This window comes from Jaculus jaculus, chromosome X, assembly GCF_020740685.1.
Source record: "Jaculus jaculus isolate mJacJac1 chromosome X, mJacJac1.mat.Y.cur, whole genome shotgun sequence".
NCBI lineage: Eukaryota > Metazoa > Chordata > Mammalia > Rodentia > Dipodidae > Jaculus > Jaculus jaculus.
This window is the reverse complement of record NC_059125.1, coordinates 57506109-57578197: the sequence shown is the minus strand read 5'-3', so window position 1 is coordinate 57578197 and position 72089 is coordinate 57506109. Positions and strand designations below refer to the sequence as shown.

At 41.6% G+C, this 72089-nt stretch overlaps 2 protein-coding genes across 5 annotated transcripts; both read left to right on the top strand.

Annotated features, from left to right (window-relative positions):
* Nucleotides 1-20949: 20949 nt before the first annotated feature.
* On the top strand, nucleotides 20950-22330 carry Asb12 (ankyrin repeat and SOCS box containing 12). The gene is given in 2 exon segments (XM_004661017.3): nucleotides 20950-21775; nucleotides 22197-22330. Coding segments are annotated over 2 exon segments (960 nt in total).
* A 16641-nt stretch (nucleotides 22331-38971) lies between these two features.
* Nucleotides 38972-59202, top strand: Amer1 (APC membrane recruitment protein 1). Of its 4 annotated transcripts, XM_045140167.1 has the most exons (3): nucleotides 38972-39157; nucleotides 40881-41025; nucleotides 51290-59202. In XM_045140167.1, exon 3 carries the CDS (start codon nucleotides 51387-51389, stop codon nucleotides 54726-54728), a length of 3342 nt encoding a protein of 1113 aa, XP_044996102.1. In that variant the 5' UTR covers nucleotides 38972-39157; nucleotides 40881-41025; nucleotides 51290-51386; the 3' UTR covers nucleotides 54729-59202. The 4 variants fall into 4 exon arrangements, with proteins under 4 accessions (XP_044996102.1, XP_044996103.1, XP_044996104.1 ...); XM_045140168.1 differs by lacking the exon at nucleotides 40881-41025; XM_045140169.1 differs by lacking the exons at nucleotides 38972-39157; nucleotides 40881-41025 and adding an exon at nucleotides 44035-44153.
* Nucleotides 59203-72089: the final 12887 nt, after the last annotated feature.

Below are 72089 nucleotides of genomic sequence, written 5' to 3'. Positions count from 1 at the left end.
AGGGTCTTAGCTTTTGCTTCAGGCCAGTAATCAAGTGCTTTGACAGAAAGTTGTCTTGATTTGGGGACCTCTTATGTCTCTGATAAACAGCTCAATGTGGGAGCAAACAATATCTGGTACTGGGAGTCATAGCCCAGGGACAGAAAAAAATTCTTTTTTTAAAAAAAATTTTATTTATTTATTTGAGAGCGACAGACACAGAGAGAAAGACAGATAGAGGGAGAGAGAGAGAATGGGCACGGCAGGGCTTCCAGCCTCTGCAAACGAACTCCAGACGCGTGAGCCCCTTTGTGCATCTGGCTAACGTGGGACCTGGGGAACCGAGCCTCGAACCGGGGTCCTTAGGCTTCACAGGCAATCCCTTAACCGCTAAGCCATCTCTCCAGCCCAGAAAAAAATTCTTTTAAGTTCAGGCTTTATCCCACCCTCTCCAGGGACCTACTATTCAGGTGTCTCCCAATACTCTTTTTGAGGCTTATATCTTTTAGGCTATCTCCAAAGATAAAGGTTCCTATGGCACCAGCTCATTTTGGATTTAGCTTTGTGTTTGTTCCCCTCCTCCTTCCCCTAAACCCTTCCATCCCTATTGCCTGGGCCTTGAGTTGCTTATCAGGTATGTCAGCAACTCCAGCAAGTCCAGGTTAAGAACAGCAGGTAAGTGACACCATGTGGTGTTTGTCTTTCTGTGATTGTGTGAATTCACTGAGTATAATCTGTTCTAAGTCCATCAATTTTTATAAAAAAAAATCATTGCATCATTTTTTTTCTAACTTTGAGTAGAATTCCATTGTGTAGAAGTACCACAGCTTTGTTTTCCATTTATCCAATAATGGACACCTGGGTTGATTTCAGTTCTTAGCTATGATGAATTGAGCAACTATAAACATGGTTAAACAAATATCTCTGTAGTGATGCATGGAACATTTAGGATAAATGCCCAACAAGGGAATAACTGGGTTGGATGGTAGGTATATGTTCATCCTTTTCAAGCATCTCCATGCTGATTTCCATAGAGGTTGTACAAGTTTACATTCCCACCAACAGTGGATAAGGTTTCCTCTTTCCCAACATACTCTCCAACATTTGTCGTTGTTAGATTTTTAATGATTGTCATCTTTACTGATGTAAGGTGGAATATCATGATTGTTTTTATTTCCCTAATGGCTAGGGATGTTGAACATTTTCTTAAGTGTGTGTTACCCATTAGTATTTTTTTTTCTGCTTAGAACTCCCTATTCATTCCTCTGCCCCATTTTGGAGTGGGTTATTTGAATTTTTTATTGTATTATTTTTTGAGTTCTATGTAGATTCTAGATATTAGACTTCTGTCAGTGGTATAGCTGGAAAAGATTTTCTCCCATTCAGTGGATAATCTGTTGGATCTACTTATGGTATGTTTGTCTGTGCAAACGCTTTTTAGCTTCATGAGATCCTATTGGTTGAGTGATTGTTAACTTTCCTGGGTTACTGGGGTTTTTCTCAGGAAATTTTTCCCCACTCCTGTATCATAGAGAGTTCCTCCTATTTTTTTTTTTCTTCCAGAAGGATAAGAGTTTTAGGTCTTTAATCATTTTGGTCTTCATTTTTGTGTTTGAAGATATGAGTGGGTCTAGCTTCATTTTTCTACATATTGTTATCAGATTTGTTCAACGCCATTTGTTGAAGGTGCTGTCTTTGCTCTAGTCTATATTACTGGCACTGTTGTCAAAGATCAAGTAGCTGTAGTTACTTGACCTAGGGTCTGGGTCTTCAACTCTGTTCCATTGGTCTATGTTTCTGTTCTTATGCCAGTACTATGCTGTTTTGGTTAGTAGGGTTTGTAACATAGCTTTAGATCAGGTATGGTGATAACTCCAGAGGTTTTTTGTTTTGTTTTGTTTTGTTTTGTTTTTGCTGAGTATATGTTTAGATACCTGAGGCCTACTGCCATTCTGTATGAATTTTGAGATCATTTTTTTCAATCTCTGTGAAGAATGATGCTACTATTTTTATTGGTATTGCATTAAATCTGTATATTGCTTTTGCTATAATTGCCAATTTCACAATATTAATTCCACCTAGGATCTAGGAGCATGGGAGGTCTTTCCATCTTCACAAGTCCTCCTTGATTTATTTCTTGAGATTTCTTTTATGTTTTCATTATATAGGTTTTTCACATCCATGGTTAGTGCAATCCCAAGGTATTTAATTTTTTGTTGCTATTGCAAATGGGACAGCCTCACTGATTTCTTTCTCTGTATATTTGTCCTTTGCATATAGGAAAGCTACTGATTGTTGTGTGTTGATTTTGTATCCTGCCACTTTACTTAAGGAATTAATCACCTTTAGAAGTTTTGAGATGGACACTTTCAGGTCACTTATGTATAGGATCATGTCATCTGCAAATAGGGTTAACTTAACTTATTCCTTTCCAATTTGTATCTCTTTTATTTCCTTCTCCTGTCTTATTGCTTGGGGTAGTACTTCTGGTACTATGATGAAGAGCAGTGGTATGAGTGGGCACCCCTTTCTTGTTTCTGATCTCACTGGGTACCTCTTGAGTCTTTTTTTTCTATTAAGTATTACTTGGGGCTTAGGTGCTTTATATATAGCCTTTATTGTGTTGTCCTTGTAGGATCTTCAGAGGGTGTTCTGCTTTTACTGTGGACTGGATTGGTGTACATGGGGTTATAACCACAGGTGTGCAGATTGCGGATATTGCAGGTACATCGAAGGTACTTGGAGAATTAGGAGGTGGGACACTGGGAGTTCTGGCCTACTCACTCCACTTCCAGGTACTCCTCAGCATACAGTAATCAGGGATTGGAGAACCAGGATCCAGGAAGCTGGAGAGCCATGGGCAAGATGGCAGCTCCTACAGTGTCCTGTGCACCCTCTGAAGCAGAGGAATAGGGATTTGGGTACACAGAGGCCAGTCAATCAACAAACCAGAGCAAAAGGTCTGCTTCTGCAGCCCCCCCAAGGACCAGACTACCGAAGGCAGCAGCAGGGGTAAGAGGACTGGGGAACTGGGAGATGGGGAACCAACCAAGAGCTCTGGCCTACTCACTTCAAGCTCACTCTCTGTAGCAGGAGATCCAGGAGGTGGGGACACTGGGCCATTCAATCAGTGAGGTGGAGCAAGGGGCCTGCTTCCTTATCAAGCTTGCAGGGGCCAAGTGGCCCCATGCCAGCCTCAGGGCAACCTACCAGGACCAGGGAACTGGGAGAAGGGGGCAAAGAGGGAGATCTGGCCCACTCACTCCGTGTACACACCCTCCATGGCAGGGGATCCGGGAATTGGGAACTCAGGGGCCCTTCAATCAGGAAGGCATTGCAAGTGGCTTCTTTCTGTAGCAAGCTCTCCTGAGTCCAGGAAGCTCCAAACCAGCAGCAGGGAAACCAACCAAGAAGAAGGAATCCACCCACACACTGCCTGGGCACAGGTATCTGGGAATTGGGGACCCAGGGACACTTAAATCAGGAAGGCAGAGCAAGGGGCCTGCTTCAGCAGCAAGCTCACAGGTTCTAGGCAGCCCCAAGCCAGCTGCAGGGAAACCTACCAGGAACAGGGAAGTAGGAAGAGGGAGGCAGAACAGGGAGCTCTGGCCTACTCACTCTGTGTATGCACCCTCTTCTTAGTATGCTTTAAAAATATTTTAAAATTTTGACCCATATACCTCAATAAGGAGGGGCAAAGGGGGGGGGTAGGTCATGGATAATGGTACCAAACTGACTGTATTTGCTGAATACAAAATTAATTAATAAAAAAATTTAAAATTTATTTGCAATAAAGAGAGAGAGCACATGAACATGCCAGTGCAAATGAACTCCAGACACACGCACCATTTTGTGCATCTGGCTTTAAGTGGTACTATGGAATTGAACCATTGAACCAATTGAAGCCAGCAGGTTTTGCAAATAAGCAGCTTTAACCACTGAGCAATCTCCCAAGGCCTTCTTACTGATCTCTTTAAGGGACCCAATGTTTCAGTTTTCTCAACATTTTTATTGCATCTAAACTTGATACATAGTGCCTGCCTGTTAGTTTCTCATTTTCCAGGAATGATCAGATGTTGGTGTGGTTTCTATGCCTAATGTTCGGCTGCCTTTTCATTCTAGAGAGAGACAGGATATTGGTTCCCAGTTTTTGTGTATTACACCTAAAATTGATAAAATGACAATTTCTAAATATATTTCTGTATTGCTTTCACCATTAAAAGCTAACCAAAGGGACTAAATGATATGCTTAAGAGCTACAATTTTGATGAAGTTCCAAGTGCTGAACACATTAATCTGCTGGTGATGTCTTAGGGGTAAAAATAGTAGGTAGCTGTGGGCATTTTCTTCAGGCTGAACCTGGTGGATAAGTGGACCATAGAGTTCCTTTAAAAGAGCAAGAGCTGATGGGGAGATAGCTCAGCAGGTAAGTACAATTCCCAGCACCCATGTAAAATAAAAATCCATGTATAGCAGGTATGCCTGTAACCTCATTGTTGAGCAGGGTAGAGACAAAAGAGATCATTGGAGGTTTCCTGGTCAGTAGCCAAACTGAAGAACAGGGAGCTCCAGTTTCAGTGAGATACTCTCAACGAAATAAAGCAGATAGATAAGGGCACTCAATGTGTTCCTTTGGCCTCCTCAGTATGCATGCAGGGTAGGCACGTCTGCACACAAAAGTATTTACACACACACACACACACACACACACACACACACACACACACACCAGCAGTGAAAGAGCAGGACCTTCTTAAATTTTACAAAATCTGAATGAGAGCTTGTTCCAGTATGGAGACTTCTCTTACCCATCTTCTTCCTTACTCCAGAAATAGGGAGAAAGAAGGATGGCATATAATGTGTCGCTAAAGAAATGAAGATGCATATGTAGAGATGATAGGTTGGAAAAAGAAATTAAAGAGGTTTCAGCTCAAAGGAAGGTATGAGCTATGGGGCAGAGTATGTAAGGACATGCTGGGAGCAAGAGCCCTAGTCTTGCCAGGCACCTGTCAGTTAGTCCTTCCAGAACTTCCCCATGAGAGGAACTTTTCTTCTTGCTAGGATTGCTCCCAGAATGGCACTGGTAAGATAACACGGCCTAGGGAGGGGGTAGGAGAGCAAACTAAAATTAGCTCTCTAAACCAAGTCAGCCCAGGGACTAACACATAGCCTTTCTACAGGGTTATTACCAGTGGTAACAGACGGCCCAGAATGAGGAGGTAGGGTTTCCCTGTGGAGGGACCACGAAGGCTTATGTGCTTCGAAGAGGTGCTAGGTTTACAAACCCAGTCCAGCACAACCTCCAGCTGAAGTCCTGTGAGTACCTGAGCCCAATATCCAACTCTGTCAGGGAGGTTTAAACCCTGCAATTGTTGCTGGGTCTGACACTTAGGAGCACTTCAGAAGTAGTTAGTGAAATGCCTTTAGAAAGGAAGAAGAATAAGCTTCCTGTCTTATTTGTCCCAAGGTGTGTCTATGAAGATATAATTTTGCTGTTATTTTGCTTTGTATTATATTGGGTTTTTTTGTTATTATATTTTTTAATTTGGTTTGGTTTTTGTTTGTTTGATGATTTTTTGTTGTTGTTGTTGGATAAGGGTCTCTGTAGTCTAGACTGGTATTGAACGTGATTAAATTGGTGATCTTCCTACCTAAGCTTAGAGTTAGGATTACAGGCATGGGCCATCATGCCTGGCTTCACATACTTATTCAGAGTATTTGTGGCTATACATCACAGAGAGGGTTCAAGGTTTGATTCGTATCCCTGCATAGTATTTGCATGTTTGGGAATGTATTTGAGTGGACTTAAGGCAAGGGTTTAAGGACAAAGCTCCTCAAGATGAGATGAGAAGAGTGAGCTACAAAAAATAGTCTACTAACACCTGAAGGAATAACCTAGGTCCCACAGAAGCCATCCACTCTCTTGTAGAATTTCTGAGTTCACAGATTTCAAGTAGGCCTGAAATAAAATACAAAGATTTCAGAAACTTGAAGAAGTAAACAATTATCTTCTATCTCCTAAAGCCTAACCCATAATTGAAATTTACCATGTATTTCAAGGATGAATGTTGGCTGCAAGTGGGGCTAGCATTACAATTCATGTAACTTGATCACTAGAAGAAATCACAGACATACAATATAAGACAGATCTCAAAATTACACTCATCACCATTTACAAATTATTAGTAGATCTTATTTAATGTGTCAGTAAAGAACATCTGTTATTATTGTGCAGTTGAAAAAATATTTTAATAGCAGAATTTCAAGATAATTAGTTTCTTTTAAGCCTGTTTGTTTCATTTTATGTACTAAAAACAATAAAACCTGCCCACAGACTTCACCACTGCCAATGTCACAAATAGTATTTAAAACAACTGAACTTTGCGGATCAGAAAGAAGCTCTTTGTTGAGAGTGCATAATTACTCTTGGATTAATAAACCATACAAAGATGAGGCTACATAATGGAACAACTGGATCTTCTAGTCCATATCTAAAGGAGGCACAGCTGGTTCAAGTGTCAAAACCCCAGGCAACCATGGTTTCATGTAAAATATGGACCCTGAGCAGTCATATTGTATTATTACATGACAGCTTCAGTATTTCTTCCACTGCTTCCTGCTCTCTTTAGTTCTTCAGACCTGAGTACCTAAAATAGGATGTTAAGAAATTGTGTGGACTATCACAGGAAATAAAATGTAAATAGAACTACTATTGCAAAGGTGTCTGGAATGCAGCATGACACTGCAAACTGCCCTGTAACTGCATTTGAAGCAAGAGGAGGGGTATGTGTTTGTACTTCATGTTCCAATAGAAAGAAAAAGATGAGAAATAGAGAAACCTGGATTGTATTTCTGGTTCTAGTATTACTTTGCCATAAGGCACCTGGAAAGTGCCTTACCTAGAGCCTTAGTTTCTAACATCTACAAAATAGGGATATTATTTATGCCACTACATGAAATAACTTTGAACCATACAAGGTTCTGGGTTTTGGATAATGAGGAAATTCCCAAAAATGGACATGTAGTCTTAGAAAAGTCTCTGGTATCAACTGAGACTTAGTCTCCCTATATCTAAGTTGAAGAAATTAAATTGTCAACAGAACTCACTCCAGCTCTGAGGTTATAGAATATTAAGAAGGGACTAATAGTCACACAAATTATCAGTGTATAGGCTGTAGACTTTCCTCTATTTTATTTCCCAAGATACTTGATAGGAAAGGGCAAGTGTGAGAAAACAGGTATAAAGAAAACATTGAAATCTATCATAAGGAAACCCTTTCTTCTAACAGCACCATGAAGTATATGTAGACTATCATTTCTGCCTGTAGATGAAGAAACTGAGTCACAAAGAAGACAGTAGAAAAGTCATAGAAGGGCTGGAGAGATACCTTAGTGGTTAAGCACTTGCCTGTGAAGCCTAAGGACCCCAGTTTGAGGCTCGATTCCTCAAGACCCACGTTAGCCAGATGCACAAGGGGGTGCATGCGTTTGGAGTTCATTTGCAGTGGCTGGAGGCCCTGGCGCGCCCATTCTCTCTCTCTATCTGCCACTTTCTCTCTATGACTGTCGCTCTCAAATAAATAAATAAAAATAAACAACAAAAAAGAAAAGTCATAGAAATCAACAATCATCATAATAGTTAATTTATTGGCATATAATCATCATACATATTTATGGGTTCCATAAAGATATGTTCCTGCAAATATATCATCTTCTTTGGCCATATTCATCCCCCCGATTTCATTTCAATAGTTGTATGCAACTACATAACATATAGGGTCCACAAATGAGAGAAAATTTAATATTTATAGTATTGGTTTTGATTTATTTTGCATAATATTATCTCTAATTGTATCCATTTGCCTGAAAATAACATTTTATTCTTCTGAATAAAACTCCATTGTGGCCAGGCATGGTGGTGCATGCCTTTAATCCATAGCACTTGGGAGGCAGAGGTAGGAGGATTGCAGAGAGTTCAAGGCTACCCTGAGACTACATGGTGAATTCCAGGTCACCCTGAGCTAGAGTAAAACCCTACCTCAAAAAACCTCCATTGTGTATATATGCCACATTTTCTTCATCATTCATCTGTTGTTGGATCTATGACTGCATCTATAACTTGATTGTTGTGAATAGTGCAACAGTAAACATACTTATATAAGTATTGACTTAGAAACCTTCATGTATATACCCAAGAGTGGTATAACTGGGTCCTATGGTAGTTCCAATTTTAGTTTTTTTAGGAACCACCATAGTGATTTCCATAGTAGCTGGATAAATTTAAATTACCAACTATATGAGGGTTTTCTTACAACCATACCAGTATTTGTTATTTTTTGTTGTTGTTTGTTTTGTTTTGTTTTTTTGAGGTATGGTCTTGCTTTAACCCAAGCTGGCCAGGAATTCACCAATTTACTTGTAGTCTCAGGCTGGCTTGAACTCATGGCCAGCTTGTCATTTGTTTTCTTAATGATGGCCATTATGACTGGGCAAGAAAGAATCTCAATGTTGTAGTAGCTTGCATTATTTCATATGATTATTGGCAGTTTGTAATTTATCTTTTGATTAGTGCCTATTCATTTCACTAGCTTATTGAATTATTTGGGATTTGGGTTTTTAGTGTTTTAAAGCTTTAGATATTTATCTGCTATTAGATATGTAGCTAGCAAATATGTTCTCCCATTATGTAGGTTGTGTGTACACTGTATTGTTTCCTATGCTATGCAGAGATTTAAAAAATATATTTTGTTCTATCCCATTTGTCAATTTTTTATTTTCATTTCTTTACTTCTTGAGTTATTACAGTGTTTTCTTAGAAAGTCCTTGCCTATATCTTGAAGAAATGTTTTAATTATATTTCCCTGTAGCAGTATGAGAGTATTGGTTCTTCCTTCAAGATCCTCATTCCACTTTTAATTCATTTGTATAGGCTGAAATGTACATATCTAGTTTAATTCTACATGTGGATATCTAGTTTTCCTAGGGGAATATGATGAAAAGTAAATCTTTTCTACACAGTGTATTCTTGGGATCTTTATTGAGAATCATATAGCAGTAGTTATATGGGTTTATTTCTCGATATTCTATTCTATTCTATTGCTTTATGTGCTTATTTTTTGTCAGTAGCAGATTTTTGTTACTATGGTAATTAAGTATAACTTAAGATCAGGTATTATGAAACTTCTAGCATTACTGGTTTTGCTCAGGATCACTGGGTTATTCAGGGTCTTTTGTGCTTCAGTATGACTTTTAGGATTATTTTCTATATTTCTATGATCATTTTATGGAAATTTTGATGAGGATTTCGCTCCTTGCCTTCCACCTTTTTTGAGGGACTGTCTTTCAGTATTCTCACTGTTCTCTATTGCATTTGCCAGGCTAGCTGGCCCAAAACCTCCAAATGATTTCCTCTTCTCCATCTCTCATCTTTCCCAAAGTAGGCTGGTACTAAAGCATCCAGCTTTATGTGGGATCTGGGATCCTAACTCAGATACTCACACTTGCACAGCAAGTGCTTTGTCCACTGAGCCATCTCCACAGTCCCTTATCATTTTTTAAGGTTATCTTTTAAAACATTTATTTATTGAGACAGAAAGGGGGCAGAGAGAGAAAGAGAATGGGCCTGCAAGGGCCTCATGCCACTGCAAACAAACTCCAGACACATGGGCCACCTTATGGTATCTGGCTTTACATGGGTACTGAGGAACAGGAGTTGGGTCCTTAAGCTTTGCTGACAAGCACCTTAACCACTAAGCCATCTCTCCAGTCCTTAATGTTATCTTTTAAAAATATTTATTGATTTGAAGAGAAAGAGAGGGGGAATAGGTACATTAGGACCTCCCGCCACTGCAGATGAACTCCAGATGCATGTGCCAATTTGTGCATTTGGATTTATGTGGGTACTGGAGAATCAAATCTAAGCTGTCAGGCTTTGAATTCAATTGTCTTTACAAACTGAACCCAGCCAGGCATGGTGGCACATGCCTTTAATCCCAGTACTTGGGAAGCAGAGGTAGGAGGAACGCCATGAGTTCGAGGCCAACCTAAGACTACATAGTGAATTCCAGGTCAGCCTGAGCTAGAATGAGACCCTACCTCAAAAAAACAAAACCAAGACAAAAAAAAAAAAAAAACTGAACCCTAATGCTATCTATATGCTTTTGGTATCATAATAATACTAGCTTGATAAAATGAGTTTGGTAATGTTCCTTCCCTTTCTGTTGTAAGGAAAAATTTGAAGATTATTAGTGTCAGTTTGTCTTTAAAGTTTTGGTAGAATTCAACAGTAAATCAATCTGGGAATGGCCTTCATTATTGCTTTAATATAAGTCTTGTTATATAGTTGTTTATACAATTTTGGTAGATAATGTGTTTATACATTTATTCTAGATTTTCTAATTTAGTGGTTTATAGTTTTTAAAATATTTTATTTATTTGTTTAGAGAAAGAGAGAGAATGGGTGTGCTAGGGCTTATGGCCACTACAAGCCAACTCCAGATGCATGTGCTACCTTGTGCATCCAGCTTTATGTGGGTACTGGGGAATGGGACCTGGGTCCTTTGGCTTTGCTGGAAAGTGCTTTACCCACTAAGCAATCTCTCCAGCACCATTTATATGATTTTAGGCATATCCTAAAATGAGCTTTTGATTTTTATTACTATCTTTTGTGATGTCTCCATTTTGATTTCTAATTTTATTAATTTGGGCCTTCTCTTTCTTTTAGTTAATTTAACTAAGAGCGTCTCAATCTTATTCATCTTTTCAAAGACCAACATTTTGTTTTATGAATGCTTTATGCTATTCTTTTTCTTTCCATTCCATTATTTTCTTTCCTCATCTTATCATTTGTTTCAGTCTATTGATTTGGGGTTTGACTTGTTCTTTTTTTTAAGATCCTGTGGTACATCCTTAAGTTATTTCTTTGAGATATCTCTGATTGTTATTATTTATTTAGGTAAATATGCATGCATAGTATGTGTAGTGTATGTTCACGTGTGTGCAGATGTATGCACATTAATGTGTATGTGAGCAGGGGACAGAATAGAATGCTCAGTGTTGTCCCCTTTTGCTCTTTCTATTTAGTTTCTTTGAGATGGAACCTTTCACTGAACCTGGAGCTGCTGTTTTCAGCCATACTAGATGACCAGCAGGCTCCACAAATTTTCTAGTCTCTGTCTCTCACAAGACTGGAAATACAAGAGTGTGTGGCCATGTCAGGTTTTCATGTAGGTGCTGGTGATTGAACTCAGACCATCTCAGTCCCTCATGCTTGCACAGCAAGTGATATTACCTACTGAGCAATTTCCCCATCAACCTCTGATTTATTTTAATGTAGGCATTTATGTCTATAATCTTTCATCTTGGAAATGATATGCTTGTATTTATTTCTAATATGTTATATTTTCATTTTCATTTCATCTTGATTTTTATGTGTGTCAGTGTAGGATTTTATGGGTGCATGAAGATATGATTCATGAGTGTGTTAAGATGCATGTGCCCCCCCATACATACACATGTGGTGGCCAGAGAAAGATATTACATGATCCCCTCTATTACTTTTCTGCCTTATTTCCCTAAGATAGACTCTAACTAAACCTGGAGTTTGACATTTTTTTGTTTAAACTGGATAACCTGGAAGCCCTAGAAATCCCTCTGTCTCCACAACTTTCAGCTTTGCGATACATGCATGCACAGCCATTTCTGCATTTCTACATGAGTACTGGGGATTGAACTCAGGTCTTTATGCTTGCACAACAAGCACTCTTCCTCACTGAACCATCTTCCAAGATACCCTTCCTGTTTTCTTTGCAAACCATTTCATCATTTAATACTGTGTTACTCAGTCTCCATGAGTTTGTATATTTTTCTGTACTTGTTTTCTAGTCTTTGTGTGTGTGTTTATTTTTTTTTATTTATTTATTTGAGAGCGACAGACACAGAGAGAAAGACAGATAGAGAGAGAGAGAGAGAGAATGGGTGCGCCAGGGCTTTCAGCCTCTGCAAACGAACTCCAGATGCGTGCGCCCCCTTGTGCATCTGGCTAACGTGGGACCTGGGGAACCAAGCCTCGAACCGGGGTCCTTAGGCTTCACAGGCAAGCGCTTAACCGCTAAGCCATCTCTCCACCCCTGTGTGTGGTTTTTTGAGTTAGGGTCTTACTTTAGCCCAGGTTGAGTTGGAATTCACTATGTAGTCTCTGCTAGCACCAAACTTATGGCAATCCTCCTACCTCTGCCTCCCAAGCACTAGGATTAAAGGCACATGCCACCAATATCTGGCATTGTTTTCTATTTTTATTCCCACATAATTCCACTAGAATATATGAATTTAGGGCTGGAGAGATGGCTTAGCAGTTGAGGCACTTGCCTGTGAAGCCTAAGGACCCAGGTTCAATTCCTCAGTACCCATGTAAGTCAGATGCACAAGGTTTCACATGTATCTATAATTCGTTTGCAGTGGATAGAGGGCCCAGAGTGCCCATTCTCATTCTCTCTCTGTGTGTCTCATAAATAAACAAACAAATTAAAAATACATGAACTTACTTTGATTCTCTTGTATTTGTTAAAACTTACTTTGCGCCTGAAAATATGGTCTATTTTAGAGAATGCTCCATGTGTTTTCTGCAGCATTTGCATTGAATATTATGTTGATGTTTGTCAGATTCATTTGGTCTTCAATGTCATTAAACTCTAGTGTTTCTTTGCACTGCTTTGTGACTTGTCTATCAGTGACAATGTAATATTGAAGTCAGCTACAGGATTTTTTAATAAAGAGTATTTTTTAATATTTTATTTATTTGACAGAAAGAGGGAGGGAGGGAAGGAGGGAGAGAGGGAGAGAGGGAGAGAGGGAGAGAGAGAGAGAGAGAGAGAGAGAGAGAGAGAGAGAGAGAGAGAGAAAGAGAGAATGGAAATAGCAGGGCCTCCAGCCACTTAAGATGAACTCCAAACGTGTGCACTCCCTTGTGCATCTGGCTAACATGGGTCCTGGGGAATTGAACCTGGGTCCTTTGGCTTTTCAGGCAAATGCCTTAACCACTAAGCCATTCCTCCACCCCAGCTACTTTTTTTTTTTTTTTGGTTTTTCGAAGTAGGTTCTCACTCTAGCCCAGGCTGACCTGCAATTCACTATGTAGTCTCAGGGTGGCCTCGAACTCCTGGCGATCCTCCTACCTCTGCCTCCCAAGTGCTGGGATTAAAGGCATGCACCACCACGTCCGGCCCAGCTACAGTTTTTGTGTTGAGTGTTTCTTTTATGAAATTGAGTGTGTTGATGTTCAGTATGTACATGTTTAGAATTGTTATATCTTCTTGATGGACTGTTCCCTTAATCAATAAGAAGTGATCTTCTTTATCTTTTCTAATTTTGGTTTAAATTCTACTTTGTCAGATATTAGTATACTTGTTTTTTCCTATTTCACTTGCTTGGAATGTTTTTTTTTTTTTTTTTCCCACTCTAAGCCTCCAGTGAGGTATATTTCCTGTAGGCAACAACTTGATGTGTTCTGGTTTATGATCCAGTCTGCTAGACAGTATCGTGTGATTGCAGAATTGAGGCTATTAATATTCAGTGTCACTACTGAAAGATATGTATCAAATGTCAGTTTGTTATTTTTGTACTATTTGGCACTTTCCTAGTCTTTGCTTGCTTATCTACTGTCCTAGTTAAATTTATTCTTTCCCGTGATTTCATGAATGTATTTATCTCTCTCTTCACTGTGTAGGATTTCTTCAAGTATCTTCTGTAGTATTGACTTAGTGGTTATGAATTCCTTTCATTTGTGTTTATCATGGAAAGATTTTTTTTTTCTCCTTCAATTGTGAAGGATTGCTTTACTGGATGTAGTAATCTTGGTTGCAATTATTGTCTTTCAGAGCTTGAAATATATCATCCTGTGTCCTCCTAATTTTAGAGTTTCTGTTGAGAAATATGCTGTATTGTAATGGTTTTCCTTTATATGTGATTTGTTTTAGAATTATTATTGGTTTTCCATTATATGTGATTGTCATTCTTGCAGGTTTCAATAGTCTTTCTTTTTTCAATTCACTTAGTGTTTGAAGTATCAAGTGACCTTGGGAAGTTCTTTTTCTGTTCTTGACTGCTGGAATGCCTCCTTTATTTGGATGGTTATGTCTTTTCTAGACTTGACAAAAATTTTGCTATGTTTTAAAAAATATATTTCTTTTAAAGATTTTTTTCTATTTATTTGAAAGCAGAGACAGAGAGTACAGGTATACCATGTCCTCTTGCCATTGCAAATAAAAAACAGGTGCATGTACAACTTTATGTGTCTGAGTTTATGTGGATACTGGGAAAATAGAACCTGGGCTGTCAGGCTTTCCAAGCAAGCAGCTTGATATATATATATATATATATATACATACATACATATATATATATATATATATATATATATATATATATATATATATATATATATATATAAAACTACTACAGAGAACTCAACAATACAGGTGAAGAAACAGAAAAAAACAGAACCTTATCAAGCAATATAAACAGAAAGTTAAAAAATTAGGCCAGACATATGGCACACATCTTTAATCCCAGCACTTGGTAGGTAGGAAGACTGCCATGAGTTTGTAGTCAGCCTGGGACTATAGAGTGAGTTTCAGGTTAGCCTGGGATAGAGTGAGACCCTGCCTCACAAAAAAAGTTTAAAAATTAAATAATTTTATACCGGGTTTGGTAGTGTATACCTTTAATACCAATACTCTGGAGGATTACTGTGAGTTTGAAGCCACCCTGAGACTACATAGTGAATTCCAGGTCAGCCTGGGCTAAAGCAAGACCCTACCTCAAAAAAATATTTGTACAAGAGTAAAGGATTTTGGATAACAGATGATGTATAATAAAGGTAAGTATCTGTTCTTTGTTTATAGTTTCAGTTCATATTTGTCTCTTCCCTGAGCAATTTTATGTACTTAAGTCTTCTAATACAAGAGCTGCCTACCCATATTTTCAGTTCAAACCCATTTTATCAGATTGGTATGTATGCAATGCCTCAGTGGAATTCAAACATGTTACCTACAGTGCTGAATTTCTGCTCAGGCATTAGTAGGGGTCAGTCTTCCTTTAGAAAGTTCCCAGCATTCAGCATTAAGTATCTTTTCAGAATATGTCACAACCAGCAAGTTCCTATAGTCCATGTGTGTTAGGTTATCATACCTTCCCTGTATGGATTTCAGGGTCTGAGGGTATGATGTACTCATACTCCCATTTGTATTTACCTATGCATCTGGATATCCTTACCTTAGCAGTGCTCAGCTTGCCCTTTGGCCATCTGGGGCCTTCTCATGAATATGCATGCTCCACTCAATTCCAGTTCAGGTCAGTGTTACAGCATGTTCATGTGGTCCTGTGGCTCCTGCGTCTCATGCTTTTAGTAGACAAGGTGGGCTCTGGAGTTTGCAAACATGTTTGTTACAGAAGTTTCTGCTCTTTCTGGCAGAATGTCTTGATTGCTGAGTTTCTCTCAGAATCTGCTTCTTCCTTTCTCCATGATAGATAGTGACACAGGACAGAGCCCATGGGTGATTCCTCGGCTTTTGTTTTATACAGCTTAGGTCTATGTCATCCAAACATTGTTTACAGAGATTTTCATTTTCTTTTTTTGTTTATGGACTCAGAGCAAGTAGAACAAGGATTCCCACCCTTTCCAACCACTTTTATTTAGAATTGTAGGTTAAAGTCTTATTTTCTTTGTAACTCTGATATTCTCTCTTTTTTTTTCCTAGTCCTTCACACTCTTGAATCTACTACAATCTTCTCTTTCCTTTCTACAATTCTTACCTCTTTTTGAAAGCATGAATATGATGTTTTCTTTCAGATTCTGGGCACTTAGGAGACTGCCATTCATTTGTCCTTATTCCACTATTTTCCAACTTGATTTTACGTAGATATTTAAAAATAATAAATGTGGCAACCTAGCATAAGTACAACCTTGTTGATGATTTAAGTAGTTATTGAGAACTATGTTCAGACCTAATTTGGAGCAATTACTATGTATTAATATATTCAAACCTAACAATACTCTAAAGTGGATACTTATCATTATATTGTCCTTAGAGATGAAGAATTGGGCTAAGAGAAATTAAGTGATTAAGGTCACATACTAAATGGCAAATCCAGGAATGAAACTAAACTCCATATCCATGATTTTTCACAAACACATATGGCCTCTCTATCTGCCGTAGGGGAAATCAGACATATATAAATTATAGCATAAGAGCCCAGACTGTAGAAGAACTAACAGAAAAAAGAACCCCATAAAGAGGCATCATTTTCATTTCTTGTCATTGGATTTTAGAGTCTAATTAGAAGAGTATTAGGAAGTGAGGCTGGTGATATTGGTGAAGATCTGTGAGCTGTGCTAAGGCATTTGGGATATAACCAGAATGAAAGAGAACCCATTGCCTAGGCTCTACTAGGGAGACAGGCTGGAGTACCAGGCCAACCAGGGAAACTTAGTAAGAATATGTCTCAAAATAAAAAGTTAAAAAGAAAGTGAATCTTAGTGATACAGTACTAACCTTAAGTTCAATGCCAGTACTGAAAAAAAAGGAAAAAGAGGAAATGTTAAGTATATTTTTCAATCACAATTTTAGTCACGATGTAGAGAAAACATTAGAAAAAGAAGCTACTTAAGAGACTGCTATAACTATTGAATCCAAGATATAACGTTGGTGTGAATATGGGACCTGAGGTTGAAAGATGGTCTGGAGAGATCTCTAGAATCTAAAATCCGTAAGACTTGATGGAATTGGATGGGAATGGAACAAATAGGTAAGAATACTGAGCTGGGCCTTAAGGTCTGAGTTTCATACATAATGAGGAACTGACATATGTGTTAATGTGGTGGTAATGGGAGTGGTCTGATACTGCTGACCTGGAAGTACCAATAGAACTTCAATGGATACATACATGGAACTGAAAATAGAGCATGTCAGTACTGAGTAATATATTGGAAACAAACAGAATAAGGTGAGGTCTAAAGCTCTGGGACTATAAAGCAGAGGAGAACAGCACACAGGGAAAAATAAATATTCCAATGAAGAATTGTGGGAAGAGGGCTGGAGAGATGGTTTAGCAGTTAGGCGCTTGCCTGTGAAACCTAGGGATCCCAGTTCAAAGCTCGATTCCCCAGGACCCACGTAAGCCAGATATACAAGGTGGTGCATGCATCTGGAGTTCGTTTGCAGTGGCTGGAGGCCCTGGCATGCCCATTCCCTATCTATCTGTCTGCCTCTTTCTCTGTCTCTCTCAAATAAATAAAAATAAATTTTAAAATTTACAAAAGAATTGTGGGAAGAAATATCAGGAGAATGTATTGTCCCAGAAGCTGATAGATGAGTGGTTTTAGTTACATTCTCGTTGCCTTGACACAATATCTGACAAGAAGCAACTTAGCGAAGGAAAGGATTTATTCTGGTTTACAGTTTCAAGTAGATACATTCCATTGTGGCAGGGAAGGTGTGGCAGCAAGACCAGGAAGTCAGGTGGTCACACTGGCAGTTAGGAAGCAAAACAGGAAGTGGGGCTGGGCTATAAAAACTGAAGTCCTTCCCCCAGGGGCTCATTTTCTCCAGCAAACCTCCACTTCTTAAATAGTCTTCAGCCTTCCAAATCAGGACCATCATTTAGGTAACAAGTGTTCAAATACCTATAGGAGATATTTTCCACTCAAACCATAACAAAGAATATAGAAAAGAATGTTTAGCAGAGACAGATGTCTCAGAAAAGTCTAGAAAGGGGCCTGAGGATATGGCTTAGGGGTAAAGGGCTTACATAGCATGTATGAAACCTTGATTTCAATCCTTAGCACCATAAAAATAATTAGAAAAAGAAAGATTTCAGAAACATCCATTAGATTTAGCCACAAAGATTATCTTTTTTTCAATCATATGAATTGAATCAGTGAGACATTAGATTAAACCTCATCTAAAGCCTAAACGGTGTATTTAGGGCTTATGTATTTTTATATTGCTTTTTAATTAGCATATAAAATGTTAAGTATCATTGTAGTATCTTCAATTTACTTATTTTAGTTAATTCTTCTCATCCTCATGTTCCCCATTGGCCTACTTCATTCTTATTCTTCCCTTCCTCTTATTTGCTTTCATGTCAACTACATTTTGCCCACCCCACTTCCTCATTATTTCTTTTTACCTTCTCTCAGTCTCCTTTCTGGATTTGTAGGATTTATCCGCATTTTCCCTCTTTATATACATACATATAAATATTACATGTTAGGCTGCACATATGAGAGAGAACATATAGTTTTGGGCTGAGTTTGAATGATCTTGCTTAACATAATTCTTACAATTTTCCAGAAAATTTGTTTTTCTTTACTGCTGTGTAAAATTTCATTGTACATATGAACTATATATTTATTATCCATTCATCTGTTGATTTGCCTCTGTGTCCTTACTATTGTGAACAGAGCAGCAATAAACATGAATGTGCAAGTACCTCTGTAGTAGGCTATGGAGTTCTTTGAGTATATGACCAAGGGTGCAATAGCTGGGTAGTTTTCATGCAGCAAAGAAAATTATCAGCAAAGCAAACAGACAGCTTACAGAATAGAAGAAATTCTTTGCTAGTTATACAGCAGACAGGTGACTAATACCCAGAATTTATAAAGAAATGCAAAAATTAAACACCAAAACACTGGTGAGTCAGTCACCAAATGGGCTAATGAAATGAATAGATAATTCACAAAAGAAACACAAATGGCCTATACATGTTTTTATCTTTAAAAAAAAACTGTCCACTATCTCTAATTATCAGGGAAATGCAAATTCAAACCACTTTGAGATACTATTACATCCCAGTCAGAAAGGCTATCATCATGAAAGCTGACAAGAAATGCTGGCAGAGATGTGAAGAAAGAGGATTTCAAATTTACTGCTGATGAGAGTGCAAATTAGTACAGCTATTATGGAAGTCAGTATGGAGGTTTCTCAAAATATTAGAAATAGACCTGACAAGGATGATCCTTTTAAAAGTTTTCTTGGTGTGTGATTGGGTTTAGATGAAGCCATGCTGCATAGGGTGTTTGAAGCGAATAGGAAGTAGATATATAGACTGTAGGATATCTGTTTGGCAATGTTTGGTAAAGAAAGGAGAAAAGGATAGTTATAGATGTGAGAGAAATGATTCACTTCTGTAGACTTTTTTGTTATTTGTTTTTTCGAGATAGGGTCTTGCTCTACCAAGGGTGATCTGGAATTCACTATGTAGTCTCAGGCTGGCCTTGAACTCACAACAATCCTCCTACCTCTGCCTCCCAAGTACTGGGATTAAACATCAGTGCTACCATGCCTGGCTCTTTTTTTTGTATTTTTTTCCTAAGTTAGTTGTGGGAGAGGAGTTAGTGTAAGGATGTTAAAATTATAAAGACACTTGTCTTTGAAGACCTATTGTATGAGTAGTTACATTTCTCCTAATAACCTCATGGAGCACAGACTATCATTTCCGTCTTATAGATGAGGAAACAAAGTCACAAAGAAAGGAAAAATTTGATCAAGGTATCTTGCTAGGATCTGGGCATGCTGAGTTGAATACTTAGGTCTTCCTGATTTCCAAAGTTCTATTGCCATTCTACCCTAATGTTGAATAAATAATAAGACCAGTTGCAAAGTTAATGCTGGCAGGTAAGGCCAGGACTGAAGCCAAGGGTGACCTCACTCATCCACCTCACAATTTTTTTTAAAGAGGTATGTATTTGAAGTCCCCAGCTAACAAAGAAGGGTGGGGTGCGTAGTGAATATAAGGAGGTGTGAAGGCCTAACATCTTGGCTGCAGAACATGGGAGAGTAGAAAGAATCAAGCTCTGCAAAACCTATCAGCTCAACTTGGTGACATTAAACACTGAGGTGGGAAAACTTTGAAGAACCTGGAACAGGACTGGCATGGTCAGGGATTATACTGAGTCAATCACGAGTGATTTCATGAAGTCTAAGGACTATGAGAAGAAAGTTGTGGTTTGAGTCAAAGCATCAGATTATATTTGACAAAGAGGATGGGGAAAAGTTTGTCAAAAGGCTGGAGAAACGGAGTTTTGAGGTACTATTGGAAACCAAAGGGAGTCCTTTGGTTTGAAGTAGTCCTGGCGGAAATCTAGTTATTACCTTAGAGAACTTTCTCTGGAAATCTTAATAGTTTATTAACATCTACTTTAAGTGTTGTTGGTTTTCTTTGTAATGTCACCCCTTCATTTAATTAGTCAATATCATTTAACACCAATTTCTTGAGCACCTCTATCCTTGAACCATGGGTCTGAGTCTGATAAGAGGGTACAGAAAGCTCAGGAAAGGGTGATGTACACATATATTAGGGAATTTGAAGAAGCAGAACATCTACAATGTTTACAAGTAGAGTTGAGGTCTTAACCCCAAGACTAGATGTCCATAGATATAATAAATCACTCTTCTATTGACCTATAAACTTCTAGGGCTGAGTTGCCTTATTAATTTCCCATTCTGAACTGAGGAAGTGAATCTACCATACCTTTAGGCGTGAGGCATGCACTACTGGCAATGGAGGAATACATGATGAATACAGGATCCTCACCATCCAGTTTATACACTAATATAGCATAGATGTCATTTCATAGATGACATCTAGTTGTTTTGTTTCTTTTTTTGGGGGGGGTTCTCAAGCAGGAACTCAAGGACCACTTGCCAGAAGTAGGAGTTTGAGGTGCAGGCAGAAAATTATATGAAACAGCATTAAGCTGTGAAATGGCCTGACCTGCTTTGACAGCCCCCCCCCCCCGAGGCCAGAAATAAAATTGAGAGTAAGCAGCAGGATACTCATGGATGAGTAGTCTGATAACAGAGGGCAGGGAGCCAGACATTTAAAGCTGGCATTCCAGACTTTTGATAAGTAACATACGTCTTTTCCCTTTTTTGGTATCCACAGATCTGGACTCTCTTCCTCCTCCTCATAATGAGAATAGTCTTCTTCTAGTAAGCCAGGATGAACCTCATGGACATCACCAAGATCTTCTCCCTTCTGCAGCCCGAAAAGGAGGAGGAAGACACTAATACAGGGGAGAAACAGGCTCTCAATCAGGCAGTATATGACAATGATGCCTCTACCTTGGACCAGCTTCTACGACAGGAATGTTACAAGCGTTTCATCAATAGCAGGAGTGGTTGGGGTGTACCTGGGACACCTTTGCGCTTGGCAGCTTCTTATGGCCACTTAAGCTGTTTGCAGGTCCTCCTGGCACATGGTGCTGAGGTTGATAGCTTGGATGTTAAAGCACAGACACCACTTTTCACTGCTGTTAGTCATGGCCATCTGGACTGTGTACGTGTGCTTTTAGAAGCTGGTGCCTGTCCTGGTGGCAGCATCTACAACAACTGTTCTCCTGTGCTCACTGCTGCACGTGATGGTGCCCTTGCCATCCTGCAGGAGCTACTAGGCCATGGTGCAGAGGCCAATGTCAAGGCCAAACTCCCAGTCTGGGCATCAAACATAGCTTCATGTTCTGGCCCCCTCTATTTGGCTGCAGTCTATGGGCACCTTGATTGTTTTCGCTTGCTTTTGCTTCATGGGGCAGATCCTAATTACAACTGCACTGACAAGGACCTATTGGCCCGTGTTCCACGGCCCCGCACCCTCATTGACATCTGCCTTCACCATAATTGTGAGCCAGAGTATATCCAGTTGTTAATAGATTTTGGTGCTGATATATACCTTCCATCTCTTCCCCTGGACCTGACCTCAAAAGATGATAAAAGTATCAATTTGCTGCTACAGGCCAGAGGTGAGTGGTGATCAGGGAAACCTCATAGGCTTCCTTTTTTGTAATAGTCTCAGGACCCCAAATCACCACTCAAAGCGACTCTCTAGGATGAAGTTGAGAAAACTTCACTTTCATCCTTCTCCTGGGGCCCTTGTAGAAAAGTTGTTAGAGATTTTACATTAGGGGAAGGATCACTAAGATGATGTAGGTAGAAAGTACTTTCCCAATTTCTAGTCCTGGATCTACTAATGACTGTTTTGTGTCCTTGAACTTTCCCTCTCTAGACCTCAGTGCATCCTTATTAGTATCATGCTGGAGAAAGTTTGGTTGTTAGAAGGAATAGATGATTAGGGCTGTAGTAGCCAGGGAAGAGTAGATATAATCTTTGGCAGAATCATTTCACTGCAACTTACCCTCAAAATCATGTTTCTCATTTTTGTAGCTGTTCCACGGTCACTCCTTTCTCAGGCCCGATTAGTTATCCGAAGAGCCTTGTGCCAAGCCAACCATCCACAAGCCATCGACCAGCTGGATATTCCCTCTGTGTTGATTAGCTACCTCAAACACCAATTATAATTTTTCATCCTTACCAAGGATCTACAGTGCCTTCAAAAACCATTATGTAGCTGGAAAACAATGCAGCTCCACTACTCAGCTGGAGTTACTCTCCCATGTTATTCTCCACAATAAAGTCTTCAGCAAAGTAAGTCTTTGTGGCTTTGGTGTTTATTGTTCATATGCGGGGGGAGATCACTGGGGAAAGAAATCTCATCAGCCATAAGGAAGGATGGTGCCAGTCTAGCATCTGACATGCATAGGAATCTTGGCTATTGAAAATTCAAGAGAGAAAGCTGACTCAATTGCTGTACCATACCACCAAGGTACTGTACAATATAGAGTTTGCTACACAGGAAATACAGGCCCTGAAAAATCCAAATGACCAAATGGGTAGAAAGGTAATGTTGCAGTCAGGTTTGCATTGCTTGCAGAAATCACCCAACCAAGAGAAAATTTTGGGAAAATTGGGGTTTATTTTCACTCACAGACTTGAAGGGAAGCTCCATCATGGCAGGGAAAAACAATGGCATGAGCAGAGGGTGGGCATCACCTCCTCGCCAGCATAAACTGGACAACAGGAACAGGAGAGTGTGACAAACACTAACAAGGGGAAACTGGCTATAATACCCATAAGCCCGCCCCCAACAATACACTGCCTCCAGAAGGATTCACTTCCCAAATCTCCATCAGCTGGGAACCTAGCATTCAGAACAACTAAGTTTATGGGGAACACCTGAATCAAACCACCATAGGTAATGTATGCTTGCTGTGCCATTTTCTCCCTTCTTTTCTCTGGTGATTTGAGGTATCATTTGAAAGGCTATTTCCCTTTTCTTATTGCCTTAATTCAAATGAACACTTTCACATTCATTCATCTTGAATTATAAGGTATACACTCACTAGTCCAATTTATGGTCAAGAATCACTAGGAAAACAAACCATCAAATACTTAAGATCAGGAATTTTATGCAAAAAAAACACATTAGTTATATAGGCAATAGACTGAAAAGACAAATAGGACAAAAATGGTAACCCAGAGATTAGTGACAGTAGGTCACCAACATCATCTCTATGGAAATATAAGGGAGGAGATATTTCCAGAGTTTGGGGAGAAAGGTCACCTGATGGAAAGCAGACTCCCAGGCCTGCCCATAAGAGCTTGATCCTTAGATAAAATATGTTGTCCAAAGCACAGGAAAGAAATACCCTCTTCTTTCCTTCATTTCTGTCCTCTAATCTTCCTGATGTCTATTTCTTTGTAGAAACAAGAACTCAGATAATATTAGACTTTAGGAAAATAGTCTAAAGAAGTCATCCCCTATTAATGCACACCAAAACAGAGGGAGCTAAAGAATGTGAGCCCACTAGCTTGTGCATATACCATGCTTGCTTCAATCTGACCTTGCTCATATCACCAGTGAATTTCTAGATCCATAGCCAGTTGTAAATTTTCTAACCTTAACTGGAAGGATCATTTGGCAGCATCTAGCACATGTATGGTTGGCATCATAATTCTTCATAAAACTTTAGTGCTTTTTCTCGGCTAATGGGAATCTCTCCTTACTAATCACTAATCCTCCCCTTTCAGTGCCATGTGGGCCTTCTTTCTCTTATATCCTTCATTCAAGGTGCCATCACAAAGTTTGTTTAGTTATGTTTTCCAAATAGCATGCAGGATCCAAATATTTCCCACCACCTCAGTATCTTGACCCTGATCTGAGTCACCAGGGCCTATCACCGGAATCATTAACAAAGCCCCCTTCTACTCTGCCATCCATAACCCCCTAGTCATTTCACTGAGATCATAGCTTTAAGTCCTACAAAGTCAAAACTATTTCAAATAACTTAGAAAGCCATATGTCACCTGCCCCCACATACTTTTTTCACTTCCTTTACTACCACTTTTGTCATCTTTTACTCTATGTCAGTTGCACTAGCTGTCTTAACATTTTATATCTGAGGTCCTCTACTTCTTCTTTCCTTTGCCTAAACATTATTCCAGTTATCCTCTTACTTTGTTTTCTCAGATCCCTTAGGTCTCTACTTGTCACTTTATTGAGGCCTGTCTCAAACTCCATATAAAGCAGTATCCCTTAACCAACACTTGCTATATTCCTTTCTAACTCTATTATCTTTTTTTTTTAATTTTTATTTATTTATTTGAGAGCGACAGACACAGAAAGAAAGACAGATAGAGGGAGAGAGAGAGAAAGAGAGAGAAAATGGGCACGCTAGGGCTTCCAGCCTCTGCAAACGAACTCCAGACGCGTGTGCCCCCGTGTGCATCTGGCTAACGTGGGACCTGGGGAACCGAGCCTCGAACTGGGGTCCTTAGGCTTCACAGGCAAGCGCTGAACCGCTAAGCCATCTCTCCAGCCCTCTAACTCTATTATCTTCATCACATTTACCTAATATAACTGTATATTTACCAAATGTATTTTTTATTTCTCATTTATTTATTTGAGAGAGAAAGAAAGAGGCAGATAGATAGATAATGGGCATACCAGGGCCTCTAGGGCTACACTGCAAACGAACACCAGATGCATGTGCCACTTTGTACATCTGGCTTACATAGGTGTCAGGGAATTGAATCTGGGTCCTTTGGTTTTGCTGGCAATTGCCTTAACTGCTAAGCCATCTTCCCAGCCTCCAAATGTATTTTTTGAGGGATGGTCCTGCTCTAGTCCAGGCTAACCTGGAATTTATTATATAGTCTCAGGGTGGCCTCAAACTCATAGTGATCCTCCTACCTCTGCCTCCCAAGTACTGGGATTAAAGACATGTGTCACTATGTCTGGCCTTACTAAATCTATTTTATTCACTGTCTTTGTTAAACCTTTTAGAGATTTCATTACCATTATGGTGAACAGATAATAAAAAAGGCAATAAAAATAAATATATAGACTTCATAGTGAGATGGCAGTATAAAAGCCATGCCAAACCAGCCTAGAGAGGGATTTAAGCAAAACGACAGCAAAACATACTCTTCTGAAAAGTAAAGGAGTATGGGCTATTCTTAGACACAGAGGAAAAGCAGGAGAGAACAAGATCCACCAGAAAGGAGGAAAATGGCCAGAATTCCACTGAGGCACTTGTGGCCCGCTGATCTGAGTGATCCATGCACCTGCCTGGCACCACCCCGCCAGGTGTTCCAAGCTGTAACAGCAACAGGAACCAAACAAGGAGATTTTCCAACTTCATCAGTCTTCTTGCAAAGTTAAGAAATCTGAAGGTAACTAAGGAGCTACAGAAAGGGATACAGGTGGAACTGTGTGAGCAACTCCAGGAGTCTGCACTCTCCCATCCCCCACCATCAGAACTGAGAACCTCCAGCATTCAGCTCCCAGTGGCAGCACAGCCAGCAGAGCTGATCAGAGGTACAGCTCCACAGCACAACATGGAGGGAACTAGGTGGGCATTCAGCACTGGTGAGACTGGAAGTCACCCCAAAAGTTAATGAGGATGATTAACAAAAATGAAACAAAACAACAACAACAAAAAACGGTACATAGGCCTGCATTGGAAGAGTTAATCTCTCTTTCCATGTCAGATCAGGTTATGGTTTACATATCCTTGGCTGGATTTACCATATTCAAATAAGCTGTATTTGGGCATTGAATATTGTTGCCTTTGATGCTTTCATATTTATAGGGCCTTGGTCTTTTACTTCTGTCACTATTGGGTACAGGGTCTGATCCAGATACAGGATGACCTGGAACCCAATTCAGAACAGAAATCACTACCTCCCAGCTGAAAAGATTAAGGGTATAGAACAACATACACCCTTAGGGATTTTGGATTTATAAGACTATCTGATTGTTTTAATCCCTACAATTGCATACTCTGTGCTGGTTTTTGTTGAATGTGTATATTGCTCAGTTGAAGATTAGAATTTTCCAGTAAATTGTTGCACCCAGTCCACTAAAATACTTGCTTAGCAAGCAGACTCAACACCTAGGATTATTTCTGCAGCTTGATTGGGATACAAGAGCTACACCTGGCACCTTGAACTCATATTCTAAGGGCATATAGAGATGGAATGCCACATCTGGGAACACTGCAGATAAGTAGAAACCCCAAGTATCAAATCAATTCAGGATGCAAAACTCATTTACATTATACTTCAAGAAGCACAAATAATCAAGACAATACAGTCTCACCAAAAATTATAAATTCATCAGAAATGATAACCAATGAGACTGTTTTGGATGAAATGGCTGACAAATGTCAAAAAATGATTTTATCTATACTCAAAAAAAATCAAAGAAGAAATGAAAGAAATCAAAGAAGAAAACAAACTCCTGAAAAAGAACACAGGAAACCAGCTTAATGAAATAAGAAGGTCATTACAAGACATGAATAAGGAAATAGAAATACTACAGAAAAGCCAGGCTGAAATCATAGCTCAGAAGAATACAGTCAGTGAAATAAAAAGCTGTGGAAAGTCTCACCAGTAGATTGGATGAAGGAGAGAACAGAATATCTTAAACTAGAAGACCAGGTGGCAGACCTAATACAGTCGAACAAAGAGAAAGACAAACTAATAGGAAGGTATGAATGGAAATTTCAAGATATCCAAGATACTATGAAAAGATCAAACATAAGAATTCAGGGTATAATAGAAGGAGAAGGATATCAATTGAGAGGCTTAGTGGGTGTTTTCAACAAAATCATACAAGAAAATTTTCCCCAAATAGGGAAAGAAATGCCAATGCAGATACAAGAAGCTTTTAGAACATGAAACAGACAAAACCTGGAAAGGACCTTTCCTCACCATGTTGTAATTAACCTACTAAACACGCAAAGCAAAGAAAATATATTGAAAGCAGTTAGAGAGAAAAAGTAAATCACCTACAAAAGCAAGCCCATCAGAACACAAAAAAAGGTGCCATTACAACAGATACCAAAGAAATTCAGAAAATTATAAGGACATACTTTAAAAATATATATGCCTCTAAGTTTGAAAATATGAAAGAAATGGATGATTTCCTTGATTTATATGACCTACCAAAATTAAATCAAGATGATATTAACCACTTAAATAGACCTATAACAAATACAGAGATAAAAGCAGTTATAAAAAGCCTCCCAACTAAAATAAGTCCAGGCCCAGATGGATCCACTGGTGAATTTTACCAGACCTTCATGGAAGAACTAACACTACTGCTTCTCAAACTTTTCCATAAAATAGAAAAGGAAGGAATTCTACGTAACTCCTTCTATGAAGCCAGCATCACCCTCATACTAAATCCAGACAAAGACAGAACAAAAAATGAAAATTGTAGACCAGTTTCCCTCATGAATATAAATGCAAAAATTCTCAACAAAATATTGGCAAACAGAGTACAAGAATATGTCAAAAAGATTATTCACCCTAATCAAGTTGGCTTTATCCAAGGTATTCAGGGATGGTTCCAGATATGCGAATCTCATCATATAAATGGTCTGAAGGACAAAAACACATGATCATCTCAATAGATGCAGAAAAGACATTTGTCAGAATCCAGCATCCTTTCATGGTAAAAGTATTACAGAAACTGGGAATAGAAGGAACATATCTCAACATAATAAAAGCTAGCTATGACAAACCTACAGCCAACATAATACTAAATGGATAAAATCTTGAAGCTTTTCTACTAAATTCAGGAATAAAACAAGGGTGTCCACTGTTCCCACTTTTATTTAATATAGTACTTGAAATCTTAGCTATAGCAATAAGACGAGAGATACTCATAAAAGGGATAAAAAATGGAAAGGAAGAGATCAAATTATCATTATTTGCAGATGACATGATTCTATATATAACGGACCCAAAAGACTCTACCAGCAAACTGTTGGAGCTGATAAACACTTTCAGCAACATAACAGTATACCAAAAAGAAAAAAAAAAAAAGAAATCAGTAGCTTTCCTATATACTAATAACAAACATGCAGAGGATGAAATCAGGGAATCTCTCCCATTCACAATTGCCTCAAAAAAAAAAAAAAATAAATAAAGTACCTTGGAATAAACTTAACCAAGGAAATGAAGGATCTCTACAATGAGAACTTTAAAACATTCAAGTGAGAAATTGCAGAAGACACAAGGAAATGGAAAGATATCCCATGTTCTTGGATTGGAAGAATCAATATTGTGAACATGTCAAACCTTACCAAAAGCAATCTACACATTTAATGCAATCCCAATTAAAATTCCAAAGGCATTATTCACAAAAACAGAAAAAAAATCATAAAATTCATTTGGAAGCACAAAAAACCTTGAATAATCAAAACAATTTTGAGCAACAAAAATACAGCTGGTGGTATCACCATACCTGATTTTAAACTATATTCCAAATCCATAGTAACAAAAACAGCATGGTATTGGCAGAAAGACAGATATGTAGATCAATGGAATAGAAAAAAAAAAAAAAAGTACACAGATGTTAATCCAGGCAGCTACAGCCATCTGGTTTTTGACAAAATTTCCAAAAATAGTCACTGGAGAAAAGACAGCCTCTTTAACAAGTGGTGTGGGGAAAATTGGATGTCTATATGTAGAAGGATGAAAATAGATCCTAGTCTTTCTCCATGCACAAGAATCAAATCCAAGTGCATCAGGAACCTTAATATCAATTCTGAAACTCTGAAATTGCTAGAGGAAAAGTTTGGGGAAACACTTCAACATAATGGCATAGGTAATGACTTTCTGAATATAACCCCAATTGCTCAGAAAATAAAACCACTAACCAACCACTGGGATCTCATGAAATTACAAAGCTTTTGTATAGCAAAGGACACTGTGAATAGAGAAAAGAAACAACCTACAGAATGGGAGAAAATCTTTGCCAGCTACACATATGACAGAGAATTAATGTCCAGAATATACAAAGAACTCAAAAAACAGAACAATAAGAAATTAAACAGCCCAATTAAAAATGTACTATGAAACTAAATAGAGAGTTCTCACCAGAAGAAATACAAATGGCATATAAACATTTTAAAAAGTATTCTACATCCCTAGCCATCAGGGAAATACAAATTAAAACTACTTTGAGATTCCATCTCTCTCCTGTAAGAATGGCTACTGTCAAGAAAACAAATGATAATAAATGTTGGCAAGGATGCAGTAAATGGGGAACCCTTCTACAATGTTGGTGGGAATGTAATCTGGTACAGCCATTGTGGAAATAAGTGTGGAGGTTCTTGAGACAGCTGAAAATAGATTTACCATATGATCCAGCTATAGCACTCCTAGGCATATATCCCAGTGGTTCTTCTCACTACCTTAAGAGATAGTTACACAACCATGTTTATTTCAGCTCCATTCACAATAGCTGAGAAATGGAGCCAGCCTAGATGTCCATCCACAGATGAATGGATAATAAAGTGTGGTATATTCACATAATGGAGTTCTATTCAATGGTAAAGAAAAATGAAATTTTTAGGGAAATGGATGGATCTGGAAAGGATTACACTAAGTGAAGTAACCCAGGCCCAGAAAGCCAAACATCACATATTCTCTCTCATATGTGGATCTAGTTACAAATGTGTAGACTTGTGTCTGAGCTGGAACCAAAAAATGAATAGCAGAGGCCCATAAACTAGAAAAAGGCTATAAGGGACGGAGGAGAGTGAAAATCTTAAGGGGATGGTATTGCATATATGTAAGTAGAAGAATAGATTACAGGGAGGGGAAAGGCTTAAGCAACATCAGAGGAAGAAAATGTATAAAACAAGGGTGGGAGTCAATCAAAATTCAAGATACTCTGAATAAGACATATGAAAGTCTACTTTCTTGAATAATGGCACATCCAGAAGACATAGATTGTTACCAGAAAATTTTCAGTGCCAGGGATGGGATACCTTCCAGTGAGTTGTTGGCCAGGGAGATTCCTGTTGCCACCAAAACATTACAGTCTGTTGTCAAGGCCCTTGGTTTCCCTTGAGAAACAGACGGTAAGACCCTATTGCGGAAGACTTCACATACCTGAGTGGCAAAGTCACTGAGAAATCAAGCTGGTGCTGAGCATAAAACCTTCTCCCTATAGCCCAGCCAACTGAAAGCTGGAACAAGCTGCACTGTATGCAGCCTTATGGGAGACAAGTCATTAGCAGTGAAAACTGTGGACACTGGAAGCCTGAAGTTTGGCCAGACAGGCCAAATGATTGAATGAGTACAATAGTGGCATGTCTGCTCTGGGGGAAACCAACTGCTCTCTACTTGGACTGAAGGCCTGCACTATGGAAGAGAATACATGCCTGGTACTGGAAACCTAATCAAAAGCCTATGGCAGGGGAGGTCATGAGCCTTAGCAGTGTAAAACCTGCTCTTGCTGGATAAATGCATATATTACTCTCACCAAATTGTCCTGAAAGCACTACACTTACATATTCATATATTAATGCTGCTCTCACTTCTGGTTAGAAAAGCTTCTCTTTCCAGAAGATGATGATGACCACTGGGATGGCCCGAAAGGAAACATAGTGCTGAGATGAAGGAATGGAGGAGTGTCCAGCACTGAAACATCTCACACCCTCCAAGGCTCAGGGTCCATTGTGGAAGAGGTGGCAGAAAGAATTTAAGAGCCAGCCAAAGGAAGAGAAGGAAGAGTACCACTCCTTACATACAACTGTTTAGACAGAAATTGGCCTTGATATTCATGAACTCGCAGTGCCTAGAAATACCTACACAAGACCCTCATAGTAGGAGGAAAGGATAATGCTATCAAATTAAAAGAGAGACTTGCTGGGCTTGGTGGTGCACGCCTTTAATCCCAGCACTCGGGAGGCAGAGGTAGGAGGATCGCCATGAGTTTGAGGCCACCCTGAGACTCCATAGCGAATTCCAGGTCAGTCTGGGCAAGAGTGAGACCCTACCTCAAAAAACCAAAAAAAAAAAAAAAAAAAGAGAGAGACTAATGTAGAGAGGGAGAGGATATGATAGAGAGCTGAGTTATGAAGGGGAAAATGGAGGAGGGGAGGGAAACACCATGGTTTGTTGTCTGTAAGTATAAATGTTGTACATATATATATATATGAATTATGCGGGGAATGGTGGTGCATACCTTTAATTCCAGCAATCGTGAGGCAGAGATAGGAGGACTGGCGTGAGTTCAAGGTCACCCTGAGACTTCATAGTAAATTCCAGGTCAGCCTGGGCCTCAAAAAACCAAAAAAAAAAAGAAAAGAAAAGAAAAGAAAAAATATATATATTTAATATATGAAGAAGTGAAAAAGGTTATGGATGGATGGGGAGGTCTATTAGATGCTGTAGAGTGATGGCAGTGGGAAGGGGATTATTTTATACAGCCAGTGTCCAGGAAAGATCACACAGAGTATACATCTAAGGGAAGTGAGTTACAAACTATACTCTTATGTAGAGGACAAACATCACTGACAAAAGGAAGAGCAAGTTATTTTTCTGTCCTTTTATTTTTTGGGGGGTGCAGATGCTTTGCTATGTAGTGCAGGCTGGCTTAAAACTTGTGATCCTCCAGCTTCACTTTACTGTGTGCTAGCATTATTGGAATGTGCCATTACACCTGATTCTAATTTAATTTATGTATTTATATATTTAATTTATTTATGAAAGGCTTATGTAGCCTCAGTTGCCTCAAACTCTCTATGCTGCTAAAGATAACCTTTTATTTATGATCCTCTTGACTCCACCTCCCACATGATGGGATTACAGGTGAATGCAACCAGTTTTATGTGGTTTTGAGGATTAAACCCAGGGCTTTGTGAATACTAGGCAAACAGTCTACCAAATAAGCTGCATTCTTAACCCCTTTGTTTATTTGCAGTGCTGAGGATTGAAATTGGGGGATCACACATGCTATGCAAGCTCTCTACTAAGAGCTGCATTCCTGGCCCTGAAGGTACAATTTCTGACATTTCAAGCTCAGAATGTCCCAGACCAAGTCACTGCATTTTCTCAATTCTCTGGATGATAATAGCATCTGGCAACCCCTTGCTGAATTTAGAAATTGCAAACTATGAGCCTGATGAGTTATGTTCCCACTCCACTAGATGAGGTGCCCTTGAAGACAGAAGTGTGTATTGTTCACCATTCTGGATGATGAATATGCTACTTCAGTGGCACAGAACCTGGCACAGAGGAGGGGCTCATTGAGTGGCATCATCTTACTCCCAGAAAGGACAATGGCACCAAATCCTAATATTAGACTTGAGAATATCTCATTTGATAATGTTCAGCAAACATATACTCAGCACTAAGTTTGTGTTTAAACTTTTCATTCGGTCCAAGGATATAAAAATGAACAAGAGATTCTGTCATGGGAAGCTTAGTCTGAGTCTGAAAGTCAAAAGGAATCTACGCATGTGGGATCACAGGCTCATGTGTGCTTATATTTTTAAAAAAAGGATTTTGGGGCTAGAGAAATGGTTCAGTGGTTAAGGTGCTTGCCTGCTAGGACAAATGACATGGGTTTGATTCCCCAGTGCCCACATAAAGCCAGATGCACAAAGTGGCACACACATCTGGAGTTCATTTGCAGCAGCTAGAGGCCCTGGTGTACCCATTCTCTTCCCCTCTCTCTCTTTCTTCTCTCCTTCCTTGCAAATACATAAATAAATAAATAAATTTTTTTTAAAAAGGATTTTAAAAAGTCATAGGGTAAGTTCTCTAAATTTGAAGAAATCTACATTGTATCCAAAAGAGAATATCAGTAAATGATGATGATCATGATAACAGTAATAGCAACAGCTAACATTTATTGAGTTTTTTTTTATATGTCAGGCTATCTCTACTTATTCTTAGCACAACTCTATACTTATGTCTTTGGACACTGCTATGGTTTGAATGTGAAATGTTTTCCACAGGTTTATGCGTTTGAACACTTCATCTGAAGCTCCTGTTACTGTTTTGAGAGATTGTGGAATGTTTAGGAGGTAAAACCTAGCTAGAGGAAGTAGCTGGATGGTGGTGGAGGGCAGGCATGGAGGGCCCTAATATGGTCCTGATTTCAGGGCTTCCTCTCTGCTTCCTGGTCTGTACCATATAACAAGAAGCTGTCATAAACCTGTTGCCATTACAGTACATGCCACTCCCACCACCATACCTTCTACACCATGATAGACTGTACTCTCTCAAATTAGTAGCCAAAACAAATCCTTTATCACTTGTATTTTTTCAGGTATTCTGTCACATGACAAGCAAAGTAATTCACACAGAAAATTTGTATCAGCAGGAGTGGGATCATTGTTGTTATAAACTTGATCATGTAGATCATAGGCCTCTAGAACTAGTTTGCAGGAGTAATGTGGGAGAGTTTGAAGATGTGGGCTAGAAAAACCCCAGAATAATATAAACAAAGATTAACCTACCATTCTGATGAGAGTTTGAAGGACCATAATACTCTGGAAATGTGGATAGAAAAAGACACACTCATAAGATTTCAGAAGGGAAGACAGATTCTATTGGGGATTGGAGTATACACAATTTATGTTACATTCTGGTAACTACTTCACAATATTTGGCACATGTCCTAAAAATGAGCAAGGCTGAATTTCAAAGTAATAGACTAAGTTGTTTGGTACAGAAAATTTCAAGACAGCATAGCATTCAGGCTATTTCATGGGTACTACTTATTTCTCTTAGATTTACAGTCAGAGAAAAGAAAATGGAACAGAAACATAAGAAACTGTGTAATTGTTGAAGAAAGGAGTGTAGTTAGTTTAAAATTATGAACAGGGACTGGAAAAATGATATAGCAGTTATGGTGCTTGCCTGCAAAGCAAAAGGGCTCAGGTTTCATTCCCCAGGACCCAGAAAAGCCAGATGCACAAAGTGGCACATGTGTCTGGAGTTGGTTTGCAGTGGCTGGAACCTCTGGCATGTCCATTCTCTATCTGCCTCTCTCTCTGTATCAAATAAATAAATATTATTTTTGGGGGGGTCGAGGTAGGGTCTCATTCTGGCCCAAGCTGACCTGGAATTCACTATGTAGTCTCAGGGTGGCCTCGAACTCACAGTGATCCTCCTACCTCTGCCTCCTGAGTGTTGGGATTAAAGGCATGCACCACCACAGCCAGCAATAAAGTATTTTTAATTATGAACAAAGAAGCCGAAGATAAAGTGGCTCCAGGCAGTGGGACAAAGTGGTTGTAGTTGATAAACTGACTACTGCATTTAAAGGGAAACCTTGAACTCTGCACTAAGAAAATAGGAATAATGTCTTGAGCACTTGAGGGCTGTAATAGTTAATCTTCATTGTCAACTTGACTGGATTTTTGTTTATTTGAGAGTGACATACAGAGAAAGAAAGAGGCAGAGAGAGAGAGAGAGAGAGAGAGAGAGAGAGAGAGAGAGAGAGAGAGAGAGAGAGAGAGAGAGAGACAGAAAGAATGAGCATGCCAGGGCCTCCAGCCACTGCAAACAAACTCCAGAAGCGTGCGCCCCCTTGTGCATCTGGCTAACATGGGTCCTGGGGAATGGAGCCTCAAACCGGGGTCCTTAGGCTTCACAGGCAAGCGCTTAACCACTAAGCCATCTCTCCAGCCCTTGACTGGATTTTGAATCAGCCAAGAGATGCACTGAGAGAGATCCTCCAAAGAAGGATCCAGAGAGGTTTAACTGAAGTGAGAAGATCCACCCTGAATGTTGGTAGAACTACCATGGACTGGAGCTCCAGATTGCATATAAATGAAAAGGAGAGCAACAGATGAGCTTTAGCATTCCTGTCTATGCTTCCTGGTCCACTGTGAGAGGAGAGAAGTCCCAACAACATACTCCTTCTGCCATGAACTCTGCAATGCCTTTCCTGCTGTGATGAACACCACCCTATCAAACCAGAGTAAAAATAAATCCTTCTCTAATTTGTTTGGTCAGATATTTGGTCATAGCAATGAGAAAAGTTACTAATACAAGTGTACAACCATTCAAAGACATTTGAGTAGCCTTCATTTGAAAAGAAAGTACCTGAACAAAAGAATAGCTTCTGGGTGCTCTGTTGGAGCCTGGGAACCTAGTATTTTTTCAGGGTCAGCCACCTAGACATTAAATCATTGGGCATATCTGAATCTGTGGTCCAAAGACAGCAGGCTACATCTCAAGCTGGTAGCAGAAATTATTGTTATCCACATAGTGCTCATTTTGCAGCCATGAGGAATCTAAAAGTTATAGAAGTCTCTAGAGTCAAGAAAATGTATAGCAGGGTCAGATTGCCTGCCAGGAGTCCTTTAGAAGCCATTGTATGAAGCTGTGAAGGTGAAGCCTAAATTGCAGTGGAGACCCTAGGACATTGGAGGTGCTAGTAAAATAGAATGTCTACTAAGGAAAGCAGCAGGCACTGAGTGGAACTGGCCCAACAGAGATCCTGGGAATATTGCATAGTTTTTGGCACATGACTACCCCAGTCTGTTGGAACCCAGATGATGTCATCATAAACCCCAGATGTTGCAATGTGGAGCTGCAGGGATTGGTGATTGTGCTGCTTTGTTTCTATCTTGCTTTGATCCAATATTTTCTTCCTTTGTGTACCTTCACCCCTTCTTCTGGACTGGGATTGTTTATTCTTTGCCATTGTGTATTGGAAGCATTTGACTTTTTATGGCTTTTACAGGGACTTAAAGCTAAGAAACTGCATTTAGTCCCTAGGTCCCTCAAGAAGATTACCACTGTGTCTCCTCCTCTTAACACATATTATTAGGCCTACAATAGAGGAGGAATACTTGGTTTAAAAAGTGGCATTGTAATCATGTTTTCCAGTCTATCTGTTTATGGAGTTGCATCTACACAGCTCACATATCTGTTGCCATTGGCTTTTCAGTGCACCTACAAGAACTATCTCCATTTTGCAGATAAACTTAACAGAAGAAATAATTCCTGCCTCCCACTATCAGTTCTTGCCCTGACCAAATAATTTGATCAAATTTACTCAGCATGTGGGATGGGGGCCTTAGAGGATCTATCTAGGAATAGGTATTTGGAAGTACAAACTTCGGTGTGCACTTTATCTTTCATTAGTTCTCCTCTTGGGAGAAGTGAAACATACCATCAAGGTGCTATACCACCCTTTACCATGTTCCTTCTGTGTGAGTGTGTGTGTGTGTGTGTGTGTGTGTGTGTATGTATTTGTGTATGTGCACAAAAGCACCACAGGCATATACATTCTCAAGACCCAGGAATATCAAGCCAACAAAGAAACTCCCAATTATAAGGCTTCTTTAGCATTTAAAAGACTACTTTTATTTTTCTGAAGTCCTATTTCTTCTGGACTCAGCCCAATGTCTACAATTCTCAAAAGAGAATGGTGTAGCCAAAAGTATGTTGGCTGAGTAAATGGCATAAGAAACTCTCTCCTGTAATAGGTGCTGCACAGTAGTGCCCAGGGCTATTTTGAGACCACCATGTGACTGGCTTGTACATTTCCTCTCTTCCTCTTCCTACAGCTGAGACTGCCCTGGCCCTTTGTCTCTAAGAACTCCAGATTTGAAAACTGTCCTCTCCAAGTTATAAGCTTGGTATAATTCAAAGACTCAAGGTTCTATGTGAAATGTGAGCAGGTGTCAAGTGACCAGAGACATAAGACAGCACAGAGCCTATATGTAATTGCTAATAAAGATGCTTCTAGATCACACTCAACAAATGAAGCCAGGCGTGGTGGCGCACACCTTTAATCCCAGCACTGGGGAGGCAGAGGTAGGAGGATCGCCGTGAGTTCTAGGCCATTCTGAGACTACATAGTGAATTCCAGGTCAGCCTGAGCCAGAGTGAGACCCTACCTCGAAGCCCCCCCCAAAAAAAACCAAATGAGAATAAAACTTTGCAAACCAGGAAAACACAGATTCATAGAAATGTTACAGTCTAGCTATTCAGATGAGGGAACAGACTAGGGAGAAGGGATTTGTACAACAAAGTTATATAGTCAGCCAGCGTAGTTTGCCACTTCCCACCATTTATTTAGACCCACAAGTAGGATGGTTGCCTAATATCTAATGCTTTTTTAAAAATTTTTTTAAATTTATTTATTTGAGAGCGACAGACACAGAGAGAAAGAGAGATAGAGGGAGAGAGAGAGAATGGGCGCGCCAGGGCTTCCAGCCTCTGCAAACGAACTCCAAACGCGTGCGCCCCCTTGTGCATCTGGCTAACGTGGGACCTGGGGAACCGAGCCTCGAACCGGGGTCCTTAGGCTTCACAGGCAAGCGCTTAACTGCTAAGCCATCTCTCCAGCCCGTAATGCTTTTTGTTAGAGATATATAACAGGAGGTCGTGGGATGTCATCAAATATGGAATTTAACTGGTAGAACTTATTCACTCCTTGTAATAATGGGATGACAGATTTGGCTCAGAAAGGAAAACAAATCAACCAAGGTCTCACAGCAAAGTCTGAGGCAGAGCTGAAAGCAGATCCCATCCCCAGCAGCTATGTCAGTTCCTGCACTCCACACAAGCTGTGGCAGCAGGCCATCTTTTCTTACCAGTTCAGCAGCTGGATCTTTTCAAGGCAGATAGGATCCAGCAGAACTGCACAGAATGCTACATTTTAAAAAGGCTTTCATTGTTCTCTAATCCTGCCCCCACCCTCCTCAACCTTATCTACCCAACTCCCTTTTTGGACCTTCAGAGTTGTCAGGCTGGGATTTCTGTATTTTCTTGAGCTACTTGTAGAACAGGATTCTTTGTTGTCCCAGCTCACCTGTCCCTGGCAGCTACTGATGCCACTTAATATCTTCAGACTAGAGACCCAAACTCAGCTGGCTTCTTGCCACATTCCAGGCACAGTAGAGTACAAGGCTGGTCTGACAGGCCCAGACAAAACTTTTCTCTCAACATCTAAATTTTTCAAGGAATGAGATCTACACAAAGCCAGGCTCACAATTGAGTGGGGCGTGCTCTGGAGACTGAGAATCCATCATGCTTCCTGAAGTGAGAAATTTGAGTGAGGGTCAAACTATGGAAACAATTATCTTCCCAGAAAAGAAACGTGAAAACATCTCTGGAGAATTAGCTCGAGTTCTTGATTCCAACTCTGTTCCTGTCTTTGGCAGGGTGAGTAACCTTGAGAAAGCATCTTCTTTTCTCTAAGCAGCAGTGGGCACATCAGAGACTGACAGAAGTTGGCCTCTTAGGGTGCCTTTCCTAAAGGCCCTGGTATGTCAGAGGCAGAGGAAAGGAGCACAGGCACTGCAATTCGCTTTCCTAGCAGGTGATTCCGTTCCTTGGAACTCCAGCTACAAGACCCTGTCTTTACACCTAAAGATGGACTTGGCAGGATGCCAAGGGACGCTGTAGGCCTCCCACCTTTCCGTTCTTCCCGCTAGTTTCTAGCTCGGTGGAAAGAAGCCTAGAGACTGACGGTCGGTGGCCTGGGAGCAGTACTACAAAAGCACTGCGGCCACGGACATAGGAATGCGCGCAAAAACGAAACCCTATTCCAAGGACCCGGCAAGCCCTATCTGGGCGGGACTGGCCTCCGGAGCCGGAGTGTAGCTACCCTGCAACCCGTCAGGCGTGGGGGCGGGAGTCCGAAACCCCAGAGAGAGGTTCGACACCCTCTCTGCCCCCCCACCCCCGCACGCCAACAGCATGCCGGGTCTCATTTGCATTTAAAGAGAAAAGCACCAAGGAAAACAGTGGGCGGGCTGGGCACGTCGTTCCACTCTGGCGATTGGACCACACGTCTGCCAATCAGATCACGGAAGCCCCACCCTTGTAGCTGTGGAGTCCTGGGTGAAAGGGGTATGGGGGAGCTGCTCAGAGCCTGGTCGGTGCAAGGGAATACGGTAGCCGCGGTGGCGGCGGTAGGAGCAGTGCTGGCGGTATTCTCAGCGGAGACTCGGGCCCAACACAGGGCAGCACAGCAGACAATAACCGGGCTGGGAACCGGACACGGCCGGGTAAGCTTGTGCACAGCCAGGAGCCATGGTCGGCTGGCGGTCAAGAGCATTCCCGCGTGCTTCGCTCTGGTCGCCTGGAAGAGGGCACTAAGAGCTGGGCCAGTCCAAGTGCGGGCCACTCACTGCTCTTTTCGTAACTCGCTTTGCGGACTGTTCTGTGAGGAGGGCCCCGGCGACAGTGAGTCCACTGGGCACGGATGACCACGGCTGGGGTGGGCTGGGGAGAACCGGCAGGCGAGCGGACCAGCCTGGGCTACGCCTCTGGATTCTACGGGGAGGAGGGTATGGGCCCACATGTGCTGTCGCGTGGTTCTGGGAGGGGCGCCGCTAGCTCGCACCCCAAGCTGTGCATTTGCAGGCCCGTAGCTCCTCAGCTTTGTTTGTAGCGCATTTGCTGGAACAGCTGTGTTAGGCGGGTGCCGCTCACCCCTCAGGCCCTGCTGTGGCCCCTCCCCTCTGCGGCGCATCGCCTGCCTCTCTGCAGAGGAAGCCGGCGCGCTAGCTTGAGCCGGTCAGAAACTGGTTTTACGGTGAATTAGGATAGCCACATTCACTGCCCCACCTCAGGGGAGCTCAGTTTGGATTCTGGACTGCCCACTTCCCCGTGCAATTTTGGCCCTGTTGGCCCCAACCAGCTGCAACCTATCCTCCTGGGCCTCCAGTCACATCTGGTTTCCACTCCTGATTGCAAGCGAGCCGGCCGTGGAGCTTTTACTGGTTCTTGGATTACAGCTGTGAGGCCGCTTTGTTACCACCCCCCCCCACACACACACACACACCCTGCCATCATCTCTTTTCCCTTGTAGGGCATTGGGCGCAATTTTTCTTTTCCTCCAGCCTCCCGTTTAAAAATAGCAATAGGCACGATATGGGGGCGGGGGTAGGCTCCGTGTTACAGTCCGAGGGGTCTCTGTGTGTAAGAGTGCTAGTGAGGCAAGCAAATCCTACAACTTTGTTGTTACTTAAAATTCTCAGCCTTCTGGGCTGCTGTCATTGTCTCCTGCAGTCCTCTGACACTGGTAGTTGCCCCAAAGCCAGATTTCGCCTTGGTTCCCCTGCAGCGAGATGCTAAGCCAGCTAGACCACCTTGAGGATGGTAGGGGGAAGGCTGCAGCTGGGCTATACCCGCAGATCCATCCTCCTGGCCAGACTGGCCTTGATGTGGGCATGGGGTGGAGACTCTTGTGCCCCACATATAAGCACCTTCTGTGCTTCTGCCCTCATGCCACAGCAGCACAGGCATGGGCTGGACCCAGGGTCCTACACTGTTATATTTGCTGCCCCATCTGGCAGGATTTCAATAGAGGCCCACTTCCACAGGTGCAGCACTGCTCATTGAACCAACCTATTGCACCACTCTGCTTCTCCATCAGTGAGCTCTCTAGGCCTTTCTGAGGGGCAGGGCAGGGAGAGACAGAGGTGCTTGGCAGACTGGACACCTCGGAGGTGGGGCAATGAGACCCAGTAAATCTCTTACTTGGGGAAGGCTAGCTTGGTACCTGACACTAGCCAGGACTGCAGTTACCACACTGCAGTCACCTCCTCCTACATTGACCAGACCACAACACAAATGTCAGCTGGCAGCCCGGCATCTTGAGCCCAGGTCTGGATCTTGTCCTCTTCCAGCAACCACTTAATGTATTTTCTCTGTGTAACTCCCTCCCCTGTACCCTACCTTTGTCTGACTACATTTTTCCAAATCCTCTTTCTTCTCTTCTTCCAGGTTCCAGTTCTCAGCCAACTTTCTCCTTGGTGCTTTTCCTGCCTGCCTGTTTCAACTCTTGAGACCTTTTCTCACTGAGAACACCTTCATGGTTGTCAGCAACTCATGGGCATTTGGGGGTTTTAATCATAATAGGAGGCAGACGGTAAGTTTCTCTGCCTCTGCTTTGTTTCCCTGTACTATAGGTCTGAGTTTTCTCAGAACCCTCGAAGGAATAAGTTAAACCTCTAGTCCTCAGCTATAATGTAACTCTCTTGAAGACTAGCAGTGCAGAGCAGTTAATGATTACTCCAGAAGGCCTCACTGTCTTTATAGAGCTTTTGAGAAAACCTTTACTTTTTCAACTTGTGCTTACCCTGATTCAAATGACTTAGGGGATGGTATTCAAGGCTCAGATATTTACAGAGTATGTCTAACATGGGTGGAAAAGGAGGCTGAGTTGTAACTACAATCAAAAATATCAAGATTGTTGGGCTTGGTGGTGCACACATTTAATCCTAGTACTTGGAAGGCTGAGGTAGGAGGACCACTGAATTCAAGGCCAGCCTGACACTACAGAATGAATTCCAGGTCAGCCTGGGCTATAGCAAGACCCTACCTCAAAAGAACAACAACAACAATGAAAATGAAAACACAATCAACCCCCTCTACAATAGCCTCAGAGTCTGGACTTCTCAAATCCTGGGGCTTTGCATACCTTTGGTTGCTGATTCATGAGCCTAGAGGCAAACTGCCATGGAGAGAAGGGAGAAGATCTGTGTTTGCTAGGGATCATCCTGTGCGGCTGCTAGGAAGTAGAAGGGTTTGTTAGGCAAAGGGTTGGCAGAATTAGAAATGGAAAGTGTAGCTGGCAGGCAGGGTAAGTTGGGTGGCTGGTTGGGATGGCATAGTTCAGAGATAGAGAAGAGATTGTGGCTCAGTGGGGAGGGTTCCCAAACATCAGAGAGTAGGTTATCTAATTCTTTTCTGAGACATGCAATTGGAAAACAGGGAATGAGATGTTTGATTTTTTTGCATGCAAATATGCTATGAGAAGAATGGAGCTTTTGAAATGGGTTAAAATGGGGTCTTGGAAAGGGGTTGGAAGCATCCCCCAAGTCAGGTAGGTAAAGAGACCACTTCTAGATTTGGAAAGAGAGGCAGGTGCAGAGGCAAATAGGGAAGAAAAGCTCCTGGACCTAAATACCCACATGACATAGGGGTTTGGAAGTATCCTTCAGACCCCTTTGTAACCTGTTTCTCTCTTGGCTTTTGGAGAACACCAGTTCAGACCCCTGTTCTTACAGATGGGAATCCTACGCCCAGAAAAGTGATGGGGGCTTGCTTAAGATCATGTAGATAGTTAAGAATAGGCTGTTGCCTCCTGTGAGTAGTGGCTCTCTAGGCTGTGCCCCAGTCTCCACTCAATGTACATCTCACGAACCATTCCTCCTCCCACTTTCCCATTCCCCAAGAGTGAAGACAGACTGAGTTTACTGGGGGCTGCATCTCAGTAGTTCTTCACTTCTTATTTTTATTTTGCCTCTTGGTAAGAGACTAAGAATTGCAATATGTTGGGAGCTGAAAGTTTCAGGAGAGGAGGTACACAGAATAAGCTGGTACTCTAATGATTCTTTCCTAATACAGTAGAGATGTTAAAAACCTCAATTACTGTCATAGTTACACTCTCAGAAACTGTATTTGTAGGGAACAGTACTGCTTTACTGGTCCAGGCAAGTAAGGGAATGAGAGAAATAGCTTCAAGCCTGCCATGTCACAAGCTTGCTTATAGAACCAAAGACAGAGAAGGGATTTTCAGCTTCCTCACTTAACAGATATACTATCTGCAGCTAGAAGGTGGAGATGCCTGATGTTATTCCATCAATTTATCTGCTGCAAATCTTGCCTAGGCAGATAAACTAGATGATAAAGGTTAAGTCCCCAGACAACATATTTCATAGTCTTGTTTTATCACTCATTATAGGATCTGCCAGGACGTTCTTGGCCAGAGTTAAATTTCAGCCTCTACTGCTACAGTTTAAAAATCTTGTGCATGTGTGTGCACATGGGTGTTAAAGGCATGAATGTGTGTGTTGAATGGTGGAATTAAGAGCAGCTGCCTACCATTGCTCTTGTTATAAACAATCCTTTGGAGATTCCACAGGCATTAGACCTTCTCTATATCCTGAACTTTTGTTCTCTGAATTAAATAATCACAGTCTTTTATCTAGGCTAGATCTTAGTATTCAAACCAGTGAATATGTTACTTCCCAGCAAGACAGTTATGAAAGCCAGAATCACTGCAGAGATGTAGGAACCAGCTGAGTTTAGGGTGCACTGCTCCTTTATTTTATTTTATTTTATTTTTTTTGGATTAAGGGAAAATATGAACAATGAAGAAAAATGACCTGAGGGGCCTTGGTGGAGTCAGAAGCAGGCATACTGGTGATACGGGGATCTTTGCAAGCCTTTGATTCACATTTCTTTTTATTCATCTTCTGAAGGTTTTGTTTTCTCCCCCTCTGCTGGACTTCCAGTCATTCACCCTCCTAATTTAGCCAACACTCCGTAAGTCCTCCTTCCCCATCTAACCAGCCTTCCTTCTGTGGGGCCACAGCTCTTTATAGAAATATATTGGAAGTACTCATAAGCTGTGCCTAGTACATTTTGAAACACAGAAATGTTAGGGTTAGTATGGGTAGTGAATCTTGGCCACATTGCACTTGTCCCACATTGGTAGACGGAGCCCAATCAATTAGGCCTTCCAGCAAGGTCTACAATACTCACCCAAAGCCAGCCCAGTTGCCTCCTGACAAAGAAACCTCTAGAAAATTGATCATAGTACCACTCTGCCTTCAGTCTCTCTTGGGGCAACTGGATCCTCTGGCCCCATCTCCCACTTCTAGGTAGGGAAACTGAGATCCATAACATGGGAGTTCAAAGTACTTTGTCCCCAATTCAAAGCTTCCTCCTCAAAACTCACTTTCCTTATCTGCTTCCAAACTTGTTTCCTCTTTTGGCCTTCCATATAGGATATAGTAAGTAGAAGGTAGTAGCTATATAGGAAAGTCAGGGATCTACATTGTTCCTTTGGCCCATCTGTTCCTTTGTAGGCTCTTCTTGGCTGCTGTCCTATCGGTTTCTGGGGAGCATCTTATTCTTCATCTGAATGGATAGAAGAGGTACAGCCTGTCTATGATCTTGCCTTTGCTGGATTAGTACTAACTTATTGGAACTGCTACACAGGCACAGTACCTGCCTTGGATACCTGGAAGCTCCCAAAGGGAAGGGCAAGTAAGTGGATCTCAAAGACCTTGTCCTTCAATGTGAGCTGAAGGGAGGGTACCTTAACAATCTTAGGGCATTAGGAAGACTCCCTAGGCTAAGCATGTGGCTGAGTGGTAGAACACTTTCCTAGCATGTGTCAGGTTCTGGGTTTGATCCCCAGCACCACAAAACAGATAAAAAATAAAAACAAGCAACAACAAAAACAAGAATCATAGGTAAGCTCATTTTTCGGAAAAGGCTGATTAGGTGACCACATCTCCCAGACTGAAGAAAGGCCCTGTGTATTTGAAAGTGAGCCAAAGAGGCAGAGGAGTGAGGTTGAAAAAGCTTTAAGATGCATGCAAGAAAAGCAAACCTTGAAGGTCAGTCGAAAGGGTTTGGCCCTGATCCTGCAGGCATTGTGGGATAATTTGGTAAGTAGAGAAGACACAATGAAATCAGGTTATAAGAAATGAATCTGGCAAGAGTGTCCATAATGAGTGGCATGGAAGGTGGGGGCAGGAGGCCAGATATTAGCTTTGTAGCTGCACAGAACTAGAGGGAGCTCAGCTCATCATCTTTTATCATCTTCAGAGGACTCAGGATGGCAGCTGAGGAACTTGAGAGGAAAAGGTGATGGAAAGCAGCTCTACCAAAAAAGACTGGTGTTTAATATCTGTTTCATGCCTAGTTATCAGTTTGCTTTTGTACTGATCAATTCTAATCTTTAGCATAATCCTTTATGGTGGGTAGCATTAGTTTTTTTCATTTTACAGATAAAGCGTTTCAATCTCAGAAAGGTTAGGCCACTTTCTCGAACCATATTGCCTATAAGGGGTGAAACTGGTATTCCTGTTTCAAGCTGACAAAATCCAGCTGAATTAGAATTCAACTGAACTAACACCATTCCACGCTCCTGCTATATGATAGGTGTAGTGACTATAAGTTGGAGAGTCCATCTGAGGGAGACAAATGAACAGGCTGAGGGTATGACTGAAGGAAGTAAACAAGGCTGAGTATATCTACAAGTCAGTTGAAGTAGTAGTGATCAGGGAGGGGAGAAAATGCTAAGTTTGGAATTTTGTACTTCATCTGGTGACATTCCCCCTGGAGAGGAAAGACCCCATAGCAGGAAGGTTATGTGTTAGGAAAGGAAGGTTGTAGGATTAGCTAAGAGAGGCTCAGTCACCTGTCTTTGTTGCTCAATCCAAGGGTTTCAAGCCAGACAGCAGTTCTTTTAAACCATAAATGCAAGGTTCTGAGAGCAGACCTCTGCTGTAAGCTCTAGAAATGTGTCATTCAGAGGTCATTCTCTTCTAATAGCTCATACTCTGGAATTTCATCCATATTTGCAGCTTTCTGTTTGAGCCATTTTGGACCCCTCAAACATGGAGCAAAGGACATGTTCCACAGTTTGGGAATAGTTTGTTGAGGACACCAGCCACAGGTTAGGTAGGTAGCCCCTGGATTCTGAAGTCATCAGTCTTTCTAGAATGTGCTAGATGGGGCCAAAACAGCATCAGTGAGTGAGGGCTGGAAATGCTATAGGACAGTTTCAGCTGAGCTGGGATAGGAGGGATGAGAGAGGATAGCTTTTGTAGATGTGAAGGAAACCTTCACAGTCCTCCTGACTCCTATCTTCTTTAATTGGGGACACTGAACAGTGCAAGAGAGTAGCATGAAATGGGAACTCAGGAGGCCAACCTGGAACCTACTCTAGCTCTGCCATGATCTCAGTGGGTGACTTTGAACAAGTCTTTTTCCAACCCTTGGTACAGTTTCTTTTCAGTGTTAAGAGGTTACCATCCTCCACCAGGCTGGATGAATGGGATGTTAGGAAGGGTCAGTGGGAATGGGGATGCTTTATAAACTTGTAGGTACCCTAAGTGGGTGAAAGTGTCTGTTGGTTGCATTTCCTTCAATGATGGGGCTTTTAGTGGAGTTTCAAATTTTGATTGTTCTGGTTCGGACTAGGGACCAAGCTAGTTGAAATTCCCAGATGATCTACAACTATTACTACGCAGTAGCTGACTCTTAGGAGTCCTTGAATATGAAAAGGTGGCTACATAGTCACCATCACTTACTTTTAGGGGAAACTGAGGCCTGAGGAAGTTTGGGACTTACCCATAAAGCCTTATTGAGCACACTTCTTAACCATGAGTGGGGTTAGTTTGTTGCTGCAAATAGTTCAAACATAGTAGAAATAAGCATTAATAAGATTTTCTATAATATTTGTCCTTATATTTTATTTGGTACTTTATTTTTTTAAATATTTTTTGTTACTTTTTATTTATTTATTTGAGAGCAACAGACACAGAGAGAAAGAGGCAGACAGAGAGAGAATGGTCACGCTAGGGCCTCCAGCCACTGCAAAAGAACTCCAGACGCATGCTCCCCCTTGTGCATCTGGCTAATGTGGGTCCTGGGGAATTGAGCCTTGAACTGGGTCCTTAGGCTTCACAGGCAGGCGCGTAACTGCCAAGCCATCTCTCCAGCCTTTATTTGGTACTTTATATGCATCGACTTTGCTACTTAGAGTATCCTTAGGAGATAGGCACTCTCAATAGCATCATTTCACATTTGAGAAAAACTAAGGTATAGACAAATGAAATAACTTTAATTGTCCCCAGTTGGACAGACCTGATTCCAGTGAAGAATCTTGATATAAGAGTAAAGACTGTATTCTCATCACTCCTTCCTCACCCTTTCTCCTTTGACATACAGAGAGTTGAATTGGCTAGGAATGGGCTTGCCTCCATGGAGACTACATAGAAGAGGTCTGGGAATTGCAGCTGGTCAAGGCTGTGTCTCTAGAGCCATTGCCTAATTCCACATGTTTCTTTCTTCCCAGAGCTAAGCCTTCCTTAACTTGGCTGAGCTGATTTTTGCAAGTCAGACAGGGAGCCAAAAGTACAAGGATTGGGCTGCAGCTGTCTCCTTCTGAGAAGGATCTTAGGCAGGTTTGTGTCCAATCTGCTTGAGTTTTGAGTAGAAGGAAGAAAATAAGCAGTGCTTTCCTAGGAGTCAGCATTTCACTTGCACGAGGTTGTTCCTGGGAACTGGGATGGCTTCACCATTTTCTCTTTTTTAATATTTTATTTATTTGAGAGAGAGACAGAGAAAGAAAGAGAATGGGTGCACCAGGACCTCCAGCCACTGCAAATGAACTCTAGATGCATGTGCTACCTCATGTATCTGGCTTACCTGGGTACTGGGGAATCGAACCTGGGTCCTTTGGCTTTGTAGGCAAGTGCCTTAAGCCATCTCTCCACCTACCCCCCACCACCATTTTCTACTACTGCCTATTCCCTGCCACAGTCAACAAATGGCCTCTATCAGGGGCCACAAAGTAACTTGGGAGGGTTCCTGTCAGCCTACCTGAAACTTAGCCCACCACACTGACTGAGAAATCTGAATGTTCAAAGGCTCTGTATTGGCAGGACTGCTTTCTTGGCAAAAAGCTTAAGGTAAGCTAGCCTAACCTAGGGGAGTTTCATAATCTGTCATTTGCTCTTCCTTTTTCCTAGTGGACATTTGTGATCCAAAATCAAGGTAGCATAATCTTTAAGGAAGGGTAGTTTGAGGACCCTGGTTAGGTTAGTAAGGATTATAGAGAGGCCTGGGATGGGGTTAGCTAAATGGAAACAGGTTAGGAGGCTGCCAGTTATGAGGGACTTCTCTTACCCTCTTTCCCAGTGTTCTGTTGTACATAGGTAGATATACTGTATTGCTCTGGGAGAGAGAAGGCAAGAAAAAGATGTTGAGAGATGACATAGTTTCAAGGTTGGTTCTTGCCAGCAGAGAACCCTGAACCTTGGAGAAAGGCCTGAACAAGGACAACAGAACCTCTGTCCTAGGGATACACCATGTCTAGTTCATTCTCTGACCACATACACAGAAGGCCTTTAAAATTGTTCTTAGCAGAGTTCTTCGTATGGATCCATTTAGGTCTTTAAACAACCCCTTACACTTGGCGCCCCTTCATTGTGGACCAAGGCTGTGAGTCCTTTATCTCCCAAGTAAACAGTGTTCTCACATGAGCTGACTTCTACTCATGTTCCACTGCTTTCTAAGAAACTGGGTTATGATTTAGAAGGGAATAGTAATGAAAATAATGCTAATATTTCATATTGTAACTTATAGTTTATAACATTTTTAGTATTCATGATAGCAAGTAGTCATCACAGAACTGCAGTTAGACTAGGAAGTAGTAGAGTTATGTTGCTCTTACACAAGCTCACAAGTAGTTGAGGCTCTGGGGGCTCCCTTGGCATGCTCTGAGTTCCCTGGAAAGTGGGATTCTGGTTTGGTATGAAATCAATCCTGTGCCCTCAGCTCCTTTCACAATACTATAATGAGTACCAAAAGAGATAATGGAGAGTGGTACTTCACTGGCATTTAACTTCATGTGGCATTCTAGCAAGGGCAAGAAAAGGCCTAACATGACTGCCCTCTAAGTAGGGCACCAAAGTTCTGGAACACAGTCCTTTATGTGATTCCATTTCCTTAATCTTTCCATTCCCAAGAATTCAAGCCTCAAACCTATCAGGACAAGTTGCCTTTTGATATACAAGGGCATCTAGGCCCATAAAGTTTTTCACTTCTTCCTTGAGGCCTAGCCCCACTTATGAGTCTCACCCACCCCTTCCTCTGGATCACTGCTAGCTCCCTTCCCTAATGTTTAACAAACCCAAGACTAAATATCTTTTCATCCTCAAGACAGCCTTTCTGCATCCAGGGAGTTTTTTTTTTTTTCTTTCCTTTGAAATTGATCCGGATGTTTATTCACAAGGTATAAAGAATGGTACTTCACTGCCTAGCTTAAGAAATAACAAGGATTTATTCTTTAAGGCCTGAATCATGCTATGCCTTCAAACTTTTATAGATGGGGGAGTGGGTCCTTTGTTTTGCTTTCCCTGCAACATTGAGTTCAGTGCCTATCAGTTACAGTGAAGGTTTGTTCCATGAATTCCACACTAGGGAATACAGTTTCACAAATAACTCAACTACTTCCAATTGAATCCCCAACACCATAATGACAACCCTGTCAGCTATTTAAGGGCTGAGGTAAAACGTCAGAGATATTTGAAGCAGGTGATTTAGATGGATGATAGGCCCTCTTTTCCCATTAGACCATGAGACAGGGAACTCTGGGTGAGTTGTATGTGTGCTTAGGGTGAGGGGTACTGTCTATTGCCAGGCCAAGTTAAAACTGTATAATTCAAGATATATTTCACAGAAAACCGTATAACCTCAGCAAATGGCAATTTTCATCTGCAGTGAGATCAGATGAGTTTTTCTCTTCCCTTCATAACCACACATCATCTTAGTCCAATTTTAATATTTAGTTCTGCAGAGTGCTCTTTATGGAAGCTTGGATCACTCTGATGATGCCAAGCAAGGTACCAAATGTAAAATTAATGTTTAGAAGATAGGATCCTGAACGCCTCATTAGAGGTATTCCTGTAATGAAGTCAGAGCCTAGAGTATAGTTGTTAGTTTCTCTCTATTCCCAGTGCTGGTCCACAGTCTTCCACTGCAGTGACTGTGAATCTTATTACCATGGCAACCACTCACTGGGCTGGTATGCTGACCAGTTGCTCCCAGGACTGTTACTTTTATACCCTCTTCTCCATTATTCCTATCCTTGTCTCTAGGTTTTGCTCTCTTATAGCAGCTTTTTTGTCTTCCCTCACCATCCTAGATCCCTGTCTGCTGGTGGCTACTCTACAAAGAAAGTTCACAGAAGTAAGGGACTTTCCAATTATGGGTCATTATAATTTTACATGATGATCACTGATTCAACTGTCAAATGTTCACTGGAATCTACCAGACCTGTCAGGGAATGGGAAGGAATCGTAAAGTGGGTTAGGGTAGACAGTGGTTAAACCTTTTTGTTTTGTTTTGTTTTTCAAGGTAGAGTCTTGCTTTAACCCAGGATAACCAGGAATTCACTATGCAGTCTCAGGCTGGCCTTGATCTCATGGCAATCCTCCTATCTCTGTTTCCCAAATGCTGGAATTAAAGGTGTGTAACACCACACCTGGCCCAAACCTTTTTAGTCCATCTCTGATGGGACTTGGGTGTTTGGACAATTGGCTGCCTAGGCCAGAAAGATGTGGCTTATACCAAGTTTATTTATTTCAGTAGCTCTTGAGAGCATATCTCCTAGGCTTGGAGCTTGAATTGGACAGGGCCATTCCTTTGAGCTTTTTTCCTAGATTGAAAGCTTGATGGAATCCAGAATAATGAGAGGAGGGGAGTAGAAGGGAATGTATCTTATGGTACTAAAGTGGAATTTGGACTGCTTTGTAGCCTTTTGGTTAAGATCAAGTGTAAAGAGGAATTTTGAGGTTCCACATCCCAAGGGCAAATTTAAAATCTCTACCTATAAGACAATCAATGGGATGCATGACTTAAACTGCCCTTCACATTACCTCTATAAGGTATAGGTGATGATAGGGTTCTTAGAATGAAGATACCAAAGCTTGGAGAATGTTTTTCCTGAGGCTACCATGTTGTTTTGCAGGTCCTGCCATGCAGCCCTGATCTTCAAGTGTGAGGTACTCTATCTCTGGGGTTCTGAAGATCTAACCATGGTTCTAGGGAAAATTTAGGGATCCACTGGACAGGAGGCAAAACTGTAGGTCTGATTTTCTTCCCAGCCCCTGGAAAAATGTTAGTGAGGAACCAGGATAATGTGCAATTGAGGACTAAGTCCAGTAGAACACAGTGAGGGCTCAGTGAGCTGTTCACTACATGCTTGTCAAAAATTCAGTAATGCTAGAACCAACCTCCCTCTTACTTCTTATGCTCTTACCCTGATAATTGATAAGTCCCCTCACAGACAGTAGTAACAATGAGCCTTTTGCACGTCTGTGTTTCCCTCCATGCAATGCTTCCCTGGGCATATGGTAGCTTCTAAAGAGTGGATCAGTGAAGACACAGCTATTTAGAGCTGCCTGTAGCTCAGTGTGAGGTTTCACTGTCCTAGGTCCACAGGGTCCTAGATCAGCAAGCTAAGAATATGAAATGAATTAATATTTTCCTTACTTTCTGTCCTTCTAAAGCCTGAGACCACAGACACCTATGAAAAAAAAAAAAAAAAACAGCCTGGGTGCTTACTCACCAGTATTTATCTCTGTCTCTCTTAACTCCTCCAGATCCTCTGTGATACTTCCTGATTGATCATGTTATAACAGCTCCTGGAACCCCAAGGCTGAATTTCCAGTTGAATGTACCAGAGTTGTCTCCATCACTATGGAGACTCAAAAGGATGAAGCTGTTCAGATCAAGAGAGCAGCAGCCTCTGGTGGTACTGAAGACCACAGAGCAGAAAAAGGAGCCAAGAACAAGACAGCTGAGGCAACAGAAGGGCCAGCACCAGAGCTACCCTCATCTGGCCCAGGTAGGCTGAAGAAAACTGCCATGAAACTCTTTGGTGGCAAGAAGGGAATTTGTACTCTGCCTAGTTTCTTTGGAGGGGGACGAAGTAAAATTTCTGGGAAAAGCAGCTCCAAGAAGGGTCTAAACAAGAGCAAGACCCACGATGGCCTGAGTGAAGCTGCCCATGGTCCAGATGACATTGCCAGCGAAGGCACAGGCTTCTCCCTACCTTTGCCCAAGTCACTCTGTCAATTTCCCAGCTCCCAGAGTGCCCATGAGACTTTGGAGAGAGGCTCCAGGCATAAGTCTTCTATGGCTGGAGCCACAGAGAAACCTGGAATTGAGAAAGTGCCCTCTGTGCACAAACCAAAGAAAGGCCTTAAAGGCTTTTTTAGCAGTATCCGCCGGCACCGGAAGAGCAAAGTTGCTGGGGCTGAGCAAAGTGAGCCAGAGGCCAAGGAACTCGAGGGCACCAGAACCAGGTCTCATGCACATGTAAGCTCTCCTTCTCTGCCCTGCTCTGTAGAGACTTTCCAAACCCTTAGAAAGGAAAATGCCAAACCCCAAGATGCTTCTGGACCAAAAAGTTCTCCAGTACCAGAACCTTCTCCCTCAACTGTTGAGAAGATAGTCTGTAAAAATCCAGAAAAACTAACAGAGACCTGTGCCTCAGAACTCATGCAGCCCAAGTCTGCTCCTGAAGCCAGTAGCATAGAGGAACCCCATGCCCCAGAAACAGAGGAGAAGGTAATGATGACAGGAGAGGTAAACCCATCAAATGGCCCTGTAGGGGATCAGCTGAGCCTCTTGTTTGGGGATGTCACATCCCTGAAAAGCTTTGACTCATTGACAGGTTGTGGTGACATTATAGCAGAACAAGACATGGACAGTATGACAGACAGCATGGCCTCTGGTGGCCAGAGGGCCAACCGAGATGGAACCAAACGAAGTTCCTGTCTGGTGACCTACCAAGGAGGTGGGGAGGAGATGGCCTTGCCAGATGATGATAATGAAGAAGAAGAGGAAGAGGAAGAGGAGGTAGAATTAGAAGATGAAGATGAGGAGGTCAAGGAAGAGGAAGAAGATGAAGACTTAGAGTATCTATGGGCAGGTGCCCAGATGTATCCAAGGCCCAATCTGAGCCTTGGCTACCATCCTACTACATCCCCAGGCCACCATGGCTACATGCTTCTTGACCCAGTTCACACTTACCCTGGCTTGTCCCCTGGGGAACTTCTGACTCCTCAGAGTGACCAGCAAGAATCTGCTCCAAATAGTGATGAAGGTTATTATGACTCTACCACACCTGGATTTGAAGATGATTCAGGTGAGGCTCTGGGGCTTGGACACAGGGATTGCCTACCTAGAGACAGCTATAGTGGAGATGCCCTGTATGAGTTCTACGACCCAGATGACAGTCTTGAGAACTCCCCACCAGGAGATGACTGTGTTTATGACCTTCATGGCCGTAGTTCTGAAATGTTTGGTCCTTTCTTGAACTTTGAGCCCTTTTCTTCTCGGCCACCTGGGGCAATGGAAACAGAGGAAGAACGACTAGTTACCATCCAGAAACAGTTGCTGTACTGGGAGCTTCGGCGGGAACAACTTGAGGCTCGAGAGGCAAGTACTAGAGAGGCTCATGCCAGGGAAGCCTATTCTCAAGAAGCCCATACTCGAGAAGTTCATGCCAGGGAGATCCGAACCCGAGAAGTTCATGCTCAAGAGGGTCAAGTCCGAGAGGCTCAGACCCAGCAGGAGAAACCCATCTTAGAGTATCAGATGAGGCCCTTAGGCCCATCAGTGATGGGCCTGGTGGCAGGGACATCAGGAGCTTCTCAGACATCCCACTGGGGAAATACCTCAGCTTTCCCTACCACATCTAGCAGTGAGCCAGACTGGCGGGATTTCCGTCCTTTGGAGAAGCGTTTTGAGGGGACTTGCTCCAAAAAAGATCAAAGTACATGCTTGATGCAGCTTTTCCAGAGTGATGCCATGTTTGAGCCAGACATGCATGAAGCAAATTTTGGAGGGTCTCCCAGGAGAGCCTACCCTACTTACTCACCCCCTGAGGAGCCAGAGGAAGAGGAGGAGAAGGAAGGTAATGCTACTGTGAGTTTTTCACAGGCCTTAGTGGAGTTCACCAGCAATGGAAACCTTTTTTCCAGCATCTCCTGCAGCTCTGATTCTGACTCATCCTTCACTCAAAATCTTCCTGAGCTGCCTCCCATGGTGACCTTTGACATTGCTGATGTGGAACGAGATGGAGAAGGCAAGTGTGAAGAGAATCCTGAGTTCCACAATGATGAAGACCTCACAGCCTCCTTGGAAGCTTTCGAACTGGGTTATTACCACAAACATGCCTTTAATGGCTACCAAAGTCGATTTTACCAAGGCCTGCCCTGGGGTGTGAGCAGCCTTCCTCGATACTTGGGACTACCTGGTATACATTCTCGACCTCCACCTGCTGCCATGGCCCTTAACAGGAGAAGTCGCTCTCTTGACACTGCAGAGACCCTAGACCTGGAGCTCTCCAGCTCTCACATGGCCCAGGATTACCTGGAATCTGATGAACTACAGGCCCCCCAGGAAGATTCAGATGAAGAAGGAGAAGAGGAGGAAGGAGAATGGGGCCGAGACAGTCCCCTGTCCCTCTACACTGAACCCCCGGGGGTCTACGACTGGCCTTCATGGGCTCCCTGTTCTCTTCCATTGGAGCCAGGCCCTGCTTGGATAAACTCCAATCAATTGAATGGACCATTCAGCCAGTCTTTGTATGAGCAGGAAACCTGTTGCCTACCTTCTGTGGCCATGCCAATATCATCAGTGCCAGGGCTCCCAAGAGCACCTGGAGATTCTCAGCCTCAACTCTCTCGACCTTCACACCTACCCTTGCCTGCAGGCCCTTGCTATAACCTCCAGCCACAGGCCTCCCAGAGAGTGAGGGCTAGATCTCGGGATGTGCTGCTGCCCAGCAATGAGCCTAGCTGTTCCTCCATTTCTGGGGGCTTCTGCCCCAGCCCTCTGCCCCAAGCCAAGCCTGTGGGCATCACTCATGGTATCCCTCAGCTGCCCAGGGTGCAACCTGAGCCCCATCAGCCTCAGCCCAGTTACTACAGGGCTTCTAGCCTTGACCTGTCAAAGGAGAGGGCTGAGGAAGGTGCCTGTCTTCCTGCCAGCTACTCCTCCACTGCTGTGAATGGAAACCTAGCCAAGTAGTCGTCATCAGTTCTGGAGTGGGAGCCTGAGCATGTGAATGGGGATCAGGGGTTGGGCAGAGGGGTGGGGTAGGGGTTGCTGTTTAACTTGAAAATCCTTTTGGCCAAGAAGCTCTGAGTTTTTGCCCTTTTATCTTCTGCTATCTATGGCTGTGTTCAGCTCAAGTACATCTGCCTAAGGAGACTGCTGCTTCTGTGCTCCAGTTTTTGCTTTGGGATGTTTTCTGACCCATACAGGGTTTGGGATGCTATAATTTTGTGCCTATTCCAGTTGCTAAGTTAGTGATATTTGCGTGTATGCGTGCATGCATGCGTGTGTGCGTGTGTGCGCGGGTGTGTCTGGGTGCTTGTATGTGAATCTCCTTAATGCAAGCTGAATCTTTAGCACTCTTCTCTTACTGATGAGCAGCCAGGTCTGCGTTGCCTCTCACTTGGAGATGAAGTGGGGGGCTTGTTGGCTGTTAGCAATATAAAGTTATGGTACATATCCTCCCTATCCCCATTCCTTTTTGCCTTGGGATAGCTGCACCATTACATCAGATGACTATAAGTCATTCATCCCAACTAGCTGTCTTTAGAGAGGATCAAGTAGCATGTGTCTCACTGCCTATTGCTGTGGACTTTGGCACCACAACTAGATGAGAGCCTTTTAATCTAGCCTGCCATAGTTTAGCTTGAAGACAAATACACTAATCCACTTAATGGAGTGACTAAATATGCTCATTTTCAAACAGAAGACAACTAACTTAAAACTACCATAATATTTTGACTTCTGGAATGATAATTTGTTTTTCTTAAGCCTATGACTCCTTGAGTTCCTCTAAAGAAAGTTGTTATCATCTAATCACATGGAGTACAGTCTCAATTGAGATAAGGGAAGAGAGGCAATCTAATTTGGGCTTGGCTATGGGGCTGTGGAGTTTTGTGGAGTACAGGTGAAGAAAAGGAGGCCCATTATCCCAGATAGCAAGAAGGGATTTCAGACTTTGGAGCCTGAAGCAACCTAGCCTAGAAGGGAATACTTCCCTACCCTTCCTCCCAAGCTAAAAAGTTATTTAAGCTTTGCCCACCCCTTCATTTTGATGCTGTAGAAGTTCTAACCTTGTACTCCTAAGACAGTCTCATCTGCTGTCCTGGGCTTTCTACAAAGCTTTCATCTTCCAATTAGCCAAGTTCTTAGTATTATCAAAGGACCAGGCTTCTTAAGAGGAAAGACTGTGAGGCGCCTTCACTCTGCCAAGCTACAGGACTGATTTGCATAGCAGTTTCAGCCCTTTATGAAATGAATAGCACCCTCCCTTCTGCATTCATGCAGTTTTCATGTTTAAGTAGGTTGGAAATACTGGTAGGGAAAGCTTGCTGTCAAGGAAGACACTGCAACAGGCTTATCTTGCCAGGCTCAATCTTATATTAATCACCCATAGGAGACACTTCCTTTTAAATTTCTTTACTAGAAATATCATATGAAATATTTTTGTGTGCATAAGTTGATAAAAATTATGATTATTTCCTCTTCTGCCCCAGGCCCCACTTTTGTCCCCCAGCCAGTTTTACAATGAAGTGAAGATATCAGCAGGGCTCTTGTTATTCCTGAGATATGCCAATTTACCTTGGAGACAGATGGTATTGGCCCTCTGAGTCAAGGTTACTTTGTGGACATACTTCCTTGGCCAAGGGATATGTCCATGCTGGTCTTTGTCATCATTTTTTCAGATTGGAATTGGCCTTGCACACTTCCTCAGCAAGAACAGATTTGGCTGGCAAAAGCTAAACCCCTGGAAGTAACCACATGAGTTTGTACAGCACTAGCACCACCCCTTCAAGGGACCCAGATCAGCTCTAGCATAACTTCAGCTACATCATGAAGAAATGCATTTGTTGAAGAGCTGGAGAATGAAAGGGTAACAAAGGGCTTCTTTGCCTCAAGCACAGAATTCCAAGAGATAAGTGCTTGCCAAGATTCCAACCACCTGGCCTCTTACCAAAGCTGCTCTGGGAGATTAGGGGTAATATTGGCCTGATTGTTTGGCAGGAAGTAAACACCAAATACCTTTATACTAGGGAAAAAAATCTCTTGCCTCTTCCTTCTGAGCAGCTTAAGCTCCTGCGTACATGTGGATTGCCTGCTGTCAACAGCTTCCATAGCCTGCCAGAGATGGGCCACCAGCCTATTTTGGAAGAGGAAGAAGAGATGATCAACCAAGGGCTGAGAGCTGCCCTCAGAGTTAGGAGGACAGCTCAGTGCAGTGCCTTTGAGGGGTCCTGCCATATTTCTAACACATTTTCTTGGGCTCTGACACGTCACCCATCACAGAGTCCTACTTGAGGCTGAGTAGGAGCTCACATTGTGGAAAACATCACTACCTGCAAGTCTCTTCACTGCGTAGCCTACAGGAAAAGATCTTCACTACCAAAGTGGAGCAGGAGCAGGCACATTTGAATCTCTAGGACAAATGGCAGCCACAGCCTAGAGGAAGGAAACCCTGGCTGAGGCTATGTGGTAATAAGGCGGCAATGGGAAAGCCAACCAAGTCCCAGGCATCTCTCCAAACATAGGCATGTGTTTCCTTGGCTGGTACCAAATATGCCAGGACTGTCAATTGATACTAGGTTATGGCTAGATAAAAATCACTTATCTCCATTGCAGGGCCCTGGAACAATGAATTTGTATGTGACTTCAAGGGAAGTTTTCAGAATAGAAGGTAGCTGGCCTCATTTTGTTACACAATAGGCCTATGTAGTGTCTAACCCTGAAAATTCCCAGGTAAGATTGGTCTCCTAGGGGACTTTTGAATGTGGATAGGGAAGGAGACCACTTAGCAGGCATCCTCTATAGCCAGGATGCATGTTTCTTGGTGCTTTAGATTATCTGAGGAAGCCCTGCTTTGGGGACTATCTGGCTTTTGTTTGGGGACCAGGTCACAAGCCTCATGGAATCAAGGCTTTGGTAAATGCCAGTCTCCTTTCCTCTCTTAGTACTGTGCCAAGGAGGGACGTAGCTTTCCACATTCAGAATGCTGGATGTATATTTTCATCCTACTGCCAACAGCTTTGCCACCAGTACCTGCCCTTGGCCCCCAGGCTCACTTGCTAGAGGGAGGCATGGGGGGAGGGGTTAGCAGGGATACTTCAAGTTTACCCATGTATGTGTCACATCCAAGTTGTTTTTAATATATATAGATATATATATATCAGAAGCCAATTATCTATTTTTGTATTGTTTGCATTTTATATTCATGGAAACAATGTTTATCAATTGTTCTTTTCTGATTTATTTTTAAGAGGTGCTGTTTACAGTTTTAAACAAAAAATGATGACACAAAAATTGCTGCTGCTTGTGCAGAGGGCTGTCATCTCAACTGCCTAGGGCCCTCACCCTTTCCCCTCTCCCACCCTGCTGTATCACACTGTTTCTTCTCTACTCACATGACAACAGAACATGTCCAGGTACTGAAAACTAATGCCAGGTGACTCAGGCACGTGGAACCTGGTAGATATGTTTTGTATTTTTATGCTTTCCTTTTGGGCCCCTCCTCTGTGTAAAACTTCTGAGAGCACTCATGCCTCTTTTATTTTATTCTTTCCCTTTCTGTATGTTTTGTGCTTTTGTTTTGAAAGTAGAGTGCTCCCATTTGTGCTATTTGTTGTGTTGAGATTTTCCAAAGAAGTATTTTGGGGACATTCTCCACTGAATGGGGAGGATATGGGGTTTAAACCACACTTCCTTACCTCAAGAAGCTTGGGAAGATAAGTGACAGTGATGCTCAAACCACCAGGAATTGGTCATCTCCTTGAGGAAACCCTTTCATGGGACTTTCCAGGAGCTTGTAACAGATGTCTGGAAGAGACTTTGGAGAACTCCTTCACCCCTCTTGCTACTTTGTGGGAATCTCTACCCTTACTACCATTATCCTTCTTCCCCCCTCCCATCCTGCTCCAGTTCATACATGGATGGTACTTTAGAAAAACAGTGACTGTTAGGGTCATGGCTAGCTGGCCTGATCCATCGTTTCTCCATCCTGTAGTCACTCCAAAGAAGAAAATTCACATGGCATGTATATGTATGAGGATTAAGTCTATTAAGAGGTGGGGCTTTAATTATTCTTATTACAATTGGTGCTTATTTTCCCTGCTTATATGGGGTGGGAAAGGGTGGGAGTATACCAGGAATGTATATTTAGGTCATGTTAAATAAATTGGCTGGGGGAAGGAGGGAAGATAATAGAAATGGCAGTATATCCTCATTCCAGGTGTTAAGAGCTCTCTCGGTACAGAAAGGGGATTGTACCCCCTTGCTGTGCTTAAGCTTCCCTTCCCCATTCCAGAGACATCACAGAATCTTCTGTGTTGTGACCTCGCCATTCCTAGCACTTGCTGACATCCGGATGTCTTGATATACTGCCTGTTGTATTAAAATCTATATTTCTTTTGTTGAATGCTAATAAACTTCTGGGTTCAGGAGAAGCCCTCAGTCACTAAAGTGCATTCTTGCGGTTTGTTCCACAATAGCATTCCTGTGATCTGTACTTGGGTTTACCTTAAAGGGAAATTGAGAAACCAAGAAGGTAGGCATCCAGCAGGGGAAACAAGCCAGATGTAAAACTGAAAATACAGAAAAAAAAAAATCAATTCCTGCTGGGCGTGGTGGTGCATGCCTTTGATCCCAGCACTGGGTAAGACAGAGGCAAGAGGATCACCATGAGTTCAAGGCCAGCCTGAGAATACATAGTGAATTCCAGGTCAGCCTCGGCTAGAGAAAGACCCTACCTCTACCATATGTGTCCAACCTGTGGCCAAGGATCTATGAATGTAGCCCAACAAAATTGTAAACTAAAAAAGAAAAAAAAACATGACAGCTTGTAAAAAACAATAATGTAATTGGTTGTCAGCCATGAACTTTATAAATGACAATGTTGTGTTGCAGTGTCAAAAGGTTGAACATACTTCAGAGGTAATACACAGGTTTGTCACTGATGTTCCTATGCATTGTCCAGGATAATGCACTTCTGAAGTTAGTGTCCATTTGTGGTGCCTCCCCCACATCCAAAAAGAGGCAGCCATTTACACAGTGGGTGGGATCCCTGAGTCCTTTTCTCAGACCAGCAAAGAAGCTTGGTGTTCCCCGAGGACCTCATGAATCAAGTGGAGTCAATTAAGAGAAGAGAAAACCTCAGGAGAAGAATTGATGTCTCACAGAAATTGAAATCTTTCCTGGGCTGTCCAGATAGGGAAGGGACAAGTATAGTGGCTAAGGAAGCTTTTGGAATAAGACTTTCTAGTGAGTTCAACCTAGTTTCATTGCATCCATTTGAAATGCATAAAAATTGTGTCAGTAAGCCTTGAGTTTTCTTTCCTAACTTTTTGTTCCTTACTAGTTAAGCATTTAGAATGCTCCTTCAAAGTTAATCATACCAGGCTACCTCTGAGAAACTTACAATACTTTTAACTAAGTTAAGCGTTTCTTCCCATCCTAACTCTGACTCAGTTGGCCTCAGATGATCTGTTGTTTGTGAATCCCTCATGTGTCTGGTACATTTGTCTTCATGAGACAACATGGGTGGGAAGAACTCTTTCTGTTTTGTACTTAGCCTTTGCTGTGATCCTCTGGGAAATTTTTTGAAGTGCTGGAAGAAGGCAGGATTTTTGCAGGGGGAACCTCCTAAGAATGTCCTATTATCATCAAGAAACCACTTCAATCAGCTGCATGCTGTTCAATGGTTTTCTTGTGAGCCAGGGTTGTGTCTGCAGAATGAGCTGCTGTGTTCTGAGTTCACTTAGAGCAGATACAAACCTACCAAATAAAATAGCTTTGCACAAGCCCTTTGGGGATATCTGTGAGCAACCTCCTTACTCCCTACTGTCCCACCCACTAGGAAGGCTCAGCCCTACCGACTGGGTTCACCCTTCTCTGGATAATTCCTAGGCTTCAGCAAGTAAACTGATGATAGCACATTTCTAGCCTGTAAAGTGCTTCCATTGCTTTATCTCAAAAGACCCTAAGAAGCAGGTAAAACAGAGAAGGTGATTGTATCCTCATTTTATACATAAAACATGGAAACAAGGAGAGCAGAAGTGACTTGCATATGACAGAACATTGGCTGTAAGTCCATGGGGAGCAGTCTGGATGTAAGAAAAAAATCCAAATAGTGGATTTTGTCATTGATACATGCCAGGCACTAAATACTACATTTTCTCATCATCTAAGTATGAGACTGATATTGTTATCATCTGTTTTTAGATAAAGTAGAGGCTTAAAGAGATTAATACTTTTGCCAAAATGCACACAATCAGATCACTGGACTCGATATAATTTTGTTTTCTCATTGCACTTCAGTGGAACTTCTGGTCAGCTGAACAGTATGGACGTATCCTAGCAATGCCTCTAGTAGCTGGCTCTAGACCAGAGAATGCTAAAGCTAAGATATCACTGACAGACTTCTAGCCTGCTGGAGCCCAACATAGCCTTTTAGACCCAAGCCTGAGTCAGCATAACAGGAGCTGAGGCCCTTGTGAGTCTAGGGTGGGAGACCTCTCACTCCCACTCCCAGGCTTGGGTCTCTTGTAATTGTACCCAGTCAGGTAAGCCCAGTCCTTCTCTCACTTAAGCCTGCTATTAAATAGCATGGGAAGATGAATAGCAGTTATTCAATAGACATGAGCAATTAGATGCTTGGAGAGTGGGCCTCCCACCACTCTGACCTTCACTATCAATTGAAGCCCAGCTTCATAAAGAGTTACTTAATTGCAAATCACTTTGATAGCCACAGTGGGAAACAATTTCTAAGAGAATAGTTGCTGTGTGGTGTGCTTTTGAAAGCTATTCTCTTCTACTTCAGTTTCTCTCTTGCTTGCCCACTTCCTTTCTAAGCTAAAGCACATTTTCTTCTTGACCTTTCAACCCATAGGACACCCTGTGTGGCTTCTCAAGGTCTCCTGTGCAGAAGCAGCATTACCAACAGAAAGTAGATGTGCTGTGGAGCACAAACTTAACCAGTAGTCTTATGCCCTTCCAGAGGCCAAAAATTGAATGAGCATCCATCCCTCTCCATGTGGGTAGGCAAGAAATTGCCATTTTTATCTTAAAGTAACTGAATTCTGATCTGAAACAGGGAAGATGAAAATTCCATGTCAGTCATGACTAGGGAGTTTGTGATGTTCAGAAATTAGGGCAAGGGCAATTAATCTCCAGTTTCTTCCATTGACATCCTCATTTCACATGCCCACAATGGAGGGTAAGTGTGGCTAGAAGCCCCACAGGTTTAGATCCTGCCTTCCTCTGAGAACTATAGGGCATCTCTTCCCTATTGAGGCAATACTAAGCATTCCTGCATCCCCAAATGAAGGGTGTCTCCCTTTCCAGTGATACTGGAAGTAGTAGAATCTTTTCTTTCTTCCTCTCTTGGCTCTCTAAGGCCTCTAGCCTTTAGCGGTTTAGGCTTTTATAAAAGGAAGACAAATTTTGTGATTCCTAGCAAGAGGCATGTCAAATGGCTGGGGATATAGTAGGTCTGTGGTAATGTACATACTTAGCACCATAAAACATTGTTCATATTCAACATGCCCCACCTCCCCTGGGAAAAAAAAAACAAACTAATAAACTTGCCAGCAGTGATGGTATGTACCTGTAATCCTAGCAATTGGGAGGCAGAGGTAAGAGTACCATGAGCTCAAGCACAGCCTAGGCTACATACATAGCAAGACCCTAACTATTAAGACAAAAACAAAATAGAGGCCTGATTACTTCTGTTGAACAAGGTAATGAGAAGTGAGAATATAGAGAAACCACTAATACATAATTATTTCCAGAAATTTTGTACTACAAAAAGACAACTTCATTGGGGGAGAACATGATTTCCATTTGTCTAGAATTCCAAAATTTTGATCTCTGAACTGCCTATGCCTCATGGGAATGTGGGTGATTTCTCAAGACCTCATTATCTTCATCTGTAAATAAGGGCACTGAACACTACAGGATTCCATGCTGCAGTTCTTTCTCATCTTAGTCCCTTTGGTGCTTGATTCCCCTTCTTTTTTTTTCTGTCTTTTTCCTGCTCACCTCCACTAGCATGAATTGCTGGAGAAGTTTTAATATGTAAACGACATCTTATATTGAACTCAAATTAACCAGTTTCTGGGATCCACAGATTTTCTTCCTGCTATCTAGTTGCTTTGCCTGTCCAGATCTGAAGACAAAGATGGTGTTCTTTGGGCCAACAAGTATTATTGAGTGCCTCTACTGTGCCAGGTACTGTTCTAGATAGTGAGGGTGCAGCACTGAACATGATCAGTCTTTCCGCTCACAGAGCTTACACTTGTCAGGAGGGCAGGGCGGGGAGATAGTAAACAAAAAATAAAGTATGCCAGATGGTGATAGGTACAATGTAGAACAATAAAGTTGGAGAAGAGAAATAATTGTAACTTATACTAGACAGAGAAGAGATACTGGGCAGCTTATATTTGAGAGGAGCTAAAGCTCTGAGCCAGGAGACAATAATGTTTCCAATGTTGCTGAAACAATGAGTGAAGGGGGAAAGAGATGGGATGAAATCACAGATGGAGTTCTGGAGCCAGGGAGATGAAAAAGATTTGAAGACCATTTAAAAGGCTTAGGCTCTTATGTCAAGTGAGAAGGGAGCAGTGACATGCTCTGACTCATGTCATTTGGAGTTTTCAGGTTCAACAACTTTAGCATTTTTTTTTCTGTTCAGGCAACTATAACAAGATACTATTGATTAAATCATTAAAAATATCTTTATTTATTTGCAAGCAGAGAGAGACATAATGGATGCGACAGAATCTCTAGTTGCTGCAAACAAACTCAAGATGCATGTGCCACTTTGTACATCTGGCTTTGTGTGGGTACTGGGGATTCGAACCCAGGCCATTGGGCTTTGTAGGCAAACAACTGCTGAGCCATCTGTCCAAAACTGTTCAAATCATTTTTAAACAACTGAAATTTATTCCTTTGATTTCAGGAGCTATATAATTCAAGAACAAAGCCCTAGCAGATTTAGTATTTGGTGAATGCTTATAGGCTTACTGATACTAACTTCCCATTTGCCCTCACAAGGTGGCAGAGGCAAACAATTTCCCATGGGACTCTTATAAGAAAACTAACTCCATTCATGAGGAGGGATACCTCATGAATTAATAGAGAATTATATTTATTTTAATATATAAAGCATGAACATGACAAATTCACTGATTTGGAGAGAATAATAGCATGTCAGGGCCTCCAGCCACAGCAAACGAACTCCAGATGCATTACAATGTGCATCTGGCTTACCTGGGTTTTGGGGAGTTGAACCTAGGTCCTCAGGCTTTGCAGGCAAGCACCTTAACTGCTTAAGCCATCTTTCCAGCCCCCTTCTGTCATTCTTCATGGAAAGCTGTAAGAAGCCAACTGAAGTGGCATGAATTTTGGAGTCTGATGGACCTTAGCCCTATCCCTGACTTTACAACCTATCAGTTGTGCGGCCTTGGATAAGTGAGGCATCTAAGCATCAACGACCTCATATACAAGACAAAAGAACTAATTTGTACCTTGTCATAAGGTGAGGATTAGCAATATTCAATAAAGTCTCTCTTGGAGTTGAGGAGATGGCTTAATGGGTAAATTCCTTGCTGCTCAATTATGAGACCAGAGTTTGGATCCATAGTACCCATGTAAAATATGAGACATGGTGCACACCTGTAATGCCAGTGCTAGGGGTGCAGAGATGGAATCATTAGGGCTCACTAGCTAGCTAGCCTAGTTAAATTTGAGTTCTATGTTCAACAAGAGACTATCTCAAAGAATAAAGTGGAAAGTGAGGGAGGAAAATACCCAATATTAATCTCTGGCCTTCACACACTGCCTGAATATCCTCACATATAAACATGCATACATTTGCCTGCACACTACACATACATACATCAAAATGTCTTTCTTTCCAATGCATCCTGTAAACAGACCCTGCTCAGATGGAGAACAATCTTAGCCTGTAACTATGACTTCCAATTTTAGGCATAGAGGCAACTTCCTTTTGGATCTCTGTTAAATGGGAACCCTGTGGCAGAAGAGATTTTGGCCACTTCTGTGCCAACCTCAGCATCTGGGGAAGTAAGAATATGGCCACCACATTCTTCTCCTTTTGAACTCTGTTTGTGGCTGTTGGTGGCTGGTCCTGAGAATCTCAGGAGAACCAGTGTTGCCCACATTCAGGCTGAAGCTCCAATTCCCATGTCCTGAGTGACAACAGTAATGGAAACTTCAAGAGGAATCAATGGCAAATTTGTTTTTCTTCAGCAATTATAAGTAACTGGACCCAAGAAAACTGCAGCAAGATGTACCTGGAAAAGCAAGTTGAGATGTATAATCACAATTATAACCATCATCCAAGAAAGGGTACAAAGTGGGTATCAGAAGCACAGTGCCCATGGAGGAGGTAAGTAGGCAGGAAATGATCGTGGTTAATGTGTGAAGGCTGGACTTTTATGAATTCCTGACAGCTTTTGTGGGAGAGAGGGAATGAGATGTGCATATAGTGTGCAGACAAGGGTCCTACCAAGATGTGTACCTCAAGATACCCATTTTGACAGTTGTTTTCAGGATTTGACAGCTCAAAAATTAAGTATTTGTAAGGTATCTGTGGTTCCATCTCTATGGCTGTGTTATAGGTACAAGCCTGTGTTTGGGAGAGCACCCATTGAAGTTTCCAGGTTCTTGTGTCCCAAGACAAAGAATTGCACTGGAGATGCATAGTGATAAAATTGGGATAATTTGTTAAGGAAAATAAAGACACTCTTGAAGAATGTGAGTGGGCTAATGAGTTGGGACAGGCCTATGCTCAAAATACCATGAATCTCATGACCCTTTATAGGTAATTTACATATCATCTCCTCTCCTTTATTAATATACTGTCAGTTTTTCTCCCACATGTTCTGTTGTTACATGTATACAGGATTTGGACTGTTTCCAGTCTTCTGCTGCCATCACCTTCTTTTTATGTTCTTGATATCACCCTCTCAAAGTCCTAAATATCCCACTTACAATAATAAGTCAGTTTGAGGAGAAACTATGTTCACCTGGAAGTTGAAATAATGCCTTTGAGGCAAGTCTTGCATCAGAAGTAACCAGAGTAATATAGACAAATCCTTGAGAATCTGGAAAGATCTCAGCTCTGGGTAGGAATCTTATTTGCTAGGAGGCACCAGCAATACTTATTCAGACTCCCCCTCACCAATCCTAAGTATTCCAGTGAAGACCATCTTTATTTTCCCCAAAAGGGAATGCAAACAACACTGGGTGTGAAAGAATTTTGTAAAAATTACAAAAACACATATATAATGGCAATATGAGCCTCTGTGTGTTCAGCCAGCGCCCTATATTCTTTGTTTTGTTGTTGCTTTTTGGTTTTTCAAGGTAGGGTCTCACTGTGGACCAGGATGACTTAGAATTCACAGTGATCCTCCTAGCTCTGCCTCCCAAGTGCTAGGATTAAAGCAGCACTGTGAGTTTTATGTCAGCCACAGACTATATAGTCAATTCCAATTCAGCCTGGGCTAGTGCACAATCCTACTTAAATATATATATGCCAGAGATATGGCTCAGCAGTTAAGACAATTGCCTGAAAAATATAAGGATCCAGGTTCAATTCCTGATTCCCCAGTACCAATGTAAACCTAGATGCACAATGTGGCACATGCATCTGGAGTTCGTTTGCAGTGGCTAGAGACCCAGCACATCTATTTTCTTTCTTTATCTTTGTCTCTCTCTCCCCCTCCCTCTTTCTCTCACACTCTCAAATAAATAATAAATATTTTAAATGTCAAAATCACACCATACCTTACTCTATCTCTTTCTCCCTCCCCTTTTTCCCATCCTACCATCACCAATTGATCTGCTTTTATCTTCCATTACTTTATATTTATTTATTTATTTATTTATTTATTTATTTATTTATTTAAGAGCGACAGACAGAAAGAGAAAGTCAGAGAGAGAGAGAGAGAATGGGTGTGCCAAGGCCTCCAGCCACTGCAAATGAACTCCAGACCTGAGTGTCCACTTGTGCATCTATCTAGTTTACGTGGGTCCTGGGGAATCGAACCTCGAATCCGGGTCCTTAGGCTTCATAGGCAAGTGCTTAACTGCTAAGCCATCTCTCCAGCTCTCTCCTTAATTTTTATATTATTACCCACCCCCCATTGTGCATGTCTTCGTAGGTAGCATCAGCCAATACGAGGTCATGACTACCATGGCCACTTTGTGTCTGGAAGAAAGTATTGCAAAACATTCCTCCCCCTGTTTTGGCTCTTAACATTTATTCAACCACCCCTTCCACAGTGGTCCCTGATCTTTGGGATGATATGATAGAGATGGCTAACTTGGTGTTGAACACTCCACTGTCACTTCTTCTCAGCACTTTGGTTTGTTTAGAGTCATCCTATGACACAAGTTCCAGAAGACAAAAAAAAAAAAAAAAAAAAAAAAAAAAAACATATGGTCAGATTCATTACAATACCTGTACTTCTTAGTACCAATTTTTGGTTGCTAGAACAAATCACCCAACCAGAATCACCTTATTGGAGGAAAGGGTTTGTTTTAGGCTTACAATTTTGAGGGGAAGTTTCATCATGGAGGAGGAGTCTGGCTCACTTCATCAGACATCCACAGCACAGCATGAAAACAAAACCATGCTGGCATTGAATATACAGTGGGCTAGACTAATCAACCCCATGGCCCACCCCCAACAATGCACCTGCTCCAGGAAGTTTCCCTCTCCAAAAGGCTCCTCCAGCTGGGGAATAAGTAGGACACTTATCACAAACACTTGAGACTATGGGGACATTTTATATCCAAACCTTCATAGCTTGATATAGAGTAAGTAAAGGAGGTGCACATGAGTAGAAGGTGGAGCTATAGGAGCAGAAGAAGAAAAAGAATCATGGAGTATTATAGAATTTTGGCTAAAGATAGACAAAATGCTAATAGCTAATGCAGAATAGTTCCATGTCTCAGGAAGCTGAGGATCAGACTTCCTGTGAAACGGAACAGATTATTCCTCAAGAGATGATGATGTAGAGAGAACGAGTAATGGGGGGGGGGAACTGAACACACATTAAACACAAATCAAAAAAAAATAAGCAAATACACCCCCACTCACTCACATACGCACATGTACAAAGGATTAATAAAAGGTAAGAGTACACTGTGGATCAAGCTGGCTTGCTCAGATGACAATAGATGTTGGAAACAGGATAGGTCTAGAGAGTGTGCTAGTTGGAAATAGGGATTTGCAAAGCGGCCTGTAATTGGTCCTCATATTGACTTCCTCAATTCCTGGAATGGTAACTGCTGCATTGGGACTTCCTTTCTGGTTTTGATGGGCCATTATACAGAGTTGCAAACTTCTCTTTTTCTGGAAACAAGTCCTTGGATGTGGATAATTCCCTGGTTATTCCTTGTGGGAGAGTTTTCTCATTGCAGCTTGAGTGTTTCTGCTGAGTATAGAGGAGTCTGGGAGACTGCAGTGTCTGGGAGCAGTTCCTGTGGCATGATAGGGGGAGGGCATTTCAGGCATTTAAATTCCTTAATTTCAAATTTTTAGACCTCTCATCTGGTGCTTGCCTGAGTCTCCTGAGGACCTTTTAACTTCAGATTTGCATTTCCAGTAATACCATGTGTTGGAGCCCCAGGCAGTTTCCTCTGTGACCAAGAGCTCAGAGGGGTATTCTGGGCGTGCTCTGGATCTGCCAGGAGTGCCTGCAGGTCACAGACCCCAATCTGTAGTCTTGGCATTTTTCTTTTGTTTTTATCATTTTCTGAGACTCTTCTTTAATTTCCCTCTATGAACACAAAGTCTTTCAGTTCTAATTTTGGTTTTCTTGTTCACTGGCTCACACTCAGTCTGTTTCTAGTCAACCATCTTGGTAGTTTCCTGGTGTTTAAAAGTATTGTTAGGGCTGGAGAGATGGCTTAGTGGTTAAGCGCTTGCCTGTGAAGCCTAAGGACCCTAGTTCAAGGCTCGGTTCTCCAGGTCCCACGTTAGCCAGATGCACAAGGGGGCGCATGCATCTGGAGTTCGTTTGCAGAGGCTGGAAGCCCTGGCGCGCCCATTCTCTCTCTCTCCCTCTATCTGTCTTTCTCTCTGTGTCTGTCGCTCTCAAATAAATAAAAATTAAAAAAAAATTTTTAAAGTATTGTTATTCAAGGCTGGGCGTGGTGGCACACACCTTTAATCCCAGCACTCAGGAGGCAGAGGTAGGAGGATTGCCATGAGTTAGAGGCCACCCTGAGACTCCATAGTGAATTCCAGGTCAGTCTGGGCTAGAGTGAGACCCTACCTCAAAAAACCAAATACATGCATACATATATATATATATATTCCCTTTCATATATTTATGTAATTTTGTTTACACATTTCCCATTATTTAATATATTTTTCTGTTTTTTTTCTCTTTGTGTTTAACCTTATTTTCTTTCTACTATAATTTTAGTAGTATATTGATTTATTTTGCCTTATTGGTTAAAATACTCTTACATTTTTCATTTTCATTCCCCTTTTTACATTTAGCTAATTTTGTTTATGAACATTCTCATCATTAGAGCTTTTTTTTTATGTTTCTTCTTTTTTTTATTACTAACTCTTTTCCTGTCCATAATATTATTCTCCACGTTTCTATCTTTCCCCTTTCATTTATTGAACCATGCTTCTCCATTTTCTTCTATCCATGTGACTTTCTTCTATTTCTTTAACTTGCTGTTTCCACATTTAGCCTATGTTCTTTTATATTCATAACATTCTATATTTTTTTTAATATTTATTTGAGAAAGAAGGGAGGAGAGAGAATAGGTGCACTGGCGCCTCTAGCCACCACAAACTCCAGATGGATGCTCCACCTTCTGCATCTGGCTTTACATGGGTACTGGGGAATCCAACCTGGCTCCTTAGACTTTGGAGGCAAGTGCCTTAACTGCTAAGCCATCTCTCCAGCCCTACATTCAATTTTCTTTTTTTGTTTTATGGTCACTAAGGAGGTATTAATAGGCTTTAATCCATTTTAGGTGCATCTTTCTATCTTGTTTGCCTTGATGTTCCCATTTTAGCAGTTTCATTTCTCCTAATCAGTGTTCAAATTCAAAGGCATTTAGAACCCCAAATATATATGATCAGACAAGAATGTCTCCATAACATATTATAGTCAAGATGTTGAAAATACAAAAGCAGACTACATAGTGAATTCCAGGGCAGCCTGGGCCAGAGTGAGACCCTACCTTGAAAAACCAAAAGAAAAACAACAACAAAACAAACATATTTAGCTTTTTTCTTTAATCTTTAATGAATTTTAAGATCTTTGGTAGTGAGTTTGAAGCTAGCCTGGTATATAAGAGGCTCTGTCTCCAAAAACAAAAATAAAAATCCGAGCCGGTGTGGTGGTGCACACCTTTAATCCCAGAACTTGGAAGGCATAGGTAGGAGGATCGCTGTGAGTTCGAGGCCACCCTGAGACTACATAGTGAGTTCCAGGTCAGCCTGGACTAGATTGAGACCCTACCTCAGAAAACCAGAAGAAAAAAAAATTCCCAGAGCCATGTGGCACACACCCTCAGGAGACAAGGTAGATAAATCACTTGGATTTGAAGGCCAGCCTGGGATTACACTGACTTCCCGGTCAGCCTGGGCTAAAGTGAGACCTTGCCTCAAAAAAAAAAAAAAAAAAGACACAAAGAAAAATGCATTTCTTTTTGTTTTTTGATGTAGTGTTTCACTCTAGTCCAGTTGATCTGGAATTCACTCTGTAGTCTCAGGGTGGCCTCAAACTCACAGTGATCCTTCTACCTCTGCCTCCCAAATGCTGAGATTAAAGGCTCCACCATGCCTGATGAAAAATGTAATTTTGTTTGTTTGTTTGTTTTTCAAGGTAGGGTCTTACTCTAGCTCATACTGACCTGGAATTCACTACGTTGTCTCAGGATGGCCTTGAACTCACGGTGATTGTCCTACCTCAGCTTCCTGAGTGCTGGGATTAAAGGTGTGTGCCAACACACCTGACAAAAAAATGTCATTACAAAAATACAAAAGCAAAGACAAAACATTGAAACCTAAAGAGGAAAAGCATGAACCCACCTACAAAGTCGAACATATTAGAATAGCTTTAAATCTCTTATCAGTAACCCTGAAAGCCAGGGAGAAGTTAATTTATGAAGTATAAACCTTGAAAGTAAATAATTGCCAACCAAAATTTTTATATTCAGCAAATATATTTCAAAAGATATTGTTGGTATTTTTTTAAATTGATGCAGACATAAGGGTATTTCAAGATAAGCACAAACTAAGGTAGTTCATGAGCACCAAGCCAGTATTACAAAAGATACTAAAATTAATACTACATATAGAGGGGAGGAAAAGGGCAATCTTAGCCATGAGAGGACAGGAAAGAATAAATTTTATGATAGGGATAGATGAATAAAAGCCATTTTAGGGCCGGGCATGGTGGCACATGCCTTTAATCCCAGCACTTGGGAAGCAGAGGTAGGAGAATCACTGTGAGTTCAAGACCATCCTGAGAACACATAGTAAATTTCGGGTCAGTCTGAGCTAGAGTGAGACCCTACCTCAGAAAAACAAAACAAAACAAAAAAGCCAGCTTGGGATCAATCTATCATTTTATCATTTCTAACACAGTAAACAAATAGTAAACATTCTGAAAAAGACATCAGGAAAAGTCTCATTTGATAGCTTAAAATACACATAGGAGTGAGCCTAATTAAAGAAATTAAATATTTCTACAATGAAAACTTTAAGGCCCTGAAGAAATTGAAAAAGATACTAGAAAAATGGAAAGGCATTACGTGTCCATAGACTGGCAGAATTGATATATTGAAAAAAACTCTATTTCCAAAAGTTGTCTATATTCATCACAATACCCATTCTTCACAGAACTAGAAAAAAACCCCTAAAATTCATATGTAAGCACAATAGCCAAACAAATCCTAAGCAGAAAGCAATGCTTCAGGTATCACAATACTTGTTGTCAAATTTTATTATGAAGCCACGGTAACAAAAACTGGTACAGGAACAGATGTGTAGTATTGACTAATGGAAAAGAACAGACGACCCAAGAAACACTCACACAGCTGTCTCTAAAGGACTGACATGTGAAAGAGCGGAGATACCCATTTGTATTATCTCCAGAGATCAGAATTTAGGAAAAATTATACAGGGACATTTCAGCCCCACCTGAGTACTTGTCAACTAAGGCAAAGTGTACAACAGAGGAAGTGTTATTTGTTAGAAATGTAGGGAAAAATCTGTATCCTTTAATACAGAATGAGAAGTTTTGTTCCAAATTTTGGGGATTTGACAGTAATTGTGGAGGA

What these genes read in the sequence shown, in the direction of transcription:
- Amer1 (XM_045140168.1), top strand. Translation starts at nt 51,387, where the DNA reads ATGGAGACTCAAAAGGATGAAGCTGTTCAGATCAAGAGAGCAGCAGCC.